At 38.6% G+C, this 72,089-nt stretch overlaps 1 long non-coding RNA gene across 2 annotated transcripts; it reads right to left on the reverse strand.

The window, feature by feature from the left end:
* Positions 1–17,488: 17,488 nt before the first annotated feature.
* LOC105475200 (uncharacterized) lies at positions 17,489–25,063 on the reverse strand. 2 transcript variants are annotated; one of them, XR_983201.3, is made up of 3 exons: positions 24,918–25,063; positions 18,469–18,604; positions 17,489–17,627 (listed from the first exon to the last, which is right to left on the reverse strand). It is a non-coding gene; the product is annotated as an uncharacterized lncRNA (long non-coding RNA). The 2 variants fall into 2 exon arrangements; XR_011624943.1 differs by lacking the exon at positions 17,489–17,627 and having other exon boundaries at positions 18,421–18,604.
* Between the last annotated feature and the right edge of the window lie 47,026 nt (positions 25,064–72,089).

Below are 72,089 nucleotides of genomic sequence, written 5' to 3' on the forward strand. Positions count from 1 at the left end.
CTAGTTGCTCAAACATGCGTGAAGGTCTCCACTCCTCAGATTTCACTGCTGTGGAACCTGGAACTGTTTGGTTGGCCTTCTTCTGTTCTTTTGGAGATAGTGTGTTTCACCCTCCAGGTAAACTTCAAACTAGTGTTCATTTAAATATTAATTTGCAATTGCACAATCCCTCCTGTGATATTACCACATTCTGTGGGAATTAGGCTGAGCGAGCCTTCTTGCTCACTTTAATCACACATTTCAGCAGTGCCGAGACTTGCAGCAGAGTCGGATTCATTCTTTGACACCATCCAAAATGCTCTGCAGAGCTAACCAAATTGAAATGAGCCCTTCATCTTAACGCACGGATAATTAAACTTCAAACACTGTTTATCTCAGTCCCCAAATCCTCAGAATGCAGAAGCAAATTAATTTTAAATCTATATCTGCTTTAAATAGTAATTGTTTAATCAACAGGCTTGATGTATAATTATATTCTTTGTTCGTACTCCTTGCAGGCTTGAATAGACCACATAATTCCTGGGTTGCTTTCATTTCTGTAATTAGATCATGTGACAGATCCTTACTATATTACAGTCGACTATAGTTGCTTCTCTCCCACCCCCTTCTAAATTTGAAAATGGTTTCTCATGAATTCTTAGATTATAACAGCCCCAGTTTAACAAGGAGCTGTAAGTATTTAGCTTTAATCCTTTACTTTTCTTTCACCTAATAATTTACTTGGGAGCAAGTGATTTTTACTGGTGGCTGTGTCCTTTCAGAGTTGAGAGTTCTTGTTCTCCTTTTGAACTTCTGTTTTCCCAAAAGGAAACCCTTCTTGACCACATAGAAATACATTGGCTGAACCCCTAGAAGTCAATATTATCCTTATATAAGTGATAGTTGAGGTTCAAACTGAGCAAAAATAATATACTAGGGTATTGTTTTCTGATCATCTGGAGTTTCACGGAGAAGTAATTTTCTTTGTTAGAAAGAGTAGATTTATCTCCAAGAATTTATTTTACTTGCCTGGATTCATTCCATAAAAATGAGAGCTGGACATTAGATAATTAGGTCAACACTGAAATCTATTCTTTAATTGGAATTTGTTTCTCCCACACAATATGCCCAATTTTCTGTGGTTCTGTCTGTGCTAGAAATATGATTACTCAGCTAATGTGGCTCTTTTTACTTCCTGTATCAGTCATGCCCTCCAGCCCATTATCTTTCAGATTTGATTTCCCCAGATTCTTGCAACTTACTATTTTTCTCATTTTTGTTATTGAGGTATGCAAAATTGGGTAAGGTATGGTAGGTATGGCCTAATGAATACTGTATAAATTGGGGGGCATGATTGGAGGTTGGAGAGAGAAAGAACATCATTCAGAACAAAAATAACAACATAAAGTGTCTATGCTTAAAACTCAAAATAACCAGGCTCTTTCCATCATATTTCCAAATTAGATCTAAGTTTGCACTGTCTCTCCTCAGTCTTCTTCCCTATATTCATTTCTTGTTTTTTTTCCTTCCTGTGGAGTATCTGTGTTTTTGATTACTTTCTCTTACCTATCCAACCATATATTTTTTCAGGCATCATCTCATTTTGCTGTTTGATCCAGCTATGCATTTTTATGAATTCCACGACTGTATCCTGCACATACTTCTGTAACTGCCAGTTTGGGTTTTAAAACATGATTTCCTTCTCCTTTTGGGTATTTGCAATACTTCCCAATAATTTCTGCATTTGTTATTCACCCTTCCAGATCACCAATGCAAATGCTGAATTAAATGACATGCCTATGGACATCACTACATTCACAGATTAATGATTACCCTGCACTAATGGATCTACTAGAATTTTTTGGTTGGAGAATTCTAAGCCCAGTTCCTCTCCTCCTCTTCACTGGCAGATAAATCATTGTGAGGCTTTTATTTTGTATATCTTCCAAGATTTAGAAACCTACATAGTCATACAGAAATAATCTGAAATATATTTTGATTTAGATATTGTCATTTAAGGTCTAGTCAGGGAATATAAGCCACTTTTGGTCTTTCAGTAGGGGAAATATAATACAGGAAACTGGTTACTCAGGTGATGCTAAAACTGAGAAGCCAAAGAGGAGATGGTGAAGTGTCCCAGAGGTTGGCAATGGCTGGAAGCTCCTTCCACTCTAGCATGGTTGAAGCACAAGAGGGGGAAGTGTTCCACAGCCCAGCACAAGTTACTGGGCAGAGCTGGGAACTGGGAGAACAGAGGAGTGGATTGCCTGTTGGAGTTGAAGGTCTCAAGAGAAACAGCACTGCCTAAGATGCTACCCAGGCAGGGAGAGGAAAAGATGCAAATCTTAGCCTCTCCCCTCTTCCACTGATGAGATGGTGAGCCTCCCACTGGCTGATCTTACCTGGAAACCACTTGACAAGAAATCCAGTTCCTGAAAGTACAGATTAGAGCAGGGGAAGTGAGGACAGTGGAACTGAGAGCAAAAGGACAAATGACCAACACAGTTGCAGTCAGGTGTGCCTCAAAGACCTGGCCCAAAGTCCTTTACATGGTTGTCTTTTCAGTGAGCTTACCAATTCACTGTTAACCATCATCTGCCTCTCTCTTCTATTCTGAATACCACTGCTATGATGGTCTTCGTGAAATACTGTTTTTGTCTTTGCACATGACTCCTGCTTCCTGCTTCATCAAGCCTAAACTCTTCAGGACTTTATGAATCTGGATTGCACTTGCTGACTTAGGTCCAAGTTTAGTTAACATTTGTCTGGGGCCAACTCTGTGCCAGAGGGGAGAGAGGAGAAAAGGTAGATTGATACTGGTTGACTGCCTACTATGCTACAGACACAGACACTATACTGGGAACTTCGTATACCTTCTCTTACTTAATCCTCGGGTATTATTTTAATGTTTCAGTAGGATAATGAGGCTCAGCAAGGGAAAGTAACTGTTTCAAGATGACACAGTCTGGCTGAGTTAGAGCCAGATCCATCTGACACCAAACCCTGTTATTTCCATGACACCCATCACCATCACCCTCCTGGTTTTATTAATGCTCAGAGAAAATACATGATAATAATGATTTATTAAAGTGAAATGAAAATAATAACATAATTTATTAAAGTTTTAATAAGTGCTACCAGAGCTTTCCATTTCTAGTAAGTGCTACCTGACAGCTATCTGTTTTAGATTTAGATATTTCCCGTGTAGTGATTGTCACAAGATCTTACCCACTTATCTTTGGTTCAGTTTCTATTTTCTCCATGATATTCGCCCCTACCTGGCAATCCCACATCAGGCTCTCCTTTCTTTGAGCTTCTCTGATGCTTGACCATGTATATGCATGGTCTCATTGAGTCTAAGTGCTTCATATAAGGGACATAAATTCTGGTAAGCGGTAAATAGTAACAACAATTCTCCCTTATATTTTCCCTCTATCTCTTTATAAAATCCCACTCTAGTGACAGAGTTAATCTTTAGTGACTTACTGCCAACCCGTTTTCAGGGATGTGATAAGTGTCTTGCAATTTAGTCAGAACTCCCTTTAATGTGCATTAGTATCACCTAGAGAATACTGTTAAAATACAAATTTTGATTCAGCAGGTCTGGAGTGGGGCCTGGGATTCTATTTCTCCAGCAAACTCTCAGGTGATGCTGATGTTGTTAATCCAGGAACCAAGCTTTGAGTCGTGGGTCTAGAACACAGAGTTACACATCAAAGGCAGCTGACAGCTACCCAGCACATTCATCACAATGGACGTGATGAAGATATAGTTACAATGCCCTCAAAACTAGGGAGCTGACACATTGGCAGATCACACAAAGGGGAAGAGGAGAAAAGGATTTATTTTATGTTATATTAGTAAGAGTAAGTTGGTGGAGATGGGGCTGGCATTAAATATTGTATGGGAAAGATTTGTTTTCCTTTAAAGCAGTTCTTCTGGTCTCCCGACGGTTTAACATCTTACTTGAGGGAAGGGTGAATGCACGAATATGGGGGCAATGGCCTCTGAAAGGTTCTGGAAAGGGAGAAAGAGAAGTCTGTTCTTAGACTCAGCTCTGACTTAGGAATCTCCAAAGATGACCAGGCAGAAATTCCAGATCTTGGTTTGGGAGCTATATTGGAAGATGCCTCTGATGAGCTATGATGGCTAGAGTTTCTTGCTCTCTTTTGCCAACTTCTGGCTGCAATGAAGGGCAGGAGAAATCCTAAAAGAAAGGAGGATAGCTGATGATGTGAACATTGCACATGTGTGCACACACATATGTGTGCACATGCATGCACACACCCACAACTGTAGTGTGCTTTTGGTGGCTGGGATACTGATGTGTGGCATTTAGCAGGAGTTTCTCACTCAGCTATCTCCCCTAACCATGTGTTGGAGCCTAGAGAATGTTGGAGATTTCACTCGGGAGCAAGTGTGCTGGTCCTTCAGCCTCATGAGGTGGGAGTGCTCTGGGCACATTGTTGACTGGCTCTTAGGGATTCTTGAGGAAAAATGGGAAGATGGACACTTCTTTTCCCACCATCTGCCCTGAGTGTCAAGAAAGTCTGCTGAGGTGAGTCTGTGATTGTTAGAATCCAACTGAATATTTTAATAGAGATCGAAGTTTACCTGAAGTACCAGACAGAATCAATCTTACTTTCATTTTCAAAAATCAGTACTGTATTTCCTATAACTCAATCTCCTTGTCTCTGTCCCAAATCCTTGTTGCTGATAAGAAATAATCATTACTGCCTTTGTCAGACATTTAACTATCTATGATCCATACCATCTGCTGCAGAGTTTTCAGTTTTATTTTAGGATTTTAATGAAGTTTTTTATTTGCTCATTTTATATATCTTAGACTAACCATTACTTCAAAGACTCAGCTCAGATTTCCTCAAACCATCTGGAAGAGGGCTGGATCAATCTCACGTACATCTTTGATTTTGGAACAGAGTCAGACTTTTTTTTTTGAAGATTTATTCAATTTTCCCTCATTGATCATGTTCCAGAATGTCCTAGCCCATTGCTTAAATCTTATTCATAATGTGATATTCCTAGCTACTAAAAACTGGTAATTTTTATTGATCTTGCCATTTTTGTGTGGTCATCTTTGAAAAACATTGGGATGATGCAGTTAGGGAGAAATAGATTAACTCTGATAGACATAAATATTAAGCATAAGAGATTACTACTCTCTTCTCTAACCTCCTATTAACCTTTAGGAATTTCTGATTTTGAATTTGGCTAAGTTTATTGCATCTCTACTCTCTCCTAGAAAAGACTAAATTCCCCAAAGGATCAGCAGGATCTGGTATTTTCATTGGTGTCTCTTGTACTTGACATATAAATACTCAATAAATCTAGGTAATCAGTGAATGACTTTATCTCACTGACCTGTACTAAGGTCCAGCAATAGGAGCCCTTTTGAATTCTGCAAAGGACTGGGTAGGAGATGCAGGCAAATCTTTTCCTTTTTGAAGGAAGGTCACTTTCCCTAAAGTTAGTATCTTTCATCCTTTCTAGTTTGTTCCTTTTGTTCCTCCCTATATATACGCAAGCATAGATAATCGATTTCTGTATGGAAAGATTCTATATAGAAACCCAACTTTGATTTATAATTTCTGTTTCTGGTGAAACATCTCACCCCTGGAGGTGGCGGGAACTACAGAGACGGATGGAACCACACATGGTGTTAGGCAGAAGTGGGTTTGAGTGCTGGCCTTACCTCTTTCCAGTGATGGAACCTTGAGCATGTCACTAATGCTCAAGTCAATAAAATGAGGGTGTTAATGAAGAAGAGGAGATAACATGTATCTTAATAAGGCCTCCAATGCCTTGTCTGACCCAGTCCTAATCCACCCTAGAATTCTCCCCTTGCTCTCTGAATTTCACCCACACTGCTGCCTTTTAGCTCTTCAAAAGCTTCAAGCTCCTGTACGCCCATCACAGGACCTTTGCCTATGTAGTTCCCACTGCCTTCCCCATTCTTGTCTAGTTGACTCACAATCATATTAGAGCTCAGCCAGAGCACCACTTCCTCAAGGAAGCATTCCCTGATCTTCTCCAGTTAAGTGAGAATTCCTCAGAAGGTGCATTTTGAACTCTATAAGACTTCACACAATTGCCATTAAATAATAATTGTGTAATGAGTTGTTCAATTCCCCCTACTGTTTCCACCATACAAATATAAGCTCCATGTGGACAGAAATTTTCTTTATCTTTGTATCTGCAGTGTTCAGCAAAGTGCTTGGCACATGGGAGTAGCTTAATGAATGATGTTATATGAATGAATACACAAATGAAAGGTAATGAATAAAATTCAAACGCAAACTAGATGCACAAAAATGTTTATTATCAATCTGTCCTCCCAGTTGCCTTCTTTTCTAAAGTTTTGCCTGGGACAGTAAGGAAAATTAAAATAAATCATGATTTGAATGGATGCATCCTGGCCCCCTTCAGTTGTCTGAAAATAACTCCCTCAGCCATTCGTCAAAGTCCATGACCCTCAACCTTCACCTTGCTCTAGAATCATCTGGGTAGCTTTTTAAAACTGCAGATAAAATTTCAATCATGGTCTGGTGGCACTGGCATTTTTAAATGCTGGAAAAGGTGATTCTAACACGTAACCAGATCGAGAACCACTGCCTTAGGTTATTTTGAAAAGACATGTTAAAATTCAGGACTCTTACACAGCATTGTATGTCTGTTGGAATAGGTTAATACGTCTTAGCATCTGATCTGCATTTTTGCAGAGTGTTCAGATTGGTCCTGTGAGAAAGGGATGAAGGGGCATCATCACAAGGCGGTAAAGGCCCCACATGTGTGCAAGCCCAGGGTGGGCACAGTCAGGTGGAGTCCTGCGGAGACAAACCTCACCTTCTCTCCAGCATTGCCCAGGCCAGTCTTTGCCCAAACACAGCAGAGTTCTTGTTATTATTTCCATGGAGTAAATCACACTGGGCTAGTCTTGGATGTGCCCTTTCCTAGATGAAAAGTGCTGGAACGGGTTTCTAGTGTGGGAACAGCTTCAAGGACATTGCCCCTGGAAGGTATGATAGAGGGGATGGTTTGAATGTGCTATGGAAGGGGATTTCAAAAGCCAGTTGGAAAGGGCAAGCAAGCTTTGGCTTCAAAGAATGAATTTTTAGAGTCTTTGTTTTTATAAACAAGGAAAATAGGAAAAATATAGAATCATAATTTGGGGCATAAAAGCTCTCTGGTGCAGCAGGAATGCTAAATCTTACAACTCTGTTCAAGCAGGGGTTGGTAAACTCTGGCCTGTAGGCCAAGTCCTGCCCACCACTTGTTACTGCTCAACTTGTGAGCTGAGAATGGTTTTTACATTTTCAAATGACTGAAAAATAATCAAAAGAAAAATAATATTTCATGATCCATGAAAATGATATGAAATTCAGATTTCAGTGCTCATAAATAAAATGTTATTGAAACACAGTCATGCTTATTCATTTACGCATTGCTGGCCGATGGCTACTTTAGTTCTTCAGTGACAGAGCTGAGCAATTGCGACAGATGCTGTGTAGCCCACAAAGCCTAAATTATTTACTATCTAGTCCTTTATAGAAAAAAGTGTGCTGACTCCTGTGTTAAAGAATCAGAGGAGGAGCTGACTAGAAGGATTAACCATTGGTTGAAAAAGGCAAGTGAGAGATCAGAGAAAGGAGGATAATAGTATCATTGTAATGGTTACTTGCCAAGTGCCAGGTATTTTATGTGCAATACCACTTTTAATCCTCTCAATGATCCTTGAGGTAGAGTCAGGGTCCCAGCCAAGCACAGATGCCCACTTCAATTAGGATAACTGGAAGGGGGTTTAGTAACTGGAGTGTTTATAGAATAAAACCAGCGGTAGGGATCCATAAGAGATAGTGCAGTGGCCCAGGCTAGCGACAAAGGAGCGGTTACCACCCCCAGGCCTGAAGCGTTGAGGGAAGAGAGGAGGTTCCAGAATCCAGAAGTTAAGAGTTATGCAGATGGAGCTGCCTTGAGAGCAGCAGTGACCTTCAGTTGGAGGACACAGGCAGTCAGACAGGACCGCACAACGAGCCGAGGCCATCAGCAGCCTGCACTCACTCCTCTTCCCCTTCAGTCTCTTTCTGAGGCAGGAGTCTGTTGGATACAACCAGGGCAGGCTGTTGGACTCAAAGAGGAGGCTGCTGAGGAGTTTCATCCAGGTCAGTCTCCCTGGGGCAGAAAGGATAGTGAAGGGTGTAAGGAGATCTGGTGGGCAAACCAGCACAGGTGGGTACCACTGTCATCAGCATTCTCCTCCCAACCCCAGCTGGCCTACTGTTTTACAAATGGTCAAAGCTAGGTTTAGTAAGGTTAAACAGTGTCGCTCAGTACACGCTGAGCTGGGACACTCTGATTCCAAGACCCTTTGTTTTAACTATTATGTTACCCTGCACTGAGATGGAAGAGACCTTAAGGGGATCCAGGTTTCCTCCCTCTCCACTTAGGAATAGCTTTTGCAGCATATTTTCACATGATCCTTTGGCTAATACTTGAATATCTGCCTACATGGGTATCAGTGACTGTCTTGTGGTCGTTTTTGTCTCCACTGGGGGGATTACTCTTATGGCTGGGAAGCTTTCTCTTAGATTGGACAAACCCAGGGGGTAATGTTTACTAATTTAAAAAATCAAATGTATTTTTAATTGATACATAGAAATCTGAAGCTCTGTTTTCTTCTTCACTCATTTTCTCAGATTTTACTCTTCAGAACTAGTAGGGAGATTCCTCTGTTACTATTTTTCTGTCTTTGAGCCCCGGATGTCCTTTTTGTATTCAGTTTTTTTTCTTTTTCTTTTTTTTTTTTTTTTTGAGACAGATTTTCAGTTGTCACCCAGGACAGAGTGCAGTGGCACAATCATGGCTCACTGTAGCCTTGACCTCCCAAGCTCAAGTGATCCTCCCATCTCTGCCTCCCAAGCGGACTACAGGCACATACTACCACACCCAGCTAATTTTTATACTTTTTATAGAGATGGGGTTTTGCCACGTTGCCCAGGTTAGTCTTGAACTCCTGGCCTCAACTGATATGCCTGCCTTTGTCTCCCAAAGTGCTGGGATTACAGGCATGGAGCCACCACATCTGGCCCAGTTGTATGATTTTTTAATGGCTACTCCCTCCTCTAGCCAGATGGTCTCTTCCCATAGTCTCCATCTTTCAAAGTCACAGCATAAACATCAGAAGGAATAAAGGAACCACTGGGCTACAAATTTTTCTTCTACTCTTTTTAAAAGTTTGAGCTCTTAAAAGGCAGGGAAGCCTGCCCTGTCCCACGTAAATCAGCAGAGGCGGGTAGTAGCTGGGGAGAGTGGTCAGTGATACATCCTGTAGGCTGTGCGTACACACCAGGAAGAAGGCTCACCTCGTGACTGGCCACATCAGGCCATGTGTCTTCCTGTCTCATGCTGCAATGGAAAGGCATGCGGGACACCCTTTCCTGGCCGTGGTAACAGGATACCTCAAACCCACTGGTGCTTAGGAATCCTTTTTGTTCCATGGAACATAGGATGTGGTTTCTTTTTCAGAATAAGTCTAGGACCGGATAAAACTTTGTGAACTCTGATGATGGTAGCAGTGATAACAATGACCTTTTATTGAGTGCTTAATCCTTGGTATACCAAGAATAGTTCTCACCACTTACCATTTGTGTCCAATGGATCTTTTTTTGTGTTTTTATATTTTTGAGTCATTTTATGAGTAATTTACAGAAGACCAGAGATATTATGAAAAACAACTTTATTACAAATTTTAATAAAAATTTAAACATAGCAAACTCCAGTTTTTCTTACCATATTTTCCCGGTGTAGAAGGTACTGATGCCTACAATTTTGGGGCAACTTCCTTTGAATGCCATTAACTGGTGATCAATTGTCATGCATAATTCTGGAACATGTCAGTCTTATAAATATAGCATTGATTCCAGACTTCAAGTCCATCTCTAAAAGTTTAGCTTATCGTTTCTTCTAATTGTATTTTCTTACAGTTATATCATCAAAATAAAATATTTTTAAAAACTGTGGCTCATAATTTGCTTAAAAGAGGACTCACATCTTCTTTATTCTATAATTGCAAAACATTTTCATGTTTCATCAATTAGAATGATTAATTCAACTGATTGTTTTGGTTTCCACATTATTTATTTTCTTCCATTCCCCTTTCAGTACACACCCACCTAGTCCACTTATGACCCATATCCAGAAAATTTTGGTGCGCAACCACATAAGAGGCAAAAGAATGTCGTTACTTTTTTTTTTTCCCCAAAACAGATGGTCTAAGTTCTGATCACAAAACACTGCATGATGAAGTTCTTCCTGTTGAGTTACTAACTCATTGAGAACTCCATATTTCATTTTTGTCCTTAAAAATATAGTGTCCATTTATTGATTCTAGACTTTGGAAAAATTCATTTAGGATATTGTCATCTGAAAACTCACAGTCTAAACTTTTGCTTATATGAAACCTCTTTGCATTAATCTTATGATTTGTTTAATAAAATGAAACATCTTCCTCTGTAAATTTGCTTATCTTTGCCATTGTGGTTGGAAAATAAAAATTGTGGATGCTCAATTGTGTATAAAAGATGAAAAGAAACTACAAAGATGGTGTCTTTACTGTTCTCCTAAACCTTCTTGAATGATTCTACAATACTTGGGGCAGGACAGCAGGGAAACTGAAAGGTGATGTAATAGCCATAGTTTAGTTCATTATTGCATCAGCCTTTTATGAAATTATATCATTTTTCCATTTCACATTATTTCAGTGTTTTTAAACATAGTTGGGAATAATTGGTGAGTAATGATCAAATAATGACTAGAATGATGAATAGCAAAATGTTTCAAGATATAGGAAAAAGAAAATCACTAAGATTCCATAACATAGCTTGGATTTACAAAAATTGCAACATTGACTTTTATTCTATTTTTTAAACGGGAAATTTTCTCTTGTTATTTGTAAGACTCCTAAGAAAAAGTAAAAGCAATGAAATATCAATCCCTACACATAAATTGCTCAAAAATAGAATCCAAAAGCTAAAATGGGATCCTGTGTTTCCTGATGTTATACTTACAGTTAACGTGTTAGATACTATATTAAGAAATTTAGAAATGTGACTAAATCCAGCTAATGGATTGAAAAAACTAACAAAGTTTCAGTTGGAGATGATGAAAACGTTCTGGAGATGGAGGGTAGTGATGGTTGCACAGCAATGTGAATGTACTCAATGCCACTGAACCATACCCTTAAAAATGGCCAAAATGGTAAATTTTGTTATGTCTATTTTACCACAACAAAAAAGGAGGCATGTTTATTGAATGCTTATTTTGTGTCAAATACCTGATGTCATCAGCGCTGTTATCATCACAGTGACGTGGGTTAAAACTGTCTGTCCTCAAGTAGATGGGGAAGGCTGACAGAGACTAAGTACATTATCCAGAATCACAACCGGTCATGGCAGAGCAGGAGGAGGATTCTAGCAGAAAGCCCCCAGATCCTCATACATAACCACTACTATGCTTGTGAGGTGGGCCAGGCTGGGGTGCACAGGCGTCATTTCCCTGGGTGTGCCATACCCTCTTTCTTCTTTCCAAACTCTTAGGGTGATCTGGGATTCCTTAGCTACCTCCTCAGAATCTCTTCTGGTTTCTTTCAAGGCTCTTTGGGGGTTGGGGGGAAAGGTTTGCAGGTAAGACCACATGCACTCTCAGCCAAAGCAGCTGCTGATATCCTCAGAAGTGAAGACAAGCATGCCTGTGTCTCAAGGGCTGGAAGAAAACAGTCCCCCAGCACCCCTCCCAAACCAGCCATCATGTGTCTCCACTGGACTTGGTTCTATGTGGCCGCCTCCACCAGACTCTGCGTATAAATGGCCGGGACACCTTCCACCACGTCTATTAGCCACTCTTCTGCCAGGTGGTGGTAGTTCTCACTAATTTTACCAGCTTCATAGATGTCAAGTCCAATTGCATTTTATTATGTTTTTCAGGAAAGAAATATTGATTATCTGGGTGTCAGTGAAATTATTTTCTACAAGTTGGGTGATGGAAAGAGAATTCTAAGTATGCCTACTATGTAAAACACCTTTACAAATGAAATATCCAAACATTTTAATAAAAATTACATTGGTGTGAATAAACAGAGTATGAGTAGGCAGCATAATAATGTCTATTTTTTTAAGTGCAAAAATACTATTATTCACAGTTCAAAGATAAATTTGTTTTAAGGCAAGAATGTAATTGGGGTAAAGAGCAGGGAATGTGTCTTAGAGCTGTAGTTCCTGTCTGGGCCAGCTGAGGGCAGTGGTTCTGGTGAGAGCAATTGTCGGCTTAGAGGCCTAGTTTACTAAGGATGTCTGGTGAATGGTCATTCTGAGTAATTAGGAGAAAGAGTATCTCTAGCATTAACAGGGCCCAGTTAGGGTGAAGGGTGATAGGAAGTGCCCAGACTGCCTACCTACTGGGTTTCTTAAAGAGGTCCTGGCAGTCCCTGAGGCACACGCTGGAAATGCAGATCCTAGTGCCCTAACCGTAGATTACTGAGTCAGAAATCTCTCAGGTGATTCTTTTTCACAGTCAAGCCTGAAAATCACTGCTGTGTTAGCTTCTCTTCAAGTGGAAGTATGGAGTTGAAGACAATAGAAGGAACTAAACCAAGATTAAATGCTGGGTTTTATGGGATTGTTATAGAGTCACGTAGGATCTGATGTAGGATACGGGAAGCAGAAATGCAAGAGAGTCAAAATAGAGATCTCCTAGGAGACTGTTAATTTGCTAGCCTGGTAGGAAATACAATGCATGGGAGGTGAGGCAGACAGAGCCATCCAATTGCAGGGTCAGAACTTGGAAGGCCTGAGGCATGAAAGGCACAGGGTCGGGGTGCAGTCCTCACCACAGTGCAGGACCCAGAGGCTGGGGCTAAAGGAGCTACTGTGTCCCAGGTTTTGTCCTGGAACAGTAATAAGCCTTCCTGCTTCTGTCCTTGGCTCCAAAGCTAAACTGGAAAGCCCAGTTTCTCATCATGCCTTTCCAAGTGGTTGCAGGCACAGGAGGTCCTGTTATAAACCCAACTCCCAAGTTTCAGACATGGGAAACTGCAAAGTAAGATACATCTTTAGAGCTCAACAAATGGACTTGCCTCGAGGGGCTGGTGAAGGTGACACCCATCTACCCAACTTCCTCGCCCTTTATGGGAAGAGCAGTTCAAATGTTGGGCTCAGTGTGAGCAAAGCAAACAGCACAGGGTGAGAAAAGAAGTGAATTTTTGGGACTCAGGAGCCCATGTGTGTGTGCATGTGCGTGCGTCAAATGCAGAGGGCAGCCTACTGTGGGCTTTACAAGTTTGGAATTTATCCTGAGGACAATAGGAAGCCATGGAAGGGTATTAAGCTACAGGGCAAAGTGGTCAGAATTATGCTGAGTCTAGGAAGTGCTATTTCTGGGCTGGTTAATTTGATCATATCAACAAGAGAATCAGTATGGGGTCAAATTGGTTGCTTTTTTATTTGTTACTGAGACCAAAAAATACAGATTTTGGGGAATTTGATAGTGGTTAGTCCCCTAAATCCAGTGACTAGGTTGGCCTCTATCCTCCTCCCTTAAACAAAAAATCTTCCCTTAACTCTAAGCAGGAAATGAAAATGTATGTTCTTGGGGTGACTTCATCTTTTGGAATTTTCTCATATATTTTTCCAAAATTCCAAAGCAATTGTTACAAAAGGGACACAAATATTAATGGCTTAAAAAGTTGTCTGTGAATCTGCTTATTTTTCTTAAAAAAAAAAAAGAAAGAAAGAAACAGAAGGAAATTAAGCTAGAAATGAATGAAATTTGTTATCTCCAGGAATCAGTGAGAACCAAATGCAACATGTAGGGAAGAAGACAGAACTTCTCTGGTGATCCCTTTTGATTTGGTTTTGTGTTTCAAAGTGTGTTAAAGGTTTACATTTCCAAAAAATAAAATTAAGAAATGAGAAAAAGATGAAAATTGAATTCAAACAGAAAAAAATCAAAATTATATGAAATAGATAAAAATCACACATTAGAAAAATTACTCAAGTCACTTTCGAACAGAGTGTGCTGATTGCACAACCTAACATAACATTTTCTAAGAATAAAAATGAAACTGTATGGAAATCTTGAACTGCACTTAACTCCATTTGCAGGACCCGGCAAATGGGTAAATGTAACAAGGTTGTTGGGAACCTGTATTCTCACTGTGGAAAAAGAAAGATACAAATGCGGACTGGGATATAATGGCCCCTGCCTGAATTAATTATCACTATGATGGTTACAAAATGACAATTTTCTATTTCTAAATTTCCTACTCATTTATTAGTTGGTATTCTTTTGTAAAGAGGAGTGTTTCATTCTTCTTCCCACCTTGATTTTTCAAAATATCAGAATATATATTTGTTTCCTCTAATATGTTATAACCACTTCTGTCATTTGTCATTTTGATGTTTAAATTATCCCAGTTTTCCTAGTGGGAATCCTTTCAGGATGAATCCTATGTCTTCTTGACATATCTCCATCTTCCTAAGAAATAAATTTTTGAAATACAAATAAGTTTATATTGATACTGCTGGGACCAATTCAACACCACAACACAAAATAAACAAATGAAAAAGCAAACATGTCAGCTAAACGCAATCTAAGATCTTTGATTAAACCCTGGAGGCGTGTGTGTGCGTGTGCAGGTGTGTGTGGGTGTGTGTGTTTATGTATGTACTTAAATCAGCTGCATAAAACTGTGTAGGGACAATTGAACTTTAAAAAGACCATATTAGAGAAGAGTATTATATCAATGTGAAATTTCTGGAGTATGATATGAACTGAGGAAAATTTTCTGTTGAGATACTTACCTAAGTATGTAGGAGGAAAGTGTCCTGAAGCATGGGAAGCTAACACAATGAATTCTCAAATGATTAAACAAAAAAAAAGTGTGTGCATATATATATATATAGAGATAAAGCATATCTGGGACAATGAACAGTGAATGTAGGTGAACAATATATGGGTGTTCATTTTACTGTTCTTGCAATTTTCTCCAAGTTACAGTATTGGAAAAGAAGTTGCAGAAGGGATGCTGGGTTGCATGAGAAAGACTGTGGAAGACAGGGCTGGGGCTGTACTATACACTTTTAACATCTGCAGGGCATCCTAGCGGGTTCAGAAGGACATGCCACATGGGAAGGTGGCTGGAGGAAAATAGCAGAAAACAGAGCATCTGGGGCAGCAGCTCATTCACAGTGATTTAGGGTCTGCAAGCCTTGGGATTTTAACAATGCAGTTATTTGTTTTAAACACACATGTAACATCATTTCATTTTATATCCATACTTTACACATGCAACATTAGGGCCATATTCCAGCTCCATCCCAGTCCCAAGCAGTTGATGACAGGGACATTTATTGACTTATCCGGCAGATGGGTTTTAGTCCAAAGCTTCTCTTCGTGCGTGATTTCAATTCTTGCTCGTTAATCTTGCTGTGAAATCACAGTTAAAGGATTGTAGGAGAGCACATCTAAGGTATCCAGTGATCAGCAATACAGCTTATTTTCTGTCAAGTATGACTTTGTCATTTTTATCTGATACTTACCACACAGCCTCATGCAAAAACAGGTTTGCTTCACCACCACCCCTCCTTCCTGCTGCTCCTTTCCCAGGCCCAGTTGCAGATTTGTATTCCTGGCATCCTGCTCTTGTTTGATGAGTTTTAGGAGGCTCCAATTCTTGTTTTGTCCCCAGGAGTAAAGCAGCAACTGCTTTAAACTGATAACGACATGATTTTGCTGCCCTATAGACAGTCATTTAAACTCTGTGATATGTGGCCACTGCCTCAAAATTCAAGCAATGGAAATGACATCATTATCAGCCAACTCTTTATGATGAAAAATGAGCCACATTAGGAAACAATCTGAACCCAAAGAAACTTCAGTGATCAATCATCACAATTATAATGTGCTGGCCTTTTATGTAAATCCAACCCACAGTGAAGCAGGATTTGGATGGGAGAGTTGGGGGAGGAGAAATCTAGTGGAAAAAACATTAGTACAATGTAATTAAGCAAAAGGGAAAGCTTCAGATAATATATGTTTCTCAGGGGACCCTGACAGACCTAAGCTGAAAGGGTTGCATCATCATCATTAAAACATTTGTTAAATGTCCAGAGCTACAGAGAGATGGGCTGGACTTTGTGCTGCGTGAAGTTAGTTGAAACAGGCCAAGCCCCTTCCACCAGGAACTTGAGCCCTCCAGGAGCTACCTGGTTGATGAGTAGTGGGCAGGGACATTCCCTCACTGCAGGGGAGCAATTATAACTGCCAGAGGGTGATGTTGCAGCTTTGGAGTGCCTGACTTTCCCCATTCTATTTTAGTCCCTTGGGGTCATTTGTACTTTTCAAGGCTGCATGGCCAGCCACATGCTCAAGGTGGCTTCAGTATGAGGTAGAAAGGAGTGGGACTGGGACTGTCACCATCCATCTGCAAGAAGGCAGAGTGTTTTCAGAGAGCAAAGGAGGTGGGGACTTTGGTGATAAATCATGCCTTACCTGAGGGCATGTATGATTGCACCTGGCCAGCTTCACATGTCTGCATTTGATTCTTAGAGTTTGTGTGTTGTCTATTACCTTTTTCTCAGACCTGGAAATGGTTGTGTGTGTGTGTGTGTGTGTGTGTGTGTGTGTGTGTGTATGTGAATGTGTATGAAGAGATGCAAGGAAGGTGAGGAGGGACAAAGGGATAATAGATGTGGCTGTGTTGGTCCCAGAAAATTGTAGAGAACAAGGCATCTCCTGGTTGCCTACACCTTAGGAAATGTAAGAAGCACAGGAAAGTGAACACTCAGCTCAGCTCAGCCATCCCTTACCAAGGACTCCAGAGGCTGCGGGTCCATCCCATGGCAAGGTGGCTCTAGGCTAGTGAGTGCTCCAAGCAGGATCTCCACATGGCAACACTTGTTCCCCTTCAATCCTATTTTTTCTTAAAAACTTTCTCCTATTCTTGCTCTCGACTCTACCTATGAAACCTCTTATATATGCACTTCTTATCCTGAAATCAATGTCCAGGTTATGAGGCCTTAGCCTACTTCCTCGCCTCCTTTTCAATACTCTCCTATGTGATGCAAATAACCCTTTTCTACTTGCAGACCAATAAAACTGGAAATTTCCTTCTAGGAGTTTGGTCCTTGTAGCTAAAGTTCCACCCTCTTATTGAATACAAATGCTCCTGAGAACAACACATTAAGCTTTGTGTGGACTGGTGATTTGGTCTCTTTCAGAGTAAAGAGAGGAGCATCCCAGAGAACAAGGCACTACCCCACTAGAGCAGACAGGATGGGTCTCCAGGGTAAGGGGAAGATGGAGGACCCTAAATGAAAAATAATATGAAACATGACTTCGTGTTGACTCACTATTCTAACTCTTTGCACCAATCATGTCTTTTAATCCTTACAACAACATTACAGGACCAAATAGGAGCTTTATTATTCCCTTTTGCAGAGGAGGAACCTGAGATTCAGAGGGGTTGACTTTCTCATGATTAAGTAGTTGGTGGGCAGAGCTGGGACTCAAACCTTGGTAGTTCAACTTCCAATACCTGTCTTTCATCATTACACTACTCCAGAGAGGAGAAGCACCTGTGGGGGAGAACTTTGTCAAGCATCCTGGGAAGTAGGTTCTGAGGCTGCAGTTACCCCTGCCCTGCCTCCAGCCCAGGGTACCTTGGTTGTCTCTGGTTGTATTACAGATGTGTGTCCTGGTGGTGGCAGGAGGCCACACCTGTCTAGACGGAACGATGGGCCTGCTGGCAGAGGTCTCACTTTGTTCTGGTGGAGTCAACTCAAGCAGCTGTGGGATCTTACCCTTGGCAGAAGCCAAGAACCCTCCTCGGGTCTCCTTTGGACTTATAGTGCTAGCAACTTTCTAATCTGACCCGTCATGGCATTTTAAACACTGCCAGCAAATGCCCAACTGATTTATCCACAGCAGTTAATGAAATCATATCTTGGGATCTGCAGATGTCACTGGGCATGCTCCGGTTGACCCCAGTTGTAGTCTAGTGGCCACTTACGGAGAGCGCCATCGGTTCAGTTAGCTCAGCGAGTATGTGGTGCTGAGCCTTCTCTCACTGTGTTAAGGGGCCGGAGGAGGTTGCACTTTCCGCATAGGAAACACCCTACTTCACTCTGGGCTAAAGAGGAGGGGAAACAATTTTTTGGAACATTTCCTAAAAAATAGGCAATCTCCTGTGTTCCCCAGAGTAGCTGATGTCCAATCAGCTCTGCCTGTGCTCCCCACAGTCAAGAAGTTGGGTTCTTTGGATGTTCTGTGTGGCAGTCCTGGTTCATCCCAAACACCCACCTCCATCCCCATAGCTTCAGGCCTGGCTGGGGAAAGGCTCTGTGGGACACGAAATAATCATTTCATAGCTATGGTTTAAATCATGCTTTATCTCATGAATAATCCATATGTGGTTACCAGGAGTCATTAATAGTTGTCAGTCTTCATTTTCCAGGTGGTGGGAAGTGGGGAGGGTGAAAGAAACATCACTAGGTCTGTCGTCCTCTCCTCACCAACACTGCTCCTGTGACCAGATCAGGTCTTTCTTCCCCACCTAGCAAAGAGAGGGGCCATGGGGGTTCTCAGGAAATGTTGGGTTGGAAGGGACAGAAATAAATCACTGTAGCCGGGAGCATAGAGTCTGTGTAGAGGAACTGATCTGCCTCTGTTCATAAAATCCCCATTCATCTGTACCTTTGGTGAGAATACTACTTTCTCCCTGAGGTCTATGGGATGTATCATGATTAAAAGTTTCATGATATTTAACTGGCTCACAAAGTACATCACCCATCAGGTCCAGTTTGCTTCTTAAAGCTAGAAGAGTGAAGAGTCCCCCTGAAATTCTTGGACTCTGTTTCTTTCCATTAAGTTCTTTTGTATATGGTGCATATTCATGATCATATTTTAAATCAGATTTTTTTCATGCCTCGTTTAACTTGTGTCCCTTTTTGGAGCCTATACATTGGTCAGGTTTCTAATCACAGCCAGAGAGCACAGGTGAGTGTTGGGATGTGAGGGTAGTAGGGGTTTTGGCGAACAGTCCTCAGTGGGTAGAAAAAGGTTAACAGTGTAGTGCTGGGAATGCTGGGGTCAGAAGATCTGGAATCAAGAAATAACTCAAACAGGTATTAGCTGAGTGACCTTGGATTTGACTTAAAACTTTCTGAACATCAGCTTCTTATCTGTAAAGTGGAGATAATACTTACCTTGAAAGTTGCTGGGAAGGCTCACATAAGATAAGGTATGGGGAAAGGCTTTGGGAACTATACAGTCTTACATTTGTGAAAATTATGGCTTCTAATCTTAAGTGTGATCAAATAGTTCTTGAAAGAAAATGGTCTAAGTATGGGGCTTTGTTAAACAGATATTTCTTACTGATTTTTCTCCTAACAGGATTTAATCTGTACTCTGTGGTTTTGTGTCTATTTTTTCAAGATGTAGGCAAGTTAACAAAGCCTGTGCTTGGCATTGTGTTTGGCAAGGCCCTGTACCTTGCCATGCCAATGTAGGTATGGGTTGGAGACCAAGCACAGGCGGTGTAACCCAATAAGTGGCGGTGTGTCCTGGGAAGGTGGTTCCTGCCTGATTGCCATGCTGGACCTCTGACCTGTCCCTATTGTCCACCCCCGCCAAGCTTTTGAGCCACCTCATCTCTCTGACCAGGTCTGTAGAGGTTTGAGGCTAGGGTCACATCTGTGGCCAGAGTCTGCAGGTCTGTCAGAAAGAAAGGTGGTTTGACATCTGAGGAATTGTTCTGCTGTCTACCATGTAGTAAGTGTTGCTATATGCCAGGTGCTGACCCAAGCACTTTATGTGCATTACCCCATTAAATCTTCACAACAGTACTGCAAGGTAGGAGCTATTATCATCTCCATCTTATAGATAAGGAAACTGAGCTCAGAGAGTTTAAGTCAATTGCTGAAGGTCGACAGTTAATAGAGTGCAGATCAGGAGTCCCATGTGGGTCTGTGTGATCCCAAAGGTTGCTCTTATCCCAGAATGCTGCTCCAGTGTCTTGCCCAGCTGGGACTTGACAGCAGCCAAAGCCTCAGATCAAACAGTGAGATGAAACGTGGCACTAGGGAGTATCCTCCTCTTGCTAAAGGGAAAAGAGGCAGAGGACTGGAACTGCATGTGACTTCCATCTTGTGGCATTGAGTTACAAGACCCGACATCAGTCGTAAATGAAACATGTCACAGGCCAACTCAACAGGGCTTAAATCATGTGGCTGTACATAGTGCATGTGTACGATGGGTACTTGTGCTTCAAAATCTCTTCTTTAAAGTTGTAACTGGCCATTTAAAACATTTCTTTTCCAAGTAGCTATCCCCACATTTTTAGGGTGGTTTAAAGTGGGAGTGGGGTGAGCTGAATATCATTACAACTCTTTCTTTTGACCTCTTTGATTCTAATTTCGTATTGTTCATTCATAACTTATAAGTTATTGTCTAAAAGGAAAGGAAAGGGACGAGAAAGAAAGGAAAGAAAGAAAGAGAGAGAGAGAAAGAAAGAGAAAGAAAGACAGAAAAAAAGTCAGGTTTTTTTTTTTTTCAAGCAAGACAAGAAAAAGGAGAAAAAGAATGGGGAAAAGCCAAATGTGATCCAGGGTTGAGTAAAGTAGCATGAAACTGAGGACTTTAATGTCTGTTACACCCACCCAGTACTATCACATAAATCTCTACATTACATTCCGCTAAACATGTCAGAAATGCAACTGTGCTTGCAAATAATTGCTGCCATTGAATGAATCCGCCCTGGCACATCCATTTGGGCTCAAAATAACCCCTGTAACCTAGGAGTAAATCAGTGACTGGACACCCAGTGCCAAGCATAATCTCAAGCAACATTTAACTAGGTTCAATATTTATTTCCCTGCCTTGAGTCACTTTGAAATGATCTGGACTCAGTTCAGACAGGACCAGCCCTAATTTTATGGTGCTCTTGGAATCCTTCCAGCAACATGAGGGATCAGATGTCAGGGAGTTCCAGAAAAATGAGATCCCTCACAGAAGATTTCACAATTTAAGGCACCGTCCTTCCAACATTTTGCAATATGTGGGCTTTTTACTGAAGATGTAACTTTTTCAGAGGCTTTGAGCACCCTTAAGAAGTATGCCTCACCCACACTCTAACCCCTCGGGATGGGGTGGGCAACATTAACCTGGTTAACAGCTTGCATAAATAAAATCTTTTAATATCTGTAAATACGAAAAGAGAGGCCCTCAATTTACCCCCATTTTTCAAACAAATGACATTACCCAAACAATTATGGAAGACGGATTTGGGAAGCTTCAAGCCACATTAAAACAGCAGATAACACTCCTACAAGTTTGACAGACACAGGAACATATCAAATAAATAGCAGCGAATTCTCAAGCTTTGGTATCTCAAATGCTCAATCAATAGAAAAACAACCAATTTTATTGTACACCAGAGATAAATCTTAAGATGGCAGGATTGACTTATAGCTCCCTGTTAAAGGGATATTGAGCTGACATTGAGTGACCTCACCCTCAGCCATAACATTTATCATAAAAGTCTGACATGGTTAAGTGAAGTGATTGATATTGGCCCATCTTGTTCTAAAATGTAGGCTTTCATCTGTTTTAGTTGGGAAAAGAGTAAAGGACCTCACTCATGCAATTAAACACTTTCCTTTTCTTTATTTTTCCTTAATCTATCGATGGTTTTCCTTAATTCAGCTTAATGGCAGGAATTCTAGAGTCTGTGAGACCTAGGTTCATATCCTAGGAGCATCATTTGTCAGCTGTTGAGCAAAATTTTAAGCTTCTCTAAGGGAAAGTTTCCTTATCTATAGAATTAGGAGAACTGAGTGAGATAATGTAGTTAAAGCAATCATTAAAGTGCCCGGATACATATTTAAGAAATGTTACTCATATTATTATGATAATAATCATCATTATTATAATTTATTTTGACTCCTGACTTCATTATTCTGTCAACCATTATGCTATTAGCACAGTAATAATACCAATAACAAAAATACCTATTATAGATACCTTTTGTTGATACCCACTAGGTACCAGACACTGTACTCAATGCTTTAAATATGTTTTCTCATTTAATTACCACAAAACCTCTGAAGTTGGTGCCATTATTAAACCAGTTGTTAGAAATAAGAAAATTGAGGCTCAGAGAAATAAAATTGCTTAAGATCGCACAGTTGGCCAAGATCAAAACACACTACATTACACTGATCTCCCAACCCCAAGTCACATAGATTATCACTTTTTGTCCTGTTACACCCTGAGAGGAACAGAAAACTCTAAAATTTGGGGAAAGTCACTCTATCTCTCTGCACCTCGGTCTTTTCATCTGCAAATTGAAAAAGTTGGAGTGGATTACATAAGACATTTTAGGACTCCAGGATTGTAGTGGAATCAGTAGTTCTCAAGAAAGTTTAGAACTGTGTAAATAGGATTTTATACATGTTTGAAATGGAGATAGTGTACAGGTACGGCTTGTTCTGCATGGTCACTTTGCGCAGGCAGGCTGGAAGGAGGAAGGTTGCTGTACTTTTTATAATGGCTTAATTCTTTCTTCCCAAGCCATCATAACTCTGCTATGGAGGAAGCAGTCCACTTACCCCAACATGCTTGTTTTCAGTATATATGGTTGTAATAAATTAGCACAATCTTTAATTTGGATAATCTTCACTTCCTGCTCCCAAATCTTGATTCTTCTCAGATAGTTAACAATAACTCCTTCTTCCCAAATCCTAAAATTAAATTCTCCTGCCATTCTGGAAATAATGTTGTGATTAAAAATCTATTTACATTTGGTCCTCACACTTCGGTGTTGACATAAAATAAAACCACTGATCACTGTTGTTGTAGCATTAGGATGTTTAAAATATTTCACATCCTGTCCACAAGGTAAGCAGTTTCCAGATATAGTCTGTTTTGAGGCTTGGCTTCTGGGGTGGAGATGGTGGGCAAAGGTAGGAAGAAGTGGCTGGTGAATGGAAGGGTCTAGAGGGGATAGAAGGGATTCTGAACCTCTCCTTTTGGTTGGAACCAAGCCCAGGTCATTTCCTGACCCCCTGCTGCTGGGGTCTAGTGGCAAGACATAGACACAGTGCCCTGACTCTGTGCTCTCATTTCCACCTCTTGAGCACAGCTCTCTGCTGGGTTCTGGTCCTGGCTTCCTGACCTGCTATTTATCTTGGTCATGTGACATGCGGAAATATTATGTCTGCTGGGTTGGCTCTTCCAAAGTGACCAAGACATTGCCACATTTTGACCTTCCATTCTATTTGGGTTGAGGCTAAAGAAAAAGTGAGAGAAAAAATTGTCTGCCTTCAGTTTCTAGGACTAGTAGCTTTATGTTGTGCTTATACAGACATTAACCTGTCAGAAGTATTATTGATTCATATCAATAATTTCAATAAACTGTAAATTATTAAGGAAAATTACTATTAGTTAACCAAATTGACTTTAAGGATACTAATCAATTATATGGCTGAATTAGGAAAAAAAAAAATTAAGGCCGGGCACAGTGGCTCCCGCCTGTAATCCCAGAACTTTGGGAGGCCAAGGAGGGTGGATCACCTAAGGTCAGGAGTTCGACACCAGCCTGACCAACATGGCAAAACCTCGTCTCTACTAAAAATATAAAAATTAGTTGGGTGTGGTGGCACATGCCTATAATCCCAGCTACTGGGGAGGCTGAGGCAGGAGAATTGCTTGAACCCAGTAAGCGGAGGTTGCAGTGAGCCAAAATTGTACCATTGCACTCCCACCTGGGAAGTGAAACGCCATCTCAAAAAAAAAAAAAAAGAAAGTAAAAATTTAAATATGTTTGCTCTAATTAGCTTACACGTGTGGACATAGATCAAGTCAGGGCTCAGCAGATGCACAGGGAGTGCAGTGACCTTCTCATGTCTTCTGCTTACTTGAGAACTATAAGTAGAAACTCTGACTGGATGAGGCATTTTAGGGATGGGAGAGAGGTGGGAGTTGGTGGTCTGTTTTATGGACTATTCTTTCAACATCACTTATCAGAAACCAAGAAAACTCATAGTTTTCTGAAAGTCATTAGCCTTAGCTTTGATGATTTGCACCCAACCATTAAAAGTCAGTAGAAGTCATTCATTGCCGGCTTTTTCCATGGAGTGTTGTTAAGCAAGATTTGTTGTCCTTTAAATATTATTTACCAAAATGTGACACAGCTTTTCAGTGAAAACGTACAGAGGACATTAAACTGTCTTTTTTTTTTTTTTTTTTTTCTGAGGCCTCCTTAAACCTCGCAGTTCAAGCCCTGTCAGAGATATTACCAAACCTGTTTTTCAGGGATTTGAAATCTGCTCATAAAAATTAACTTCAGGCTTTTATGCAAGTTAAAAACAGAATTCATGTGGTTCTTTTAAAATCTTGTAAGTCTTTGAAAGAAGGACTAATAAAAATATACCTTCCTAGATGGCTTTTCCTGTGGTTGCACAGCCTGTTTGTTTAAGAACACGTTGCAGCTTGGCAGCTCACATTACTCCACCTCCCAATCCCAAAAGCACGAAGTATTTCTGGTTTTATTCAGAACCTTCAATGGAAAATGCCAGCTGTTCCTTTTTTGTTTTTTTCCCCTTCTCCTGAAAATTGAATTAGTTGCCCAGGAAAGGTATAAGAGAGCTCCACTGTACAGGGCTTGAATTCTTGTGCTGGTGTCTAGGGCATGGACATGTCACTATGTGTTCAAGAAACAACTCACACAGTTCTCTGGGCCACAGCATGGAGCACCAACCTCATCCTTCCAGGCTTTGGAGGCCAGACCTGCCACAAGGCCCAGTCCTGTTTCTTTTAGGCCCCGGCCACAATGAAACCATGTGTTTCCAAGGTCATGTATCACCTACCTATCCAGGGTCAGTCTTTCCCCCACGGGAAGCTGCGAAAATACCCATGTGGCTGTGGGCTTCTTCACTCATCCTCAAGACAAGAAGAAACCTGTGTCACACCCTGCTTGAGGACAGCTTGTTTTGCCTCTGCTAAGTACAACCTATTCTTGTGCTTTTATCTTATCTTAGAGTGATGTCACAAAGCCCTACCCTGGCCTCATGATGGGAAGGTACCAAGATGAATGCTTTGGTGGAAGGAGAACTGTATTATAGAAGATACAAAGATTCATGTACTCATTCATTCAAACATATAGTGAACATGTACTATGCACAAGGCACATATAAGGGTGCTAAAGTTATGAGCCAAAAGATGCAGGCCTTGTCCTACTGGACCTGGAGCCTACAGATGAAGAAAAGCATACAATTATAGTACAGTGTGTGTGTGTAAGTTGGTCAGAAGTGTGACAGGGTGTTGTGCGTCAGAAGAGAGGCATCTAGTACAAGGTGGGAAGGAGTGTATGGAAGCCTTCCTGAAGGGAGTAACTCATGGGTGAAGTTGAGAAACAGATACCAATGAGGGTCCTCGTAGAGTAAGTACAATGAACAATTTGCTTCTAAGATAAAGGTTCTGATGACTGTAATTTAGTCCCAGAGGGTAGAGTCTTTCAGGACGTAGCTTGGGATGCTTCCTTTCTAGCTGTTTCTTTGAGAAAGGTGCCATTTTATTCCCTAACACCCATTGTGGTCTCTGTAGGACTTTGTCCCATTTATGTTCAAAGTCCAAAAGATTGAATTACAACTTTGCCAAGCTCAAATGCCCATCCCCACCTCCTATTATTTCTTATATAGGACTGACCTGGTAAATGCTGCTTGGCTGGGTCACAGATGGCTGATATGATGAAAGATCTTAGTGGAGATGTCACTCAGGAAAGTGACCCTATTCATTACCTGTTCCCACTATCGTGCTTTAACTGTGCTATGGTTACAGTTTTTGTGGAATAAGAATTAACTGGTGTGTCACATCAGAGGGACTCCTTCTCCCAAAGTCAAGAGCCCAAATGATGCTGCTTTCTAAATCCAGCTAGGCTTCTTTACTCTGAAAGAGAGACCTCTACCACTGTCTGTGACAGACACGGACTTAGCAACTAGCAGATGTCACACTTGTGTGCTTCTCTCAGGGAGGCAGCTCAGGTCTTCTCTAGTTATGTAGCTTTATTTCTGATTTTAACAGGCTTTGGCCTCTTGTTTCTGAGCCCCTTAACAGGTAGATGCAACAAGCAAACAAAGGGGAAAGGATGAGGGTGTTGGCTTTTAGAGGTGGCCAGGAAAGATAGCAGATAGTGTGACAAGAGGAAAAGAGGAAGAGGAGACCCGTGAGAGATAGAGACATAAGAATTTAAAAAGGAAACTCTGGCCAAACGGGCTGGGGATGGAGATTCTGTGAGAACCTTGGGTTTTTTCCCTCTACAATGAGTCTTGGACTCTGTTCCCCTGGCATCTGTACAGTTAAGAAAAGGTGTTAATATTTTTTCTAATTTTGAATTGACATGGGAATTATGGTAATTTTGAATATACATGGAAATTGTGATAAGAAAGTATTTTTCTCAAGTCACTTGAGAAGTCATTACAAAGGTGTTGCTCTCCTTGATGAGAACAGAGGTAGAACCTTATTCTTTTAAGTGCTCTCTTCTTAAAGGAAAGTAGCATGGCTCCATGGATAAGCAGCAGATTGCGTATCTGGAACCTGTTTCTGTGTGTTTCTGGCCTTATTTTCTGTGACCCTGAACATGATTCTTCCCTCCCTTTCTTTTTCTTTAAAATGGGGCTCGTTACCTTGACAGAACTTGCTAAGTGATATACTTTTGTAATAGAGGTGTGTATACAGAGAACTTTTTAGAAACATATGGTGTGTATTTACATGAGGTTTGGGAAACGAAGCTTATGCCGTCATGTGAACCTCAGATGATGTCTAGCATGTAATTTGAGAATCAATGAATTCGCAGTCTTTGTTATGCAGCTGAGGAGACTGAGGCACAGTAAGATGAAGTAGCATGGCTGAGGTTACATGAAGGGCAAAGCTGAAACTGATGTGAACCCCCTTGGATCCTGAGATGCTGTTTTTTCCATTAGACTGTGACACTCACATTAAATTTGTATGCCATTTGAACCAGTTGACCCACCCTTTAATTTTTACACATCTTCTAAGTTTTATTTATTACATATTGGTACTCTTCTCTTGACACTGCATTTGAAATTATTTTATGGCTAAAGTTTGATGGTTTATAATGCAGTGGCCTCCTAATAGCAGGTCAATCAGAAAGACTTTCATTTGGCACTGGTTCTCAATGATGTAACTAAGCTATTTAAAGCTTGGCAAGGAAGCCCAGAAAAACCCTGAAGTTCTTTCTATCCTGGAGCTGATTGGCTGAAGTGATCTTGGATCCTCAGAGAAGCTTCAGGAACAATGATTGCCACAGCCACACTGCTTTTGTGGCAGGAGTGCTGCATCTCTTGGGATTTCTCTGATACTCTATCTGTGCCAGGCTTCACATGGCCTTGCCTATTTCTGAGAGGTTAAGGGGATCACAGTGAACCTGAGTAAGATGGTTTATTGGCTATTCAGGGACCCTTTTTACATGCGACCACTACACTGCTCCCCTCCTCCATGCACCATCGTCTGGTGTGATTGTTCTTATACAGCCCGTTGAGAGCTTCGAAGAATGATGCATGTCTATTCATGCTATATCCAGTCACAAATATTAGGCACCTACTAAATGCTTGATCCCATGCTTGACAAAATGGACAGTAAACACACATCTAATAAGTAACCCCGTTCATCAGAGGCATAAATTCTGTTGTGAAGATGAGGCACAAGCACATGGAATGAAATATAAAATATATAAAAAGGATGCAGTGCAAGTATATTGTGAGGTAGCCCAAAAAATGAAATACGGACCACGGGGAAGGACACAGGCTTTACCAGTGATGGACCTGGGTTCAAATCCCATGCTGCCACTTACTAGCTACATGACCATGGTTTTCTCAAATGTAACATGGGTTGGGATAGCTGTGAAAATTAAATAAAAGATAATGTAAACTACTTAGCATAGGACCTGACATTTAGTGAGTACTTGATAAATAACTAAAATATTGTTGTTATTATAATTATAGAGAGCTTATAAGTGCTACAAGAATTCAGAGAAAGGAGAGTGCAGTGTGGGCTGAAATTAGAGAAAATGGCCTATAAACCGGGAAGAGGTGGGTCCTTGAAAAATGAGTTCAAATCAGACTAGGATGGGTTTAGAAGAAGGGCTCCCAGGTAGTCCCAGACAAACAGGAGAGCAAAGGCCTGGAGGCAGCAATGAAAATGGGCTTCCAGGAGAATGTCGTTGTAGGGGCTTGTATGGGGAGCATGGGAGAAGAGGTGCAACCCGATTTTGGCCAGTGGCAGAGCCTTCATCCACTTCCTCTTCCGGATGTCCTTCACTGGTACTGGTCCCTTGTCTCCCCATTCATAGCCCAGCAGGAGGAGAGCTGTGCTGTGGATTTTTGAAACCTTTGCACAATCAAAGGTTCCAAACTTCTGCCATAGTTTAGCAGGTGAGAGCCTGAAGAGAACTTCCTGGTCCACAGCGGGTAATTCCATGACTCATATTGAGAATCTTTGAAAAATGTATTTTATTGTCGTCGTTGTTGGGGGAAGGGGAATATCAGTTGTGTTACTGAGAAGAAAGAACTGGCAAGTAAAAAAGGACCATGGAAATAAAACATCACCTGTCATTTTCTCGTGGGATTGCCCCCTCTCCTTCCAAAGGCCTTTGTAAAGTCCCACTCATTTGCTACCTTGGCAATCTTATGACATTCTTAACACCAGAAAATTACCCCCCTTTCCCCACCCCCAAAGGAGCTCCATGAATGTTGCTTAGACTACTTGTTAGAGTATTTTCAGTGTGACTTCTATAACAATTGTCTTTTTCTTGTAGTTCTTACTAATTACATATGATGGTAAGATTCCCCTGCCCACAGCAAAACCAAAAGGCATTAGCTGTCTCCATTACCATTCACACACTTGCTTAGCTGAATGGGAAGAAGGCTGCTACAGCCAAATTGCTATTTTGAAAGAATGATTATGTGTCCCACGGGAATTTTTTGAAGTGTGTTTCTTGATAGCCTCGCTAAGAAGAGAAGCAATAGTACATTTCCCACCCAAAGAGGTATGGAAAGCTCATTGCAAATGACTTTCTGAAGTTGGGAGTTAGTAGTAGCTGGTACATGGGCCTTCTAGCTAGCAATTTACTTAAAATAGGGTAATGGAAATAGCTTAGTTCCTAACATCCACTCTCAGCAGACCCTCCTTCTTTTATTTTAAAAAGGAATTAATGTAGCCTTTGGAATTGTCATTATGGTTCCTTAAGTTACAAAGATCCATGGATCACAAACTTATTATAAACTAACTACAAACTGGAGAGTCCGAGTTATTTGGTGCAAAAATATTGTTTCACCCCTCTCCCCAACTCCTCCCAAACACCCACCCTCTCACCTGATGATCCATGTGTGCAAACAGAGGTAACAAAACGTTTACCTACTGATCTCTTAGGCTGAGGCAGAGCTGACCAAGAAGAGAGTGTAGCGGGGGTTGTTTTGATTTTAAATTTGTTTGTAAATTGGTATTATTTAATTTATCTTTCCTATTTTTAAAATGGTTGTTTCCTTTGCAGCATTGCCTTCAGGCACAACAAAGAATATTTTCTAAAAAGTCAGATGTTAAATAGCAAGAGTGATTCAGCTTATTGTTGTTCTAAATAAATAAACAGGATCCTCAATTTTTCCCATGAAGAGAGGGTAATGAAAATAAATGACTCCTAAACTTGAGGTCTATTTGAGAAGTGTGGAGATTCTATATTATTATTAAAAAGACCAGTGCCTTAATCTAATATGTCTCTTAGTGACTCAACCCAAACCAATCCCAAACAAGTCAGCAGAACTGTGATTGGAAAAGAGGCTGCTCCTCTGTTACGAATGAGTTAATATTGATTGTGCTGTGCAGGGGGTTGGCGGAGTGTGAATGTGGGGACTCTGCTTAGAGCAAAAACAATAGGAAAACCTCTAAGAGAGACTCCAAGAGGAAACACTACAGTCCTGAATCACTACATTCCCCAAGAAGTAAACAGAAGAGTCTTTCCTCTCATGTGTGAGGTAGAGGTCACTTCAAGTCTCTCAGGGGTAGCATCTGCTGTAGCAGACAGGGATCCCATCTATGAAAGAATTTATGGTGAAAGAAATCCTAAAGCTAGGCCTATGAGAGGGTAAAAAAACAAAAAACAAAAATTTTAGAATTCAACTATCTCTTGCATAAAATAAGTTAGGCTTTTGATCTTAATTTTCCCCTTTTTAATCTCCCTGTCTTTGAATCACTAGTACCTGAGAAAACAAATACTCGCTAGTGCCATAGGTCTCTTTGGGTAAATATGAAGAATGATTCCCAGGTTTAAGTCTACCCTGTGAGCTCTATTTTTCTCGAAATCTTATGTTAAGGATATTGGTCAGCTCCCCAGTTTGTCACATCCTGTTGTTGATTAACCACATCTCTGTGGTCTTCACTCTCCCCTTCCCCCTTTTTGGTTTATGTTTTGCTTTATCCCCCCTCTAACTGTTTTTCTCTTGATTTTTATTTTCTGTTACTGTTACAGCAAGCCTCAAGTTATTTCTCCCATTTTGTCTCTAGCTTTTATCAATTTCTTACTCATCAGAGCATATCAACACCTAAGATTAACATTTAAGTCACACATCTCTAGGTTAATGTGTTTCTAGCAAAATATACAGGTATGACATCCTGCTGTAATTAGGTAAGGTGACTATGCTTTGCAATTAAAAAAGGAGAGTGGATCTCCTCCTACAAAAGCAATGACCTATTGAAAGCTCATCATGAGTATTAACTGGTGCAACACTTTTGCAAAACAATTAGATAATATTTATCACATTGGAAAATATATGTATCAGTTGACTAAGCAATTCCAACGTTAGGAATTTATCTTATTGATATAATCCTGCAATATATAAAGATATACACAGATATTTTATTGAGCATTGTTTGAATAAGAATAAAAATTAAAACAACTTAAGGATCTTATAAAATAGCACTAAATAAGTAAAATATGAAATAGCCATATAATGTAATATTATATACCAGTTAAAGTGGAATAGATCTACGTAGGGTGATATAGAAATGTACATTACAGATTACGTGAATCAAAAAGGTTCAGAATGAAAATGAAAAAAAAATCAAAATTTGTGGGATGTAGCAAAAGTGATGCTTAGAGGGAAATTTGTAGCATAAATGCATATATTATAATAGAAGAAAAGATCTAAAATCAATCATCTAAGCTTTCACTATAGGAAACTAGAAAAAGAAGACCAAATTAAATCCAAAGTAGAAAAAAGGAATAAAAAATTTGTGCAGAAATTAACTAAATTAAAAGTGGGAAATCAATAGAATCAGCAAAACCAAAAGCTGATTATTTGAAAAGATTATTAAAATTATTAAGCCTCTAGTCAAACTAATTACAAAAAAGAGAACACAAAATATTAGTATCAGAAATAAAAAGGGGACATCACCACAGATCCTATGAACGTTAAAAAGATTATAAAGGCATAATATGAACAACTCTATGCCCACAAATTTAATAACCTAGATGAAATGAATGAATCCCTTGGAAAACCTTATCTGCCAAACCCACACGAGAAGAAGTAGACACTCTGAATAGGCCTATATCTCTTAAAGAAATTGAAGCAATAATTAATAACTTTCCAAAACAGAAAATGCCAGGCCTAGATAGGTTCACTGGTAAATTCTACCAATATTTAAGGAAGAAATTATACTAGTTACCTATAATTTCTTCAAAATAAAAGTTGAGAGGGAATATTTTCTAGCTCATTCTTTGAGGCCAGCATTACCCTAATACCAAAACCAAACAAAGACAAGAAAAGAAAACTACAGACCAGTATCTGTCATGAACATAGATCAAAAATCCTCAACAAAATTTTAGCAAATTGAATCCAACAATGTATAAAAAGAATTATACACCACAATGAAGCAGAATTTATCCCAGGTGTGCAAGGCTAGTTCAACATTTGAGAATCAATTAATGTAATCCATCACATCAACAGGCTAAAGAAGAAAAATCACATGATTATATCAATATGGACAGAAAAAGCATCTGACAAAATCCAACACGTATTCATAATGAAAAACTCAGTAAACTAGAATAGAGGGGAACTTCCTCAACTTGATTTAAAAATGTCTACAAAAGCCCTACAGCTAACATCATACTTCAAGTTTCTTCAAGTTGGAAACTTGAAACTTTCTTACCAAGATCAGGAACAAGACAAAGACGTCCCCTCTCAGCACTGCTTTTCAACATTGTGCTGAAAGTCCTGGCTAATATAAGACAAGAAAGGAAATAAAAGGTGCACAGATGGAGAAGGGGGGGAAAAACACACCTGTCTTTGTTCTCAGATAACATGATCGCGTAGAAAATCTAAGAGAATTGACCAAAAACAAACAAACAAACAAAAAAACCAAACCAACCTCCTGGTACTTGCAGGATACAAAGTTAATACACAAAAGTCAGTCACTTTTCTATATATCAACAATAAATATAATTTGAAATTAAAAACATAATACCATTTACATTAGCATACCTCAAAATGAAATACTTAGGTATATGTATAACAAAATATGTACAAGATCTATATGAGGGAAATGACAAAACTCTGATGAAATAAACCAAAGGGCAACTAAATAAATGGAGAGATATTCTGTGTTCATGGATAGGACGGCTCAATTGATCTATAGATTCAGTGTGATCTCAATAAAAATCCCAGCAAGTTATTTGTGTGGATATTGACAAACTTATATTAAAGTTTATATGGAGACACAAAAGATCCAGAATAGTCAGCACAATATTGAAGGAGAAGAACAAAGCTGGAGGATAGTCACTACTTGACTTCATGTCATACTATAAAGCTACAGTCAATAATCAAGACAGAAATGGTGCTGGAACAACTGGATGTCCAAATGCAAAAAAGTAAATAAATCTAGACACAGAACTTATACCCTTTATGAAAATTAACTAAAAATGGATACAGACCTATGCGTAAACCTATAAAACATTTAGAAGATAGTATAGGAAAAAATCTAGACAACCTTGGGTTTGGGGTAATTTTTTAGTTGCAACACCAAAGGTACAGTTCATGAAAGGAAGAATTAATAAGCTAACATCATTAAAATAGAAAATTTCTGCTACATGAAAGATACTGTCAAGAGACTAAGAAACTAGCTAAAGATTGGGAGAAATTATTTGTGGAAGACATTATCTGATAAAGAACTGTTATCCAAAATATACAAAGATCCCTTAAAACTCAACAATAAGAAAACAAACAACCTCATTTTTTAAAAAATGGGCCAAAGACTTTGACACTTCACCAATGGAGATATAAAGATGGAAAATAAGCATATGAAAAAATGCTCCACATCATATGTCATCATCAAAATGCCTATTAAAATGACAATGAGCTACCACTACAGATTTATTAGAATAGTCAAAATCTGGAACATTGACAAAAACAAATGCTGGAGAGGATGTAGAGCAACAGGAACACTTGCTCTTTGCTGATGGGAATGCAAAAATCCAATTTAGAAGACAGTTTGTCAATTTCTTACACAACTAAATATACTCTTACCATAAAATCCACAGCTTGTGCTGCTAAGTATTTACCCAAAGGAGTTGAAAACTTATGTCCACACAAAAACCTGCACACAAATAATTATAGCACCTTTATTCATAATTACCAAAACTTGGAAGCAAATCAAGATGTCCTTCAGTAGGTGACTGGGTAAACTGTAGTGCATCCAGACACTGGAATATTATTCCGTGCTAAAAAGAAATGAGTTATCAAGCCACAAAAGAACATGGAAGAGACTTAAATGTGTGTTACTAAGTGAAAGAAGTAAATCTGAAAAGGCTACACACCTTATGATTTCAATTATATGACATCCTGAAAAAGAAAACTATGGAGATGGTTAAAAGATCAGTAGTTGCCAGGGACTAGAGGGAAGGGAGAACTGAATAGGTGCAGCACAGAGGATTTTTAGGGTAAAGTACTCTAAGATATTATGATAGTGGATTCATGGACAAATTATTCATTTGTCCCAAACCATAGAATGTACAATGCCAAGAGCATAATGTAAATTATGGACTCTGGATATAATGATATGTCATTACCGTATAATGATGTGTCAATATCAGAAGGTACACAGCTTTGTCTATTACCCATCTGTAGGGGTTGTTGGTTATGGACAAAGCTATGTACCTTCTGTTCTGTTTTACTGTGAACCTAAAACTGCTCCAAAACTTAAAGTCTCTTAAAAAAAAATTCTATGCACAGAAAATGATTTCACTTAAATTAAAAAGAGATGGCATGGTGTTATACTATAACTCAAAAGACAAAATAAATATATATGAGTTCATACTGATATACATAAATGGTTGAAAATGGAGGAAAAAAGAAATTAAAATATTTTTCCCTTTAGAAGAATTTCAAATAATTTATGTAGATGCCACCCTCTCCAGGAGATGGAACCTAATTAATTCCCTCCACCATGAGTGTGGGCTAGAGTTAGTGACCTGCTTCTAAAGAATGGAGAATGGAAAAAGAAAAACTCGTAACTCTAATGTAATTGTGAGAAAAACACCATACAAACCCAAAATGAGAGTCATTCTACAAAATACCTAACCAATATTCCTCAAAACTCAATCAGAGCCCACATTTCCTACCCCCTCTCAAAATGCAAGTAAGAATGTAATGTTCAAATAAAAAATTTGATGATGTCTCACTTACATGTGGAATAATTCTTTATATGTTAATGGAGATAAAGTTGAATATAGAAAATGATCTTGCTGTCTGGCTAAAATCAGTAAATTGTGTACTTGGTTCTGAAGCATAAGGTTTGAAAAGTCATAGAGGCTATTTTCTCAAGCATAGACTTTTGTGGAGATTTGTCAAGTTTTTTCCATAAATTTGCTTTTTGTTTTGTTTTTGTGTTATAGCTTGGACTGCTTATACGCTTCTTGGCTTCCTTATAGGATTTAAAGTGCATTTCTGGTGACTGGGTCTTGTCTTTTTTTTTTAAAAATTAATTCTGACAATTTCTGTTTGGTCTATAAACAATTAATAAAATTACTGATATGGTTGGATTTAGGTCTACTGTTTTATTAATTTTTTTTGTTATTTTTCTGCTTTTCCTTTTTTCTCCTCTAGGATTGCTTTCTAAAAATGTCTATTGTAGGCTGTGTGTGGTGGCTCACACCTGTAATCCCAGCACTTTGGGAGGCCAAGGCAGGAGGATTCTTGAGGCCAGGAGTTGAGACCAGCCTGGGCAACAAAGCGAAATCCTGCCTCCACAGAAAATAAAATAATTAGCCTGGCATGGTGGTGCATGCCTGTAGTCCCAGCTACTCATGAGGCTGAGGCAGGAGAGTTACTTGAGCCCAGTGAGCTATGATCATTGCCACTGCACTGAAACGTGGGTGACAGAGCAAGACCCTGTTTCTCAAAAACAAACAAACAAACAAACAAACCAACCAACCAACCAAAAATGCCTATTGTATTTTTAGATACACCTTTGTGCATTATTTTTAAAGGTTATTCTAGGGGTTTCAGCTGTATGAGTCCATGCTACCTCTGTCCTTTGTGCTGTAGTTATTACATGTAGTATGCTAACATACATTGTGAATTCCATGAGGCAATGTTATGCTTTTTTGTAAATAGCCTTCTGAATTTAAAAGAAATAAAGATGAAAAGGTCTTTTATGTCTACCAAGATATTTACCATTTTTGATGTTTTACATTCTTTTCTATAAATCTGTGTTTCTATTTGGTATTGTTTCCTTCCAGCCTGCAGAATTTCCTTTAGCTTTTCTTCTGGTGCAGATAACTAATCATAAATTCTTTTAGTTTTATTTTATATGAAAATGGTCTTTATTTTGCCTCATTCTTGAAAGATCTTTTCACTGCATATTGAATTCAGGTGTAACAGATTTTTATTTGTTCTGTTTTTAGTTATTTAAAAGATATTGTTCCACTGTCTTCTGGCTCCAAAATTTTAAATGAGAAGTTAGTATTTTTCAACCATTGTTCTACTGTGTGTAATGTGTGGTTTTATCTGACTGCTTTCAAGACTTTTTTCCTTATCTTTGTTTTTTAGCAGTTTAACTATGATGAAACTACATACAGTTTTCCTGTTTGAAGTTCATTAAGCTTCTTGGATCTGTAAATTTAAGTCTTTTAACAAATCTGGAAACTTTTCAGTCATTATACCTTTACATATTTTTTAATGCTCACTCTCAACTCTCCTCTCCTCTCTCCTCCTGAGACTCCTATGACACATATGTTAGATCTTTAGTTATTGCTTCATAGGTCCATGAGCTCAAGAGGATATATTCTATTTTCCTCAATCTATTTCCCTCTGTCTTTCAGAGTGATCATTTCCATTTATCTGTTTTCAAGCTTACTGACTCTTCTGTATTTTCCATTCTATGAAGCACAATGAGTGAATTTTAACTTTTAGATATGGTGATTTTCAGTGGTAAAATTTCAATTTAATTCTTTTTTTTAATAGTTTCTGTTTCTCAATAGAGATTTATTATCTTTGAATTCATTGTAAGAATATATTTCTTTATTTTACTGGGGATAGTTTCTTCATATGGTAATAAATTTCATATTATACTCTGGACATTGTGAATGATTGGTTGTAGGTATTCTGATTTGTATTACTTCCCTCTGAAGACTATTGATGTTTTATTTCAGCAGGCAATTACCTTTGTAGCTCAAACTATATAGCATACTCTCTCTTTGTTGTTGTTGTTGTTGTTGTTATCATTAAAATAGAGACAGGGTCTCACTATACTGCTCAGGCTGATCTCAAACCCCTGAGCTCAAGTGATCCTCCTGCCTCAGCCTCCCAAAGTACTGAGATAACAGGTGTGAGCCACTGCACCTGACCAGTTTAGCTTTTCTTGTTGTTTCTTTCTTTCTTCTTTGCTGAGGTGCATTGAGTCTACCAAATACATATGTGATTCAGGGGTGATTCAGATACTTAGAAAAAATATATGTAGAAAATTTGGAGCTCCTTCTCACTAGTTCACTTTTTCAGGGATTTTCCTGCCTATTTTCCAGTAGCTGTGGTTGCCCCAAATTATGACCTTTGATTCTTTAGTCTAGAAAGACTTGGTTTTTCTATTAGAATTTTAGTTACTCTGTGTGGCACTGACTTTGACCTGCCTTTCAGCAGAAGACATAAATACTCTTAACTCACCTGCACCAATCCCTTCTATCAAATCTCAGTTTCCTTTCAGAATTTTCCTACTAGAGTTTACTCTCTAGTACCTTTGGATATTTCATTTTTCTTTGTATAATTTGTATAATTTTCTTTGTATAATTTGTCCATGCTTTGTAGTTGTTATCTGTTGGATGCTAGAGTCTGGTAGAAACTTTCTTGATTATACTAGAAGTGAAAAAATGGTTTAAAATATAATCAGTTTCTTCTCTTCTGAAATGGAAAAAGTGTGATCTGACCATTTCCCATGGGAGTTAAATAATTGGGGGCTAAGAATATATTTGGAAAAAATACAAACTCAATTAAGTGCCACATTGGGTTTCACTTGTAAATATTACCATTATGTAAACAGGCTAGACAAAAACATAAAATATATTTTTATAAACCCCTTCAGATATAATTCTACTTCAAATTCATTCACAATATAGGAGGGGCCTCGTCTTAATTCTGTGATGTAACATTTAAGAATAGGAGACAAAACATTTGTCCAAGGCTCCTGAAAATAGATACTAACCCCAGAGATGTTCTCTAAGGCTTTAAGTGGGTCTTCCAGAAACCCTAAATCCCCAAAGCATATTTTAGATGAAGTTTTCAAGTACTGGTCATAGATTGAGAAGAGGGAAAGTAATATTAATGTACGCAATATCCAACGTTGGCAGTGGGAAATGGTTATGTATGGAGATATGTCCCAAATAAGTATTTATGGAAAGAATATTAGAGCCACTGGTGTAAACCTCTATATGAGGTTTACACCCTATGAGAGGAAAAGTTATTATATATAATTAAGAAGTTCTGTGTGGGGTTAGTTCTGCATGCATGCCTTCTGAATCAGACGTAGGAGGAGGAACATTTTTAAGAGGATTGAAAGCTGAGTTTCTTGATCTTTTCTGAAATGTGGAAACTTCAGGGCCCACTTTCTGTCTCCTATCTGTTTTTATGACTGGTTGCCCCATAGGACAGGCATCTGAGAAACTGAAAGGAAGGGAAACTGTACAGAGACGAGGGTCAGGTCCAGACCTGGACCCACAGCTCAAATGTAATTCATTAATCTTTGACAAGTGTGAAACTTAGTGGCTTGTGATGTGTGAAACTAAGTTATTGCAGCTTGAATGTCTTTAGAGCCAGTGATCTGGGAGAAGGAAAATTAGATGTGGTTGCATTCATGAGCTAGATCAAGCTGATTTCCTGGTTTAAGCATCTCTGCTGATAGTGTACCTGGTGCTGGTGGGCTTATAGCAATCTGTGAAAATGTCTTTCAAAGACTCCAGGAGAGCTCTGTGCTCTGTTCCTAGAGGAGTCCCCAGCCAAGCAAACTTGGGGGATCCGAAGTTTTATTGGGAAGCAGGGACTTGCCATGGCTCAAAGAAGCTTTTGCACCTGCTCATTATGGAGCCTTCCCTTGAAAGGTCTCCATATTTTTATTCAGTTTCATGTTTTAATTGGCCTGGGGTCACTTTGGCTAGAGAGTTTCTGCCTTTTCTTTAGATTGTTTTCTGGAGAACAAAGTCACCCTTTAAGCTCTCTTTAAAGAAGTCCCAGGCAGGCCCCTGGCTGTAGTGGGCCCTGGAAGCCTCTGTAACCCTTCCAAAATTCTCCTTTGTCTTTTGTGGAGAAGATGGCCAGAATGGCCAAAGATTTACTTACTACCCTTGTGAGGCTATTTATCTGAACCAGTGGTGATTTGCATTAAAAGGAGCTAGTAGAAATTCCCCTAAGAGGGCACTCTCTAAATTATCTCCCTTCCATCTTTTTATAATTTCTATCCCCTCAGACTTTACCCATCAACCAACACTGTGCCACCATGTGAGGTTGTGACAGCTGGGTGACAGGTCACCGTAGAGAAGTGAATGCTGATTGGGATGCAGGTGTTATGCTGGCAGAGATGGAGACATCACCAAACAACAAAGACATCCAAGAGCTCTCTTTTATTGGTGATCATCCTTTCATGCTTCATTCTGTTTCAGTCTGAATTAGTGGGCTTCCATAACATCCTTTTATTGGTGATCATCCTTTCATGCTTCATTCTGTTTCAGTCTGAACTAGTGGGCTTCCATAACCTCACTAGATTCTAACCTTGAAAAATCTCAACTTAACCCTGGAATTTCGAATTCCCTGTGTTTTTTCCCATTGCTGTATTTACTTTGCCCCAGAACATATCCTGTTTGTTTTTTACCCTAAACTTCAGAACTGATTTCCAATTTTGATCTGTCCAGATAGAAGACTTCAACAGAAAGTCCTTTCTCCTGACATAAACAAGCTTTGATGAGATAAATTATTCACAACTATTCCAGGAAAACATTTTCTTCAAAAATTGTTGTTATGCTGTAAATTCTGGGATATATGTGCAGAACATGCAGGTTTGTTACATAGGTATACATGTGCCATGGTGATTTGCTGCATCCATCAACCCATCATCTAGGGTTTAAGTCTCGCATGCATTAGGTGTTTGTCCTAATGCTATCTCTTCCCTTCCGCGCCCCCCTCCCCACCCCGGAACAGGCCCTATTCTGGGGAAACTATTGTCTTAAATGGCAAGTATGAAAAAATGGCATTTTTTTCTAGAACATCATGTGTTAAATAGAAAATATAAGCAGTTTCTTGCATTTGGAGTGCAGTAAAAACAATATGAGAAGGACTACTATGGGAATGTGGATAGGTACAAGTTTTCTGAAGGGCAATATGAAAAAACATTTGAGGGATCTTAAAAATATGCTTATCTACAAATTCTCCTTGTAGAAATAAGTGCAAAGGTACTAAATATTTATTGATAATGATTGCATTGTAATTAATGTAACCCAAGTCCTCCAAATGAGAATTAGGTAAATACTGAGTAAAATCATTTAAAACTGCTGATATAAAATTATTGAATCATATAAAATGTTGATTTACAAAGCAGCATTTTTATATGGTTCAACATAATATATCATGGGATGTTCATATGATAGACTTCTATGCAAGTATTGACAATCATATTTTTAAAGAATGTATAAAGCCGATAAATAAAATGTGTAAAAAAAGGTAGGATATAAAGGTAAGTATACATCATGAGATCTCAATTTTATTTCATTAAAATACGTGTTTGTGTATATATGTACCTACATGAAGTGAAAAATGACTGGATGAAAACATTCTGTTAATAATAGTTCCCTGGGTGATTGAATTGTTAATTTTTGTTTACTTTTGTCTTTATACTTTTCTGTCTTTCCCAAAATTATGTGATTATAATGTATTCATATTCTGTATTTTCTCGTAAAGTCATATAGTAAGCATTTTCCGTGTTGTTGCATACTCTTCAAAATCATTTTAATGGAGTCACAATAAACTAGTCACTAGAATTACATTAATTTCTTAAATATCTGTAAATGGTAGGTTTTTAGACTAATCCTTCCTTTTTTCCTTCCTTCCTTCCCTCCTTTCTTCCTTCCCTCTCTCCCTCCTTTCTTTTTTACTTCCTCCCTCCCTTCCTTTCTTCCTAATATAAACAGTGGAAGATCCTCCCTGTATTTTGGATTTTCCCATGAAATATATTCCTAGACGGAAGTCACTGTTAGGCATGAAGAGGGCAGGGTGAGAACGCCCTGGAAGCTAATGTTGCCAGTGTGCTTCCCAAGAGTCTCGTCCCTGGACCCTGTCCTGCTTTTGAAGTACTAGAAAGATACTGTTCTAACACTCTTTCTTGTTGTTAATGGAAGCATTATTCTTTCCTACAGTTCTGATTCCAAAGCAGCAGCATTTTAAAAGCTCAGCTCAGGTGGAACAGCTCAGCATTTGCAATTCCTGCTAAACCTCAGAGAAAAACTCACTGAATCAGATAAAAACATCGCTGGTCTGTCAACACACGTAACTTCACAGTTTTTGTTCTTCCTCTTTGTTCTAGTAACATTTCTATAACTTGGGCTGCCCGGGCTTGCTTGGTGTAAACCCACCCGGAAGCTCATGGGTAGAGGGGTTCAGAGTAAGAAAATGTGACTGCTGGGTTGCCCAGAGCCCTTTCATGCGTGAGAAAGTTCTGCTTGCAGGGTGGCAAGGATCAGGATCAGTGTGTGTTTTCTATCCACTGGTAAAACGTGGATTGGAGAAATATTGCCTTTTCCTTCAGAATGCTTTGGTGTCTGGACACACGACAAGCCTCAGAAGCTTTGATCTGACTTTAAACTGGTCTCCCATCTTGTTTTTATTTGAACAGAGTTTGAGGCAGTCAGAGGATACATAAGGGTGGCATCCTTTGACCTCCCTGATGTTTGGAAGGTAAACCACCTCCATCCCTCAGACCAGGAATGTAGTCATGTGAATTGGTATCTGCAGAGTACCTGACGCAGCTGGGGGGCCAGGCCAAGCCAGCTGCAAAAGAACTTGAAGTGTGGGAAAGTTTCTTAGGGCATAGTAATAACTGTATGGCAAAGCCCAGGATAAAGTTGCTACTGTCTGCTTGTTCATTCACAAGTACTTATTGAGCTTCTGCTATGTATTGGGTGATAGGCTGGGCCTGCAAATAGCATAAAACTATTAACTATAGAGTAAAACAGCCTTCCTGCTTTCAAGGAGCTCATGAGAATGAATGAGACAGGTAAGTAAATGGATCACTTAGAACTCTAGAGAGATGGTGATACAAGAGCAATGAAGAGAACATTGCAGGGACATAGAGGAAAAGCGCCAGGATTGAGGAAGCTTCCAGAGGAGGTGAGGCTGAGTTGGGAGTAAAAGGATAAGTGGTGTGTTGCTGCCAGGTGGTGGAAGGAAGGGAAGAACATTCCTTTCCATGGAGGGGCAACCAGCACTGCAGGTCTGGGGTTGGGGGCGGCTTCTCTCTGAATGTGAGCCAAATACTGTTGACTGTCCCCAGACTGTGTCAGTGTCAGGTGTCTTTTCAGCCACTGACAGTCAAGTGTGGCTGCCTTGTTTGTAGCCTTTGATAGAAGAGTAAGAGGCTATGTTCAAGAAATAAACCAAAAATATCTGAATTCAATGGCTAGTAGGTACTTTCTGTTATATCCAGATCTTTTTTTTCTTCATAAACTTTTAAAAGAACAATAACACAATTATTTCTAATTATGAAGCCAACTCATGGTTATCATTAACATTTCAAGCAACACATAAAAGTAGAAAGAAGAAAGCATCCCCCAAGCCCTTCAACTGAGAGGTCACCACTGTTAACATTTGCTGAGCATTCTTCCGTATACCCACAGAGAAACACTTCTATAGAAATGGCATGCAGGGCAGTTTAACAGGTGTATTGTGCTGGGGCTGTGCAAAGCACTTGGCAAATAGCAGTGAACACAAAAGATAGGGGCCCTGATTAGTGAAGTTTCACATTCAGGCTTAACTTAGGGCAGACTCCCGCAAAGGTAAAGCTGATTGCAAAACCCCATGTGGAGCTGGAGCCCTTCCCATTATAGGGCGTTTGCACAAGCTGGTTTCTCTGCCTGGATAGCTACCTATTCCCAATAGGTATAATTCTATGATATATATAATTAATGAAAGTACGTTTTCTGCTGTATAGATAAGGCATTGATTAATTATTGTTTTTAATCAATGACATATTGTTAGATTTTTAGCTTGTTTTACTTTTTTCTATTATAAGCAATTCTGTAGCAAATACCCTTTTATATATATTTATCTTAGGATGAATTCCTAAAAATGGAATTATGAGATCAAATGATGTGCACATTAAGTTTTTGGTACATGTTACCAGATATATGCTGCCCTTCTGAAAATTTCTATCAACAGTATACAAAATACCATTTTCCACGTCCTTTCAAACACCAAAAATCCTCCGTTTATAAAACCTTTGACCATCTGATGAAACTTTATTTTTATTTGTTTACTAACTAAGTTGACCATTTTTCCTTTGTTTATTCATCCTTTGTATGTCTTTTTTTGTGAATGTCCTCTTTATCTCCTTTGCCTATTTTTTTTTTCTAATGAGACACTGGTCCTTTTCATATTAATGATTTGCAAATGCTCTTTGTATATGGTATTAAGAGCATTAATGCTTAGACTGCCATACATGTCATAATTTTTTTCATGTATCATTTGACATTTTATTTTTATATTGTCTTTTTGCCTTGGAGATGCTAAAATAAACAAACAAAATTAATGTAGTCACATCTAACCACTTTTTCTTTTATGGTTTTGTATTTTTATGTCATCTTGTTCATCCAGTTCTTTTCGTAGGGGCAAATGGAAAACTTCCCCCTTGCCGTCGGAAGGTTTGCTAAAAATCAACTGACAAAAGACAGATTAATAGAAGAAAGGGCACACAAAGCTATTAATGTGTGTGGGAGTCATACAAAATAGAACGTAAAAAAATGGCAGGTGGTTGATGCTTTTATGCCATCTTGAAGTTCCAGAAAGAATAGGGGTTTGGTGAGTGGTAAAACACGGATGGGACCAGGAGAAGAGGAATCCTTGCTAGCGAAGGTGGTCTTGTTATGTAGATGAAACGTCACAGGTAGAAGCTCTCAGAGAGGATAGATGGTGAATGTTTCTTTCAGATCTTGAAAGATGTCAGACTCTCAGTTCATCTTTCCTAGGTCTGGATGAGAGAAGGCTCTCAGAGAAAGCCTGGCTTCCTCAATGCAGATTTTCTCTACAGATGCAAATCTGCCCCTAAAAAAGACAGCTTTCCAGGGCTAATTCTGTTTGCTGGCTCTCTGAACAGCCATCTCAAAATATGTCCAAGAATTATATTTTGGGGTAAAATATTTGTTTTCTTTCATTATCATATTGTCTTATTGTGCCTGACTGAATTTTAGGCTTCGATGGAAGCCAGATGGCTAAGAATACATTCTAATAAGACAGGGACTGTTTGGTAAAAATGGGAAAACATCTACAGAATATGTCTGGGATCATCTTTATTCACTTATTAAAAGGCATGATTTTATCTTTTTCCCCATGGTTTGTGGGGTCTCCATGCTCTGGTTCTGGGACAATCTGAGGGCAGGCGTATGTAAGAGGGCCTTCCCACAAACACAAAATGAAGAAAACCATCTCTTCTTTAAGAAGAGAGTTCCCTGCCAGTGCCAGTGTGGACAGGACAGTAGTAAGGACTGAACTGAGCCCAAGTAACAGGCAAAGGCAAATTGATGTGAACGTTAAAATCCGTTCTAAAGAACTAACATAGAATAGCCATCATTTCTTAAATATCTGCTCTGTGTTCTCTGAAGCCTTGAATGATAGATAATCTTGTCTCGTTTTATATATCTCAAAAAACCAACCAACAAACAAGACTTATAGAGGTGAAATGATTGGACCAAGTACATATAGTTAGTACGTAGGAGAACTGGGATTTAAATTCTGATCTGAGCTGAGCCAAAAGCTACTAATACAGCAAAAAGCTACTATTGTTGAGTACACACCTTGACAGGCTTGTGCTGAGTGCTTTACATATATTATTAATAACTCCATATATATATATATATATATATATATATATATATATATATATATATTTGTTTTTTGTTTTGTTTTGTTTTGAGACGGAGTCTTGCTCTCTTGCCTAGGCTGGAGTGCAGTGGCACAATCTCAGCTCACTGCAAGCTTCGCCTCCCAGGTTTACGCCATTCTCCTGCCTCAGCCTCCCGAGTAGTTGGGACTACAGGTGCCCGCCACCACGCCCGGCTAATTTTTTGTATTTTCAGTAGAGGCGGGGTTTCACCGAGTTAGCCAGGATGGTCTTGATCTCCTGACCTCGTGATCCGCCCGCCTTGGCCTCCCAAAGAGTTGGGATTACAGGCATGAGCCATGGCACCTGGCCCAGCTCCTGTAATATTATACCAACCATTGGAGGTACACATTTCTCTTTTAAAGATAAGAACGCTGAAGCCCAGAGCAGCTAAGTAGCATGTCCAAGCATTACCAGAAAGGGGTCTCGATTCAGACCCTCAAGAGAGGCTTCTTGAGTCTCATGCAAGAAAGAATTTGGGGCATAAAGTAAAGTGAAAGCAAGTTTATTAGGAAAGTAAAGTAATAAAGAATGGCTACTCCACAGCCAGAGCAGCCCCAAGGGTTGCCGGTTGCCCATTTCTATGGTTATTTCTTGATTATATGCTAAACAAGGGGTGGATTATTCATGAGTTTTCTGGGAAAAGGGTAGACAATTCCTGGAGCTGAGGGTTCCTCCCCTTTTTAGACCATATGGGGTAACTTCTGAATGTTGCCATGCCATCTGTAAAGTGTCATGGCACTGGTGGGTGTGTCTTTTAGCATGCTAATGCATTAAAGTTAATATATAATGAGGCTTGAAGATGACCAGAGGTCACTCTCATCACCATCTTGATTTTGGTGGGTTTTGGCTGGCTTCTTTTCTGCAACCTGTTTTATTAGCAAGGTCTTTATGACCTGTATCTTGTAACTACCTCCTATCTCATTCTGTGACTTAGAATGCCTGTCCTCCTGGGAATGGAGCCCAATGGGTCTCAGTCTTATTTTACCCAGCTTCTATTCAAGATGGAGTTGCTCTGGTTCAAACACCTTTGACACAAGGTCACACAAGTAATAAGTTGTAGAATCAGGAATTGAACCAGGACATTCTGACTTTGATCCCTGTGCTTTTTCCTTCATCCAGATTTTTTCCTTCCTTTTTATTTTAATTTTAAATGACAACACCTTTGTTATTCTAATATGAAATGCTCATGCTTATTATTAAAATTTCAAACAATACAGGAAACAAATCACTGTTGTTTCTACCATTTCACGCCACTTGCTCCAAACATGTTTTCTGAATTAGCAATTCTTCTTTAGGAGAATTTGTCACCTTATTTCTATTCCCCCAAACCCCACTTTGAAGGTTATGTCCCTGCCTATTATATATTCTTTATGAAAATATATTTTTTGGGTAGCTACTAAACCAGGAATAGGAATAATTTATATAATTACCAGGCAATCTTGGTATTGTCAAGCGTGACCAAAGTACCTAGAAAAGTTAATAAGTGAGTGATTGTTTAATTACTTAACTACTAATGATTTTCCAGGAATTGAATGATTTGGTTTTGCACCTGAACCTTTTGTATTAAGTCAATTGGAAATAACCTGTGAGGCAGAAGAGTTTGGACTTCAAAGGTCATTGCATTAGGGTCACCATGGGGTTATGCTGAAACATCGATCGGGATATTGACTAGCTAGTTATTTTAATGCATCCTCTTTTTAGTAGGCCTGGGTAGCACAGTGAGTGACAATAAATAAACAAATAAATAAGTAAATAAATTTGTGCTTTCCAAATCCTGCCCCCAAAGTATAACGTTTTCTGTGATCTGCTTACATTTTATTTTAATTGCAACCTTACTAGAAAAACCTTACTAGAAAAGCTTGGCCACAAATTAAATTTAAGTAATAAATGATGAAAAACAGATTTTGGAAAATCTTTTGATGCATAGAGATCATTTGTGTTTGGGTATTCTCTCCACTTCTTTTCCCAGCACACACACACACGCACGCATGCACGCATACCCCAACCACCCCCATAATGTCTCCTTTCACTCAACTAATTGGTTTGGAGATATTCAGCAAGAACTGGGACATGAATAATTCAATGAGAGTTATTAGAAGCAACAGTAAGAAAATATTTTTTTCCTGAACACATAGAAAAAGTTTCTCATTATGAGAGCAGGACCTCTGAGCAGTGTCAGAATCACCTGGAGAGCTTATTAAAACACGGATTGCTGGGCCTTACCGCTAGAGATTTTGGTTTGGTGGGTCTAGGTGGACTCTATGAATTTGCATTTCTCACACATTCCCATGTGCTGCAGATTGTGGTGGTTTTAAACTATGGCCACAAATTCTTCAGTACTTCTTTGAGCTACTCTGTCCTTATGCCTCTGCTTCTGTACCCCTCCCATATTCAATTACCAATAAGACCTGCAGATTTTATCCTGTAAATGTTTCTCATGCCTACTGACTTCTTTGCACCACCACCATTGGCCAAATCCCTTCATCTCTCACCTGAACTGTTGTTAATTGTGTCTGTTTTCTTCCATGCCTCTAATACTGCCCCGCCTTAAATCCATCTACCACTCTGCAGACAGTGTGATCGCCTAATACTAAAATCAATGGCCTCTTGCCCTTCTTTCCTGTGAAATTCTCATTCATCTTTTAAAACTCACTTGAGAAATTACCTCCTCAAGGAAGCATTCCTTGAACCCCCAGCTTGACTAGATGGCTTCCTTCTGTCCTACATATTCCCTGTGCATACTTTTAAATTAATTTCCCATTTATTGAAATTGTGTGCAGTGTTTTTTTTCCATTAACATGTAAGTTCCTTCAGGCAGAAACCATAGCTTACTCATCTTCCTAGCACAAACTCCTAAGATAGTAACATAATAGATGCTTAATAAATGTCAGACTGCACTAAGCAGTAATGCTGGATTAGGCAATGAGGACATGTTGGGCATTCATTCATTCAACAAATATTTATTGGGCACTTTTATGGGCAGAATTGTGCACTCCCCCCTCCCATTCAATGTTTTGAAGTCCTAAATCCCAATGCTTCAGAATGTATATTTGGAGATAGGGTCTTTAAAGAGGTAATGAAATTAAAATGTGACCATTGCAGTGAGACCTAATCCAACATTACTGGTGTCTTTATAAGAAGAGAAAATTAAGACACAAACACAAGGAAAGAATGCCATCTATAAGCCAAGGAGACAGGTCCCAGAAGAAAGCAACCCTACTGATACCTTGATCTCAGGCTTCTAGCCTCTTGAACTACGAGAAAATAAATTTCTGTTGTTTAAGTCCCCCATCTTTGGTACTTTTTATGGCAGCCCTAGCAAACTAATACCAGCACCTATTATGTATCAGGTATTATTCCAGGTCATGGGGAGATATAGATGAATCCTGCATATAAGGTTCCTGCCTATTTGGAAATTACAATCTGCTGAGTGTCTCTTATATGTGAATGACTATTTCATTAAACACAATAAACAGGCTTCCCCACGTCCAGCCATGGATGACACAACCAAATACCGGCTCTCAAGAAATTTGTAACATAATTGCAGAGACAATGCTTAGCATGCATAGTAAAATGAAGAGACAATTCAAGATCAACTTAACTGAGGATAATTTGTCTTTAGGGATACTAAAATGAGGTGAGATTGTTTAGGACCAAGTATATGGGGATATGTCCTAAAAAGATTTCAAGGAGGTAGAACTTCAGAAAGGCAGGGCTTAAATCAAGAGGAACAAGACCTATTATCAGGGAAAAGAGCAACATGAACAAAGATATGGAGGAAGTTAGCTAGATGCCTTCATGGGGTGGAGTGGAGACTGTGGCAAGATCATCTGTCAGAATGTTGAGAGTTAGTAGCAGTAATTGCCGCTATTCTTGCATATTTTCTGTAGCAAACACTGGTTAAATGCTTTATTTATAAACATTGCCTCCTTTTATCTTTAAAGCAAAGCTATAAGTAGTTATTATTTTCAATATACAGGTCAAAGCCCAAGATTCAAAGCAGTAAAGCAATTATCTATGGCTATTACCATTTATTTGTTAAAAAAAAAAAAACAAAAACGAAAGAATAGATGATACCTAGCCAATAATTGTTAAAAAAAATCTTCTGTTAAAGGAAATAATAAAATGAAAGCAATCGAAAACTTGATCTGGTGGCCATTTGTAGGATGATACAGATCAGTGCTTCTCAAACTTGGCTGCACATTAGAATTGCCTGGAGGATTTTGAAAAGTCCTGATGCCCAGACTGTATGTACTCCAGTTTCCAAGAACTTTACTAGAAATCTCTGTTACCTCAGATCTTTCCATCTCCTCCTCTCCCATATACACACAGCCCTAATAGAAGTTCCCTCCACCTCTTCTATTTCCATTACAGTTATTTTTATCTGATTTTGCCTATTTCTCCATATCACACTCATTCTCTTAAAAATATGGTGCCCAATATGTACTTTCCTCTTGTAACAAATCTACTGAACACTGTTCATCTCTTCATTTGTATTAACAGATTTAGAAGCAAGTCTCTTTAAATTTTCTTCCAGTTTTTGAATATATGTGGAGAGCATCTCTCTCTCTCTCTCTCTCCACCCCCCATCCATCTAACTATGATACTTGCAAGGAAGGGCACCTCTGGTATATATAGTAAATATATAATCATCTCTTTTTAATTTACTGATATCTCTACATAGCTACTTGATCTCTTACATCTATTGTAAACTTCTATTTGTCCGTCTGAGTTTGCTTCTTCTCCCCACTAAGTTCCCCAAGGGTCAAGAGCCATACCTGTTTTATTTACCCTGAATATCACCTAGTCGTACAAAGCAACTTCACAGGTAGTAGTAAATATTTTTTCCAGAAAGATGTCAACAGCTGCTTGTGCCAAAAGAAAGGCTAAGGGCTTGCACTGCCTAACTGAGCATATTAGCTATAGCTTCAGTGTAAGTTTTCAATTAAGATGGAAAACACAGCTGGCAGGGCGAGAGTTGTATTTTTTTCTTTAGCCCACCAAGGCTAGGCACGGCCAGATGCTCTGTAACAGGGAGGGGCACGAGTGCTCGCCGAGCCTTTCCATCTGTCCTGCAGCACAATGATTCTGCCTGAATGATTCATCTCACTCCATTTCTACTTTCCTACAAGGTAACACAATCAATCCTCTTAAACAGTGGTTCTCAGATCCATTACCCCAGGAGTTCATACAGACTGAAAATATAAATATGGTTAGGAAGTGTTTAGATAAATTAATGTAAGGCAGGTCTATTGACTTGTGTTTTGGAAGGGAAAGGGAGGTTTGGGATGTGTTATTCCAACCCCTGCAACTATCTCCCAGAGCAACCCTCTCTTAACAAATGACTGCTTGACCCTGTTTTTTGGAAATGTCCAACTGTCTTTCTTTACTTGTTTCAGGGGTACAGATACGCAGACTTGATTCTGCATCCATCCGGTACAATTTCAGTCTGAGATGCTCCTAGGTCAGCAAATGACTCTGCCCTCCATGTGGTTACTGAATCCCTAAAAGAAATAGAGATTTCAGAAAATCATAGAGGTGTCTCTTGTTCTGATAGTCCTTAAGTTACTGGCCAAATATATAAAGTAGCAAATTTCAAATCAGAGTTCTACAAATGCCTAATAAACTGCTGACCGAGTAATCTGTGATTGAATTTATCAATACCAATAGGAAAACCACAGGAGAACCTGAGGGAACATTCTGAAGAAGATACCTAAATTTATAGCTAAGATAGTCATCTGAAGGGATTTGATTCTTTCTCTAAGAAGAACGGAAACACAGTTTGCCATCAAATCCTTCCATACTGCCTTTCCAGTAAAATTGAGAGGATGACTTATAATTTCTCTTAAGTGTTCATTTTAGGCCTTGTTGTTTTACTTTTCAGGAATGTTCCAGACATTGCAAATAAGAAGAGTGAAGGATGACAGATCAATTAGCTGAGAGATAAAAAATGAGAAGACTGGGGGGACATTGGTACTGGAAAATTTCACTTACCTGAGCAGCCAGGATCCAGGGGAAGCTGACGTTGAAGAGAGGATAAATACAAAGTGTTTCCTGGTGCCTTTACTAACGTGGCAATAGAAAGAACAAGCTCAAGAAATTCAATCAAAGTTGCAGATAATAGCAACTTCCCATTGCTTTAAAAAGTAATAATAACCACAACACACTATGAGATAAAGCTCCAGGAGAAACAATAAAGAGAAGAAATGCACCTTTGAGAGTTGGGGTTCTAAATGGCAATAATCACTTGCCAAAGATTATCGTGTGACTATTAGCCACAACTATTCCTCATCCAGCAAGAGCTGAGGATCATAAGGGCCTCAGAGATTCATCCTGTGTGAAAGGTGAGATTGCAATGCTCAAATGCTCATGAGGCCTGAGCCCCATCACTAAGTTGAAAAGCATTTATTTTCTTAAAACTGAATTATCAAATGTGGGAAGGGGCATAAGGGGCTGCCTTATTAGGAAAAACATTCATAATGCTGGATTTAGTTAAGTAGTGAACAGTTTTCAATATGCTCTGAAATTAGAAAAACAAAATGCTAATTCTGTAAGGAAATTAACTCAAAACCAGGAACAGCAAATATCATTATGATGTTCAATTGAATACATCGGTCATGAATGCTAACATAATTGAACGGATGCAGATAGGCTGCAGAATTATACGTTTCTCTCTAAGTTTTCATGGCCTGGTTTATTATTTTATTTGAGTAAATCATGGCAATGTATGGTCTTCACACATCCAAAGCCTTCTTGAAGCCAGGGTGTGCCCACTAGCAGGCAAGGCCTGTTGCAGCATTGAAATGAGTTACTGGCTTTTTTTGCTGCCAAATAGGGGATGATTTTTCCCTAGATGTAGAATAAGCAGTGATAAAACCGCCCAGTCTGAGCTTTTTATTGTGAATAAAAAGTGAAAACTACTTAATCATGAGGCAACCCAGCATTTTAATAGAGGATCCAGGCAATTTTTAAAAAATGACCCTATGGCATAATGGAGAACTTGATGCCATTGATGGTAATCATGGTCCAGAGAGGGAAATAATTGAATAGGCTGAAAGATGCTACATGTAAAGGTTAGGGATGACAGTTATTTTTTGGATTATATTTCTCTTTTAGGCTGTTCCCTCTGGGATTTTTTTTCGAAGCTGGTATTATCAATTTAAGCTTTAGCCCTTCCGTCAAAATTTTGTGAAAGACTCTAGCTCTGATAAAATTCTCATATTTTTTCTCGTGTGTTCTACAGAGGAGTGGAGTGGATGGAGGGTAGAGAGGTTGCTCATGGTCAGATCCCGAGTTCGGCAAGATATTTACTCGAAACCAACTCAGATTGTGCAAGTTCACATGAATGTTGCTGATTCATTTTTAACAACTTTGTGTAGGTTGACATATACAATAACTGCATATATCTAAAAATACATAGTTTCGATACATTTTGATATATTCACATACCCATGAAACTATCATCATAATCAAGACAGTGAACATAGCCATCACCCCTAAAAGTTTGAGTCATTTTGTAATCCCTCCTCACCCCACCCTTCATTCCCAGGCAACCACTGATCTGTCACTACAGATTAATTTGCATTTTCTAGAATTTTATAAGATGGAATAATATTTACTCCTTTTTGCCTGGTTTATTTCCCTCAGCATAATAGTTTTGAAATTCACCTATATTGTTGTATATATTAATAGTTCATTCCTTTCTATTACATTTAATGAATATACTAAAATATGTGTATCCCTTTTCATTGTAGGTAGTATTCCATTGTGTGACTATACCAAAATTTGTTGATTTATTCACCTGTTGATAGACATTTGGGTTGCTTCTATTTTTGGCAATTACAAATAAAGAGCCTAAGGACATTCATGTACAGGTCATTGTATAAACATATTTTCTTTTTTCTTTTTTTCTTGCAGGTAAATATCTGAGTGGAATGGCTGGATCATATGGTAGGTATATGCTTAATTTTAAAATGATGATATGTAATATTTTTCTTTTCATCGAGTTCAGAATATGTTAATATTTTCCTTGAGACTTGTATTGTGTGTGTGCACATATGCATATAATTTTTATTGATACATAAAATATACATATTTATGGGGTACATGTAATATTTTGATACATGCATATGATGTATAATGATCAAATCAGGGTAATTAGGATATCTATCACTTAAGAGATTTGTAATTTCTTTGTGTTGCAACCATTTCAAATCTTCTAGCTATTTGGAAATATATGATATATTGTTAACTATAGTTGCCTTACTATTCTGTTAAACACTGAAACTTATTTCTTCTGTCTAACTATGTGTTTATACCTATTAACCAACTGTTCTCCATCTCTCCATCCCCCTCCCCAGCATCTGGTAACCATCATTTTACTCTATCTCCATGAGATCAACTCCCACATATGAGTGAGAATATGCAATATTTGTTTTTCTGTGCTTGGCTTATTTCAGTTAACATAATGATCTCTGGTTCCATCCACATTGCTGTAAATAACATGATTTCATTTTTTTATGGAAGAACAGTATTCCATTGTGTAAATGTATCACATTTTTTTTTATCTGTTTGTCGGTTGATAGACACAGGTGGATTCTATGTCTTTGCTATTGTGAATAGTGTTGCAATGCAATAAACATGGGGGTACAGGTATCCCTTTGATAATGCTGACTTCCTTTCCTTTGGATGAACATCCAGTAGTGGAATTGTTAAATCATATGGTAGTGCTTTTTTTTTTTTTGAGAAATCGCTATGTTATTTTCTATAGTGGCCGAACTGATTTACATTCTCACCAATAGTGTATAAGAATTTGCTTTTCTCCACATTCTTGCCAGCACCGTTATTTTTAATCTTTTTAATAACAAGCATTCTAACTTGGGTAAGATGAAATCTAATCATGGTTTTGATTTGCATTTCCCTGATGATTAGTGACATTGAACATTCTTTTTTTTTTTTTTTTTGAAATGGAGTCTGGCTCTGTCGCCCAGGCTGGAGTGCAGTGGTGCGATCTCGGCTCACTGCAAGCTCCACCTCCCGGGTTCACGCCGTTCTCCTGCCTCAGCCTCCCGAGTAGCTGGGACTACAGGCGCCCGCCAGGACACCCGGCTAATTTTTTGTATTTTTAGTAGAGATGGGGTTTCACCCTGTTAGCCAGGATGGTGTTGATCTCCTGACCCCGTGATCTGCCCACCTCGGCCTCCCAAAGTGCTGGGATTACAGGCGTGAGTCACTGCGCCCGGCCTGAACATTCTTTTATATACCTGTTGGCCACTTCTTTGCCTTTTTTTGAGAAATGTCTGTTCATATCCTTTGATCATTAAAAATCGGATTGTTTTCAACAACTGTTGAGTTGTTTCAGTTCCTTGCATATTCTAGACATTAGTCCCTTGTCAACTGAATAATTTGCAAACATTTTCTCCAATTCAACAAGTTGTCTCTTCACTCTGTTGATTGTTTCGTTTGCTGTGCAGAAACTTTTTAGTTTAATATAGTCCCATTTGTCTATTTCTGTTTTGGTTACCTGTGCTTTTAAAGTCTTAGCCATAAAATCTTTCCTTAGACCAGTTTCTTGAAGCATTTACCCTATGTTTTCTTGCAGTAGTTTTATAGTTTTGGGTCTTATGTTTAAGTCTTTAATCCATTTTGAGCAGAATTTTGTATATGGTGAGAGAAAAGGGTCCAGTTTCATTCTCCTGCATAAGGATACCTAATTTCCCCAGTACTATTTATTAAAGAGACCATCTTTTCCCCAAGGTATATTCTTGGTAACTTTGTTGAAAATCGGTTTGCTGTAAACGCATAAATTTAATTCTGGATTCTCTGTTTTGTTCCACTGGTGTATGTGTCTTTTTATACCAATATTATGTTATTTTAGTTACTATAGCCTTGTAACATATTTTAAAGTCAGCGAGTGTGCTGCCTCCAACTTTGTTCTTTTTGCTCAGGATTGCTTTGGCTTTTGGGGCTCTTTCTTGGTTCCATACATATTGTAGGATTATTTTTCTATTTCTGTAAAAAACTGACACTGGCCTTTTGATAGGGATTGCATTAAATATGTAGATTCCTTTAGGGAGTATGGACATTTTAGCAATATTCTTCCCATTCGTGATCATGAGAAGTCTTTCCATTGTTTGTTGTTTCAATTTATTTCATCAGTGTTTTGTAGTTTTTCTTGAGAGGTTTTTTACCTCATTGTTAAACTTATTCCTAGGTATTATTTGTTGATAGCTATTGTAAATGGAATTACCTTCTTTATTTCTTCTTCAGCTAGTTCATTATTGATGTATAGAAATGCTACTGATTTTGTATGTTGATTTTATATTCTGCAACTTTATTGAATTTATCATATCTAAGAGCTTTTTGGTGGAATCTTCAGTTTTTCTAGATGGAAGATCTAGAAAAGGAACATCTGCAAAAAGGGACAGTTTGAGTTTCTTTTTTCCAATTTGAATGCTTTTTTATGTCTTTCTCTTTCCTGATTGCTCTGGCTAGGACTTCCAATACTATGTGAATAGGAGTGGTGAAAGTGGGCATCCTTGTCTTGTTCCAGTTCTTAGAGGAAAGGCTTTCAGCTTTCCCTCATTCAGTATGACGTTAGCTATGGGTTTTTCTGTTCTTTTCTTCTCTTCTGAGACAGGGTCTCGCTATGTCACCCAGGCCGGAGTGCAGTGGTGCAATCTTGGCTCACTGCAACCTCGCCTCCAGGGTTCAAGCGATTCTCACACCTCAACTTCCCGAGTAGCTAGGGTTATAGGCATGTGCCACCACCCCCAGCTAATTTTTGTATTTTTAGAAGAGACAGGGTTTTACCATGTTGGCTAGACTGGGATATTTCATATATGACCTTTATTATGTTAAAGTATGCTCCATCTATGCCTTATCTGTTGAGATTTTTTATCATAAAGGGATGTTGAATCTTATCAAATGATTTTTCTGTACCAATTGAGATGATCATGTAGTTTTTGTCCTTCATTCTCTTGATGCGATCTGTTTTTATGGATTTGTATATGTTGACCTATCCTTGCATCCTTGAGGTAAATCCCACTTGATTATGGTGTATTATACTTTTGATGTGCTATTGGATTTGGTTTGCTAGTATTTTGTTTAGGATTCTTTTCCTCTATGTTCATCAGGGTTATTTGCCTGTAGTTTTCTCTTTTTGTTTTATCCTTGCTTATTTTTGATATCAGGGTAATGCTGGTCTCATAGAATGAGTTAGGGCGAATTCCCTCCTCTTCTATTGTTTGGAATAGTTTGAAGAGAATTGGTTTTAGTTCTTTCTGGAAGTTTGGCAGAATTTGTCAGTGAAGTCATCTGGTGCTGGGCTTTTCTTTGTTAGGACACTTTTACTTTCCTCTCTCTTGGAGATCTTTTACTGAATAATTATTGTGTTCCTTTGATGATGTCATGTTTCCTTGATTTTTCAAGTTGGTCTGTTCAGGTTTTCTATTTCTTTCTGGTTTCATCTTGGTAGGTTGTATGTGTCCAGTAATTTATCTATTTCTTCTAGGGTTTCCAGTTTGTTAGTGTATGTAGTTTGTAGTTGTTCAGATAGTCTCTGATGATCTTTTGTATTTCTATTTTTTATTTTGTTTATTTCAGTCTTCTCTTTGTGAATCTAGTAGTGGTTTATTGATTTTGTTTATCTTTCAGAAAACCAACTTTTCATTTTGTTGATCCTTTGTGTTTTTTTATTTTTTTAAGTCTGTATTTTGTGTAGTTCTGCTCTGATCTTCTTTCTTTCCTTCTACTAATTTTGGGTTTGGTTTTTTCTAGCTTTTCTAGTTCCTTAAGGTACATCATTGGGTTATTTATTTGAAATCTTTCTACCTTTTTGGGTAGGTGTTTATTGCTATAAAGTTCTCTTTTAGCACTGCTTTTGCTGTCTTCCATAGATTTTGGTATGTTGTGCTTCTATTTTCATTTGTTTGAAGAAATTTTTTTTAATTTCCTCATCACTTTCTTCATTGACCCAGTGGTTGTTCAGAAGTATGTTTAGTTTCCGTGTATTTTGCACAGTTTCTGAAGTTTCTCTTGTTATTGATTTCTAGTTTTATTTCATTGTGGTCTGAGAAGATACTTGATATGATTTCAAATTTAAAAAATTTTTTGAGACTTGTTTTGTGGCTTAACATATGGTCTGCCCTAGGGAATGCTCTGTGTGCTGATGAGAAGAATATGTATTCTGTGGCAGTTAGATAAAACTATTCCGTAAATGTCTGCCAGGTCTTTTGGTCTAAGGTTCAATTTAAATCCAATGTTTCCTTGTTAATTTTCTGTCTAGATGATCTGTCTATTGCTGAGAGTAGGGTGTCGAAGTCTGCAGCTATTTTTGTATTGGGGTGAATCTCTCCCCATAAATCTAATAATACTTCCTCAATGTACCTGGGTGGTCTAGTATTGGGTATGTAGAATTGTTATGAGTTTAATCTGTTTACATTCAAGGTTATTGATATGTGAAGGCTTATTCCTGTCATTTTATTAATTGATTTCTGGCTGTTTTATATATCATTTTTTTTCTTTTTTTTTCCAATCTTATTGTTTATTATTGTGTTTTGGTCATTTTCCACAGTGATACCATTTGAATCTTTTCTTTTCCTTATTTGTGTGTTTGCTCTACCAGTGAGTGGGTTTTATACTTTTGTGTGTTTTCATGATAGTGGAATTTGTCCTTTTACTTCAAGGTGTAGGACTCTATTAAACATTTCTTGTAGGGCTGGTCTAGTGGTGATGAATTCAGCTTTTTCTTGTCTGGGAAATACTTTATTTATTCTGAGTATAGTCTTCTTCCCTGGCAGCTTCTTTTTTTCTTTCAGCATTTTGAATATATATCATTCTCTTCTGGCTTGTAAAGTTTCTGCTGAGAAAACCACTGTTATTCTGATGGGGTTCCTTTATAAGTGACTAGACACTTTTATTTTGCTGTATTTAGAATTCTCACTTTGTCTTTGACTTTTGACAGTTTGGTTATAATGTGCCATTGGGACGATCTTTTTGAATTGCATCTATTTGAGGATCTCTGAGCTTCCCTGTATCTAGATGTTGAAATCTCTTGCAAGACTATGTAACTTTTCAGCTACTGTTTTGTAAAATCAGTTTTCTATCCCTTTGGTTGTTCTCTTTCCCGTCTGGGACACGAAAAAATTGAATATGTGGTCACTTTGTGGTGTCCCATAAAAGACATAGGCTTCATTCTTTTTTATTCTTTATTTTTGTCTGACTGTATTATTTCAAAAGACCTTTGAGTTCAGAAATTCTTTCTTCTGCTTTATCTAGTCTATTGTTGAAACTTTTGAATGTATTTTTATTTCATTCAATGAGTTCTTCAGTTCCAGAATTTCTGTTTGGTTCTTTTTTGTGATACCTAGCTCTTTGGTAAATTTCTCATTCATATCCTAAATTGTTTTCCTGATTTCTTTGTATTATTTATCTTGTTCTTTTACGTATAACTGAATTTCTTTAATATCATTATTTTGAATTCTTTTTCAGATATTTCATAGATTTCCTTTTCTTTGGGATCTATTATTGGAGAATTACTATGTCCCTTTGAAGGTGTCATGTTTCCTTGCTTTTTCATGTTTCTTTTGCCCTTACACGAGATATCTATGCATCTGATATAATAATCACTTTTTTGAATTTTATGGATTGGCTTTTTCAGGAAAAGACTTTTCCTATAGATATATCTATAGGTATTTTGGCTTTGATTCTGGGTAGCAGTAGTGTAGTCTCCATATGACTTCTTCAACTGTAATCAGCATCAGTGGTGTTTGAGCTCCTTAGTGGTTTAGGCTGTGCATGTTAATGGAGGCTGTGATGGCATTTTGGTGGGATGGGGATGCCAGGTTGGCTAATGTTTGAGCACTAGTAGTGGTGGCAGGCCAGGCGTGCTGGTCTTTGTTTTCCTGGCCAGTGTATGCTGGTATCAGTGGTAGCAGATTTGAGTAGGCCAGTTCTTGGACTTCTAGGCAGGTTGCTTGGGTGCTGCCAGTGACAGCAGTGGGCCAGGCAGGCAAATGAGTGGGTTCTTGGCCCTTGGGTGGTGTTCATGGTGTTGGCTATGGCAGGAGTGGCAGTAGGCCAGACTTCATGCCCTGAGTGACATGTGTGGGTGCCAGCAGTGGCACTGGTAGGGTGGGCAGGCCAGTCCCCAGGTCCATGTGAGGTGCATGTGAGGGAGTGCTGGTGGCAGTGGTGGTGGCAGGCTGTGAAAGCTAGTTCTTGGGCTCTAGGGATGTGCACCTAGTTGGTGGCATCAGATGGGATAGGTACATTCTCAGGCCCCCAGAAGGTATGTGCTGGTACCAGTGGTTGCAGGTGGAATAGGCCTGTTCTCTGGCCTTCTGATGGTGCATGTAGGTACTTGTGGTGGTAAGTGGGATGGATAGATCCTAAGGGCCCTGAATAACATGCATGGGCAGTGGCAGTGGTGGTAGTGGATGAGGCATGCTTGTCATCATGCTCCCTGATGGTGTGTGTGGGTGCCAGCTTCAGTGGCAGAATGAATCAATCCCCAGGCCCTCAGATGGTATGCTGGGGTTCCAGTGGTGGTGGCAATGAACCAGGCAAGTCTATCCTCAGGCCCCTGGATGGCATGCATGGTCACCACTGCTGAAGGCTGTGAATGGCATTAGCCTGTTCTCAGGCTTCCCTATGGTACACATAGGTACAGGCTGCAGTGGGTGGGGTGGATTGATTCTCAGGACCCTGGATGTAATGCTCAAAGAAACTTCTTCTTTGATTCATGGATTATTTAGAAGTATATTGTTTAATTTCCAAATATTTGAGAATTTTCTGGATGTTATTCTGTTTTTCATTTCTAGTTTAATTGAGCTATGTTCAGAGAACATATATTGCATAATTTCTGTTTCCTTCAGATTTGTCAAGGTTTGATTTTTGGCACAGAAGATAGTCTGTCTTGATGAATATTCCATGTGTACTTGAGAAAAGTGTGTATCCTGCTGTTCTTGGATTGATCTATAAATGTCAGTTAGGTCAAATTGGTTAACTGTATTGTTCAACTCTTCTATATCCTTACTTACTTTTTGTCTACTTTTTCTACCAATTTCTGAAAGAAGAGTGTTGGCGACTTCAAATATAATTGTGGACTTGTCTGTTTCTCCTTTAGTTATTTTTATCTTATTTGCACATTTTTATTTTTTTAAGAGACAGGTTCTCACTTTGTCACTCAGGCTGGAGTGTAGTGGCACAATCATATCTCACGGCAACCTCAAATTCCTGGGCTCTGGCAGTCCTCCTGCCTCAGCCTCCCAAGTAGCTAAAAATACAGGTGCGTGACACCATGCCTGGCTAATTTTGAAGAATTTTTTTGTAGAGACAGGGTCTGGCTATGTTGCCCAGGTTGGTCTCAAACACCTGGTCTTAAGCAATCTTCCCACCTTGGCCTCCCAAAGTGCTGAGATTACAGGTGCAAGCCACTACATCTGGTCTAGGTATTTTTAAATCATATTTTTAGGTAAATATGTCTTTAGGATTGTTATGTCTGTGTAGAAAATTGACCATTTTATCCTTTTGTATTCTTCCACTTTATCTGCTATAATAGTCCTTATCCTTAAGTCTACTTTTCTCGGTATCAATATGGCTTTCCCAGCTTTCTTATTATTAGTGTTTGTATGCCATTTTTATTTCCATTCTTTTAACCTATCAGTTAATTTATATTTAAAGTTGGTTTATCATAGACATCATGTAGTTGGGTCTTGCTTTGACTTTTATCTAGTTGAATAATCTCTGCCTTTTTATTGGTGTGTTTAGATAGTTCACATTTAATGTCATTGCCAATATGGCTAATTTTAAATCTACCATTTTGTGAAATGTTTCTTGTTTGTATCATTTATTATTTTTCTCTTATTTTTGATTGATTGCATTTTATGACTCCCTTTCATCTCTACTATTGGTTTGTTATTTATATCACTTTTAAGAATCCTTTTTGGCCAGGTGCGGTGGCTCACTCCTGTAATCCCAGCACTTTGGGAGGCCGAGGTGGGCGGATCATGAGGTCAGGAGATCGAGACCGTCCTGGCTAGCACCGTGAAACCCCGTCTCTACTAAAAAATACAAGAAATTGGCCAGACTTGTTGGCGGGCGCCTGTAGTCCCAGTTACTCCGGAGGCTGAGGCAGGAGAATGGCGTGAACGTGGGAGGCAGAGCTTGCAGTGAGCCCAGATCGCACCACTGCACTCCAGCCTGGGCGACAGAGTGAGATTCCGTCTTAAAAAAAAAAATCTGTTTTAGTTGTTGCCGTGGATTTACAATATACGTATTTAATTAATCAGAGTTAAAGTAGTATTATACCATTTTACCTGTGGTATAAGGATCTTATAACAGTATTTCCAATTCCTCATCTTATTTTTTGTATCATTGTTGTCACATATTTTACTTGTATATGTGCTTTTTTGTTGTCATATATTTTACTTTTGTGTGTGCTTTAAATGCACAAAATGTTACTATTATTTTTCCTTTTTGTAGTTACATTTTAGAGTACTACAGTTGGGTAGTTGTCACAAAGACTGTGTGACCACAATACATAAAATATTTACAATCTGGGTCTTCCTAGAATAAATGTTTATTAATCTCTGTTCTAATTATAAGTAATGCAAATAAAATTTATATTTTCTTCATTTATTCCACATCCAGTGTGCATCATTTCTTTGTGTAGATCCAAATTTCTGTCTGGTGTTATACATTTTCTACTAAAAAATTTCCTTTAACATTTGTTTTAGTGAAGATCAAATGGCAATAATTTGGCTCAGCTTTTGTTTGTATGAAAATACCTTTATTTCCTATTTTCTCTTTTCTTCTTTCTCTGAGTTTAGAATTCTGAATTGACAGTGGGTTTTTAAATTTGTTTTTGTTTGTTTTGTTTTCCAGCCCTTTAAAGACATCAGTGTGTTATCTTTTGGCTTCCATGGTTTCTGATGAAAAGTCTGCTCTAATTCTTGTCTTTGTTTGTCTATACTTTATGTGTTGCTTTTTTTCCTTTAGCTGCTTTCAAGATTTTTTTTCTTTGTCATGGTTTTTCAGCAGTTTGGTGTTCTACTTGGTATTTTCCAAGCTTTTTGGATATGTGATTTAGAGTCTATCATTAATTTTAATTAGATTATTTGATAATATTCTATAGCTCCTGTTTTCTCTATTTTTTCTTTGTGTTTTTGTTTGAGTTATTTATATGGACTTACCTTGGTTTTCTTTTTTCTTTGTCTCAGTTGTGTCAAGTCTACTGATGAGCATATGGGAGGCATTCTTCATCTATGATTGTGTTTCTATTTCCAGCATTTCTACTTGATTCTTTTTTTACAGTTTTCATCTCTCCACTAACATTACCCATCTGACCTTGTGTATTATCCCCTCTTCCCTTATCGTCATTGACGTTTTAATCCGTGCGTTGTATTTTCTTGATATTTGTTTCCTGTTTGTTTCACTTGTTCTTTGTTCCCTCTTGCTTTTTGTTGCTTTCTTTTGAATTTTACTTATGATTCTACATTTTCATTTTTAATTTCCTTAATTGTGTATTAACTATAATTATTTGTTAGCAGTTGCTTTAGGATTTATAATATACTTAAATAGTTAACTTAGCACAGTTTACCTTCAAGTAACATTGTTTTGCTTTACATATGGTATGAGAACAGTAGGTACCAGTTTTCACCTTCTGGACTTTATGCTTTATTTGTCATACCTTTTCTTCTACCTATATTATAATTCTCATGCTATATTTATTATTGTTTTTTCTTTAACTCTGAGATTGGCAAATTAAGGCCCAGTGACCAAACCTGCCTGCCAACTGTTTTGGTAAATAAGATTTTACTGTAACACAGCTATATCAATTTATTCACATATTTTAATGAATGCTTTTATGATATAACAGTAGAGTTGAGTAGTTGTCACAAAAACTGTGTGAACCACAATGCATGAAATATTTACAATCTGGCTCTTCCTAGAAAAAAACTTTGTTTATCTCTGTTCTAAATAGCCAATTATTTTTAAAAGCCATCTCAATAATAAGAAATAAATCATAAGCCAGTCTCTGTTACTCATGTCTATAATCCCACTGTATTGGGAGACAGAGGCAAAGGGATTGCTTGAGGCCAGGAGTTTGAGACCAGCCTGAGCAACATAGCAAGATCCCATTTCTACAAAAAAATGAAAAATTAGCCAGATGTGGTGGTACATACCTGTAGTCACAGCTACTTGAGAAACTGAGGATGTAAGATTGCTTGAGCCCAGGAGTTTGAGGCTATGATCACCGCTGCACTCTAGCCTGGATGACAGAGTGAGACCCTGCCTCTAGAAATAAATTTAAAAAATAAAAATAAATATAAAAAAAGAAATAAATCATATTTACCCATTTAGTTATTTCAAATGTTTTTCATTATTTTGTGTAGATACATATTTCTATCTGGTATCATTTTCCTTTTGATTGAAAGATTTTCTTAACATTTCTTGTAGTGCAGATCTGATAGCAATGGATCAGTTGTTGTATATCTAAAAGAGTATTTCATCTTCATTTCTCAGAAATATTTTTTACTGTTGTGTAAAATTCTATGTTGACAATTATTTTTTCAGTACTTCAGATATGTTGCTCCATTATCTTCTCATTTGCATTATTTCTGATGAAAAATATGCTTTCATCCTAATATTTGTTCCTGTGTATATCATAATTTTTTTCTTGGCTGATTTTAAGATTTTTTAAAACACAGATTTTGAGCATTTCATAATAATGTTCCATGGTATAATTTTCTTTATGCTTCTTGTCCTTGGGGTTGGTTGAGCTTCCTGGGCCTATGGGTCTATAGTTTTCAACAAATTTGGAAATTTTTCAGTGATTAATTCTTATATTACTTCTATCTCCCTTTGAGGATTGGATTTCAATTATACATATAGTAGACGTTTGAATTTGCCCACAACTTGTGCGTGTTCTGTTTGTTTATTTATTTTAATTCCCTACTCTCTGTGTGTTTTATTTTAGATAGTTTCTGTTGGTGCGTCTTTTAGTTCACTTACCTTTTCTTCTGCAATGTCAAATCTGACATCAATCCCACATAATGTATTTTCATCTCTAAAAGATCATTGTATATCTTTTAAAAAATCTGCCGTGTTTCCACTTAACAAGATTAGTGTTTCCTCTATCTTTTTCACCATATGAAATATTATAAATGTAATATTTATGGTAAGATCTTTGTCTACTAATTCTGTCACTGCTGTCAGTTCTGAGTTGAGTTTTATTGTTTTATTTATCTCCTCATTGTGGGTCACCTATTCCTGCTGCTTTGCATGCCTGGGAGGAATTTTTTATTAAATACCTGACATTGTGAATTTGACTTTTTTGGCTGCTAGTTATTTTTGCATTCCTGTAGGTGTTCTAGAGTTTTGTCCTGGTATGGTTAAGTTATGGTGGTTAAGTTATTTGGAAATAGTTTGATTTTTTTGGGTCTTGCTTTTAAACTTTGTTAATATAGTTCAGGACCATATTTCATGGAGGGCAATTTTAATCCAACTACTGAGGCAAGACTCTTCTGAGTACTTTTAGTTGGTAGAGTTCTAAGTTAATCCCTGTATTTTTCCCCTGGGTATTAACATGATTTTTTTTTAATGACTTTTTTTCCACATGGCTGGAAAAAGAGATTTTGCACATGTAACTAATATTATTAATCAGTTGACTTTAAGATAAGTAGATTATCTTGTGGGCCTAGCCTGTATTTTAAAAAGCAGATTCTGTTCTCTGGATGATTGCAGAAGAGTAGGTCAAATACTCTAAACACCAGGGAGACTTGATGTGTCATTACCTTGAATATGAAAGGGGTCACCGGGAAAGAATCTGAGAGCTGAGAGTGGCCTCTAGGAGCAAGAGCAATCCATGAGCAATGGCCAGAAGAAAATAGGGACTTCATTCTTACAGCCACAAGAAATTGAGTTCTGTCAATAACAAGAATGAATGCGGAAACAGAGTCTTCTCCAGAGTCTCCAGATAAGAGCCCAACTTTACTGACAGCTTGATTTTGGCCTTATGAGACCTTGAACAGAGAATCTTGTCAAACCTGCTTGAACTATTGATCTGCAGAACTGTGAAATAATAAATGGGTATTGTTTTTAAGCTGCTAAATTCATGGTACATCGTTACACAGCAATAGAAAACTAATATGGTAGTCTATCCTATATCCTGTGTGTTATGGGATTTTCCATTCTGTCTAATGGAAACAGGCACTTTTCCCTGTCCTGTGTAAGCTGTGAGTTTTCTGTTCTCTAATTCTTTTGGATGGTTCTTTCCCTGGCCTCTGGTAGTTTCCTCTTATACCTGTATTGGTCAGTACTCAGTTGAATATGCAAAGGGGTCCTTCTGAAGACCTTCAGAGTCTTCCCCATACACAGCTCTCTTTTCTGGCACTCTGCCCTGGAAAGCAGCCTCCCCATAATTTTAGCCTTGTCACCTCAACTCAGGGAGACTACCAAGCTCTACCTGGATTCTCTCTTCATGTGCTGCAGCCGAAAGTCTCCTTCCAGGAAGTAAGCTGGTGACGGTAGGGCTCACTTCACTTGTTTTATATTTCTCAGGGATTTCTGTCCTTTGCTGCCTCACATCCTACATCTTGAGAACCATTGTTTTACATATTTTGTCTAGTTTGTGGTTGTTTCAGGAAGGATGATACATTCTATCCCTGTTACTCTATCTTGGCCAGAAGCAAAAGCCCTCAGTTAAATGTGATCAGAATCAAGTACTGTTTAAAACCAAAGTTTGAGGTTTAAAATACTCAAAAATGCCCTCTACTAATGTGGTATCAGCATCCTCTGGTTATATTACAGATTGAGGATTGCATGTTAATTATAGCAATCCCCCACCAATATATTTTTATGTAGGTAGAAATTAAAATCTTAAAACAAAAAGTCTAGTACAAACTCTAATCTAGATTTGTCGCATTCTGAAGGTGCACTAGATTACATCACCTGAAAGTTGTTGGTTTCTTTACAGTTCAATTTTCCTATACCATTTTCGGAATGAGTCTGATATTCATTTTCTGAAGTGGGGATCTGTGGTGATCTCATCTTCTTTTATGCTAAGTGAGTACTTTCTTTTTATTATTCATATGGTAATATCAGCTCTTAAAAAGAGATGCCCTGATCTTGGGATCACAAACTGCTCTTTAGATTCTCTCAAAAGCATTGCCTTGGATGCACCATATCAATGCTTCCTTTATTTAAAAGTTTTCACAGCCAGGTGCCACAGGGTCTAGAGATGAGAGTGGGAAGATGAGATGTGTTGTTACAAAACCCTCCTGATGGTCGAGACATATGAGCTACTTTAGAAGCTTTACTTTATGTCACCATGATGAGCAGCTTCCTTCCCTGTGCCAGGGACAGGTTGCTAGTCTTTTCTCCATCTGGGCTGCAGCTTCCCGGCTCACCTGCCATGCAGTCCACTGAAGTGCAGTCTGTGTGTGTGTCCAGGGACAGGGGAACTTCTTGTGTGCTTGCTGTTGAGAACTTTGAAGCAAAAGAAAAAAAAAAAAAAAAAAGTACTAGCTACCCACTAATGCTTCCCTTGAGTAATGTTGCTCTTGTCATATTGAAACAAGTGCTTACAAAAGGAACAGCTTTTGTGGAACTGGCCAATTCACAGAACCTTAGACCTAGAATAAACTTGAAGAGACCAGAGCCAAGGTGCTCAAGTATGTCGGTAGGTGAGAGAAGCATGTGGATATAGTGGATTAAGTTTGTTAAATTTAACCATGTGCTTTCAAGAGTGCTTTTCAAACTTTAATGTGCATGCAGATCATCTGAGAAATGTGTTGAAATGCAGATTCTCATTCAGCAGGTCTTGGGTGGGGTCTGAGGTTCTGCATTCCTCATAGCGTCCCAGGTGATGCCTATGCTGCTGGCTTGGGGACTACACTTTGAATAGCAAGCTTCTAAAGGAATATATTTAAGAGTAAACATATGGGGAAAAGAGAAATTCAATCATAATAAATATTCACTCATTTATTCAGCACCTAAAAGTCTGTTATGGATAATACACATGTTCAATGATGCAGAGAAAAGGGAGAATTAGAATAAAGCCTCCTCTTATGGAACTTACAAACTAGAGGGAGGTTAAAATATATGCAAAGCATTAGACTATAAGTAGTGTAGTAAGATTCCTACTGGTTAAAGATCCCTGGGCTTGAATCCCGGTCTGTGAAAAGTTGACCACAATTACTTCAGTACTGTGTGCTTCAATACACTCATCTGTGAAATGAAAACAAATGAGAAGAACGATAGCACCTGCAGCGTATGGGTATTGTGAGGGTTAAATGAGGTGATACTTGTAAAAACACATAGAAACAACTGAAAAGTTGTTCTTATTAGACAACTTGAAAGTAAGAAAAATCATAAAAGGGGTTCATTTATTTTTCAAATCTCCACATCTCAGATGAAAAAAGGGGTTTAGGTGAAACATTATACAAATGAATTTCAACCAATTGTCAGTCACCATTTCTTTCTCATCCCAAGTTTAAAAATGGAGATTTTGTTTTTTTTTCTGCCAAGGTCAGGCAGATGTAGAGGGTCACTCTTGGGTTACCTGTGCTGTACAGGAGAACTAGAAGGGAATTTGAGAAAAAAGATTTGAAAAATTTGTCATCAGTTTTTCCTTATATCCCTGGTTTTTCCTCTTTTTTTTTCTTTCATAAACCCAGAAAAACTGGGTTTGAACTTTGGCTCTGCCACTTATTTCCTAAAATAATACATTTCATAATCAGTCTTTGCCTCGGTAACTTCATCTGTAAAATGGAGGTAACAATGTCTGCGTGATGATGGTGGTGGTGGCGGTGTGAAAATTAAAAGCAAAAGTGTGGTAGGCAGCATAATGGCCCCCGAAAAGTTATCCAGGTTCTAATTCCTGGGAACTGTGGATGTTCCCTTAGATGGCAAAAGAGACTTTGCAGCTCTGATTAAGTGAAGGATGTTTCAATAGCGAGACTATCTGGTATTATCTGGGTGGACCCAATACAATCACAGCTGCCCCTGTAAGAGGGAGGCAGAAAGCAGTCTGACACAGAAGAAGGCAATGTGACCACTGATGCAAGAGGCCAGATGGCTTGCTTTGAAGTTGGGAAAAAGGGCCATGAGCCAAGGTGTGCAAGAAATATAGGTATAGCCGGGCACAGTGGCTCACGCCTGTAATCCCAGCACTTTGGGAGGCTAAGGCAGGCAGATCACGAGATCAGGTGATCGAGACCATCCTGGCTAACACGGTGAAACCCTGTCTCTACTAAAAATACAAAAAATTAGCCGGGTGTGGTGGTGGGCGCCTGTAGTCCTAGCTACTTGGGAGGCTGAGGCAGGAGAATGGCGTGAACCCGGGAGGCGGAGCTTGCCACCGCACTCCAGCCTGGGCCAAAGAGCAAGACTCCGTCTCCAAAAAAAACAAACAAACAAAACAAAAAACCACAGGTGTAAAAGGTAGAGATGTCAAGGAGAGAGATTCTCCTCTAGGGCTCCAGAGGGAGTATGGTCTTGCTGATACTTTAATTTTTCCCCAGACTTCTGTCCTTCAGAACTGTAAGAGAGTAAATGTACATTGTTTTAAGCTACCAACTTTGTGGTAACTTATTACAGCAACCACAGGGAAAAAAAATACAAAAATCATCTGTGGAGCACTTCACAAATGTTATTTTGTATCTTTTTCCTAATTAGAGAGCCATCACTAGCATGAGAGATTGCTAAGTTAAGGCCACTGTAACAGCCCCAGTTTTCCATGGAGAAGCCTAGAGCCATGAATATTCTCTCCTTGTCTATAAGGGTGTAATACAAATGAACAAATCCTCGTGGTTCTCCAAAAGAATGTGAAATTTGGGGACTACAATGCACTTACGAAAAAGTCCTAAGACTAGGTGACCAGATGTTCTAAATGAAAGTGCCTCTTGCTTTCAGTTTGCCCCAGCAGGGTATTAATCCTGTCATCGGAATTGCATCAAGTCTTAGGACTCCTGCCAGAAACTTCAGCAGCTAAGGGATACATCGATCTAGTTATTACAGAAGAGAACTTCAGAAGAGTGGAAAAAGGAAGGAGCAATTATTTGTGAAGTAATTGAAAAGCATTGTTTATATTTACAATGTCTTATCCTTTCAAGTTTCAATTTGGGAGCTAAAACACATTTAGTCTGGGTCAGTTTCTCCAAGTAGATGTGACAAGACTTTGGTGTTGGAGTCAGGAAGGAGAAAGGATTTGGGGAAAGGTTAATTTTTAATATCTTTGATATAAACCAATCAGTAGTTCAGCAACACAAGATTAAACTCTAGGCCTTTAACTCTTTAAGCAAAATATTCAGAAAAAGTTAATCAATCTGTTAACTACAAAATAAAAGGAGCTTTTCCTTCTGCACACCTCTTTCCCACCTTCTCCCTTGGACACATGAGTGCACTGAGACCAGTCTGATGGCTAAAAAGAACAGATAGAGGCAAGTTGGCAGTCAAGACCTGCCTTTATGTCTTCTTACACTACCTCCTCTCTTTAATCTTCTATACTGCACTAGCTGATTTTTGTTTGTTTTTTCGTTTGTTTTTGCAGAGATGATCTGAGTTCTTAGCACAAATGATTGTGATTATTCATTCAAGTGTTTTTTAGACTCTACCATGTTATCATGTTAATGTTGGAAAACACTCAAACACATTAGTTTTGCCAAGAGTCAATAGAGAATTCAAAGACTCCATAAAAACATAGCATGTAATAACCATTTTAGTTGGCCAAGCAAGTAGTCTGGAAACCCTTTGGAAACACTGCTTTAATTTGGAAAGCCTATAATTTGGTCTTTAAATGGGATATTTGTGGCAGCATTTGGGAAACTGTAAAGTGCTATGTAAATGTTAGATAACCTTTATCATAATTGCAGCAATGCATCCCACTAGAAAATATCTGGAGAACAGTATATATAGTGGAACTTCTTATGGTCAGTAAGACCTCCCCCTAAACCAATTCCTCCTCCATAAAAAGGTTCAGAGAGTTCTTGGCTTCAGACCCTTCTATAGAGAAGAATCTCATCTTCTTGGCCACAGTTTTGAGTGCCCCTGCCCAGTGAATCCTTCCTTATCTGACAATCAGCTTAAGTCCGGGCTCCCACATTCAGTATCATGTAAGGCAGATGTCACCAACTACATATTTTTACCTTTCTCCCTTATCCTTAGTCATACTTTTTCCTCTTTTATTCTCTTCAGCCAGTTCCTTTGTTCCTCAGCCTACCAATCTCTTAATTCCATTCCTTCACTTTAGGGACCACAGCTATATTACTCTTAACACTGTCATGGACCAGGAAGGAAAAAAGAGAAAACCGTCTTGAATGTTATAGATAGGTGTCATGAAGTTTGTGCACAAAGGCACACCCTATGTAAGTCAAGAGGGAAACTGAGACCAGACCACGGAGGGCCTTGTGTGCTACCTTTATCCTAAAAGTAAGGGTTACTTTTTGAAGGGATTTTAAGCAGGTTATTATACGACTAGATTTTTATTTTGGATAGATTATTTTGAGAGCAGTGCAGAGGATCAATTAATTTTATATAGGATTGTGGATTGGGTAGGGTAGGGTGGGGAGTATGGTGAGGGCAGGCTGGGGGGCAGATAGATTAATGAGGAAGGTATTACAGTGGTGATAAGACCCCAAGCTAAAACAATTACAATGAGAATGGAGAAAAAGGAATTAGATGGATGGTTAATGGAACTAAGGCAATGACATCTACTGAAGATTGTGAGTATAGCATGTGAGAGTGAGAGTTCAAGAATCAGATAGGAGAACAGGTTAAGTAGATGAATGATCTGGGTCATAAAGCCTTCCTAATTTCTTCACATGCAAATAATAGTTCCTTCCTAGGCAAAAGTGTCATCCTTTGTTTCTTCCTTACTGCCCTTCTAACTTTCTGTTTTGTATTTTGGTTTTATATTTATGTATTTTGTTCTGCTACTAAGTGGTAGATTTCTAGGGCACAGAGACTGTTGTTTGTCTTTATATTATACCCTCGAAATGTCCAATTCTATGTCTTAGACTAAGTACTAAATAAATGTGTTGAGTGAGTGAGAGAATGAATTATATTTCATAATACTCTACAATCTGTGAAGACCTTTCATAGGTATAAGTCATTTTATACTTGCAACATCTTTGGGAAAGGTAGGAATGGCAGTTGTTACTATTTCCATTTTACAGATAAGAAAATCTATAGTCAGAAATATTAGTATAATGTAGCTGGTAATTGGCAGAGCTGGGCTAATACATCTGTTCCAGCACCTACCACTCTACTGTACTGTTTGTTTTTTATGGTCTCAAGGTCTTCACCTGGGACAATTTATTCTCAATAAATTAGGCATTAGATTTTTTGGCTGTTACTAATATCAAGTGCCACAAAAATAAAAGATGGAAAGGAATGAAGAGGAATAGGTAAGGAAAATCCACTAAATAAATGGTACTCAGCAACAGACAAAAAGCAGGACAACTTCATATGTCAATAATGTCTGCTGATGATACTTAATAGGGTCCCCAGTCCCTGGGCTGTGGACCTGTACTGGTCTGTGGCCTGTTAGGAACCGGGCCATACAGCAGGAGGGGAGTGGCAGATGAGTGAGCATTACCACCGGAGCTCCAACTCCTATCAGATCAGCAGCAGCATTAGAGTCTCATAGGAGTATGAACTCTATTGTGAACTGTGCATGCAAGGGACCTAGGTTATGTGCTCCTTATGAGAATCTAATGCCTGATGATCTGAGGTAGAACAGTTTCATCCTGAATCCATCCCCTCACCCTGCAACCCATCTGTGGAAAACCTGTCTTCCACGACACCAGTTCCTGGTACCAAAAAGGTTGGGAACTGCTGCTCAACATCACTTCTCCCTTCCAAACTCTCTCCTGTGTGCAGGGACTGGAAGTGTGGAAATTACATTTCCTTTTACTAGGAGGGTTTAAGTTTTGATTTTATCAAGGAGAGATGCTCATACAAGGTGTGGAATGTGGAAAAGAGGGAGAGAGCATCTTCTGGCTGCAGCTGTGGGCAGGCATATGGACATCTTCAGGCATACGATTTTTCCGAGGACTTCCAGTAACCCCCACTGAGAATCACTTCCTCTGGTACCACAGTCAGCTAAGGTCCTGGATAGAAGTGTCCTATGAAGCCTGCATTTCCTGGATTATGAAATGCTAGCAGGCAGCAGTATCCCTGATCTTTACACCACCAGCCCTTCCAATGGTTGCATAAATTTCTAAATCCCTATTTTAAATCCCTTCTTGCTTTAAATACTTAGAGTAATTCTGTTTTCTTGACTTATATGCTGTACAGAGAAAATACAAGTGTTGAAATGGTATTGCAAGCTGAGATCATGT

This window comes from Macaca nemestrina, chromosome 6, assembly GCF_043159975.1.
Source record: "Macaca nemestrina isolate mMacNem1 chromosome 6, mMacNem.hap1, whole genome shotgun sequence".
Classification (NCBI taxonomy): Eukaryota; Metazoa; Chordata; class Mammalia; order Primates; family Cercopithecidae; genus Macaca; species Macaca nemestrina.